At 45.7% G+C, this 72,089-nt stretch overlaps 1 long non-coding RNA gene across 2 annotated transcripts; it reads left to right on the forward strand.

Annotated features, from left to right (window-relative positions):
- Positions 1-23,737: 23,737 nt before the first annotated feature.
- Positions 23,738-37,957, forward strand: LOC121143113. 2 transcript variants are annotated; one of them, XR_005880223.1, is made up of 5 exons: positions 23,738-23,918; positions 27,395-27,703; positions 28,370-28,459; positions 37,252-37,461; positions 37,773-37,957. It is a non-coding gene; the product is annotated as an uncharacterized LOC121143113 (long non-coding RNA). The 2 variants fall into 2 exon arrangements; XR_005880222.1 differs by having other exon boundaries at positions 37,776-37,957.
- The last annotated feature ends 34,132 nt before the right edge of the window (positions 37,958-72,089 follow it).

Raw genomic sequence — 72,089 nt, forward strand, 5'->3', positions numbered from 1 at the left:
ATGTTAACCTTTGATTCGGTGAAGGATTAACCATAGCTCAGTTGGTGTTTTCTCTTCTGAATCTTTACCCCTGTGGCAGGATGGAGCTGACAGAATCAGAAGCCCGAGAGCAGAGACACTGGGGCATGGGATCCTGGGTCCTGTAGGTGATGTCAAATGAGGAAGTTTCAGGGTCACCATAGTTTCCTCCATCAACAATAACTGTTCTTTCATCTTCTGAGGGGCCGTGCTTCAGGGGATGCTACTAAGAATGTTCTATAAACCAGCCTCTGGGGTCACTATGGCCACACAAGCAGGACTAATGCGCAGATCAGTATCTCCTGATCATGATGATGGGTATCAGTGGTGACTATGTGACCTCAGATGAACTAATCATCTGCAGATGTTTTTTCTTTCTGACACATTTCATGTCTCTGGACAGAGGTCTAGAGACCTACCTATGGATTTTAATTATGCTTGACCAAATATTCTATATTTCTCTTTATCACAAACTTCTTTGTTTTTAATTCCCTAAATCTAAAAGAGGTCAAGGGCTGGAGAGATGACTTTGTTGGTAAAGTGCTTATTTCAAAAATCACAAGGGTCAGAGTTCAGCACCCAGAACCTGCATAAATAAACTGTGTATGGTGACATATGATTATAATCCCAGCACTGGGAGGTGGAGACAGTCAGAACCCTGGGCCTCACTGACAAACCAACCCTGTCTGGTGGGTAAGTTCCAGGCAAATGAGAGACTCTGTCTCAAAAAGCAAGGAAGATGAATCCTAAGAAATGACGTTCTCGTGGCCCCATGTGCACACAAATACACACACTTGCGTGCATGTGTGTATGGGAAAGAAAAATAATTAAGTTGAGCTGGGTTTCTGTCACTCACAGGAGAAAATTCCTGATCAATAAAGATTTACCAAGTCTTCGACCTCATAGCTATATGATGTCAGATGCTAGAGCAGCAAGGACAATTTTAGGCGCTCATTCCTGTGGTCATGCGACAAATATATACTAAATGTCTGCTAGTCCAAGATGGTATAATTTAGTGAGTTAGAGTCTTGGGTTCAAATCACAGTTTTACTTCTCTGTAATATTTGACAGTAAATTTTCTGATCCCCCAACTTCTCCTTCAAATAAAGGCTAAACTATCTATTGCAATTTGCTGTACAACTTAGCTTATTTCAACGGCATTCAGTCTAGCATATTACAGACACTTATTTTATATAATAGTTCAAATGTATAAAGCATGTACAGGAAGGTGAGGGAATTCACCAGGCCATCCATGTATATAAGGGCTCACACATCTCTACGCTCAGAGTTACTGAATTCCCTTAAAGAAGTGAAGAATTTACAGCTAACTTAGAATAGTCAGCTATGGCAATGGATGTATGAAGAAAATTGTTCATTTTGGCTCACAGTTTTGGGGGGCTTCAGCCCGTTATTGCCTGGCCTCAGAAATGTATTATGTATGTATGCATGCATGTATACATTTGAGTCAAAGCTTTGCTATGCATCCTAGCTGGCTTAAAACCTGTATCTTCCTACCTCATCATCTTGGGTGCTGTGATTCTTCCTACCTCATCATCTTGGGTGCTGTGATTCTTCCTACCTCATCATCTTGGGTGCTGTGATTACAGGTGTGTGCCTACCATGCTTGGCAGCCCATTCCTTTGGAGTCTGTGGTGGCATAGCACATCAGGGCACGAGTCCGTTGCAGGTCAGAGACCACTCTTCCCACGACCAGGACACAAAGGAGAGAGGGGAGTGAGGGGTCCTTGAGTCCCTGTAGTGGCATGATCACAATGGCTTAGAGACCTCTCATGATAGAAGCCTGCCAGAGAGAAACTGGGGAAGACTTTGAGAAATATGAGGTAAATTTACTGCACACAGCAGGCATGGGACAGGGACAGAATTGGACAACGGCACAGTGTCATCATTCAATAGAATTCTGCTCTTCGTCCCTTCTCATTGCCTTCTATGGTGACTTACAGGTCCAACCACAGGAAACCTGCTTCACACGACAAAGGGTAAACTTGCCTGAATGCCAAGAGGTTTTGTGCATTGCCAGGTAGGTGATGTCAGAGATGGGCAGTGTGGGAGGAACAGGAAGTGTGGAGAGCAGAGGGAGCAAAGTTTTTAAGTGAAAGCAAAGACAAAAGCAGCAGCCTGCCAGAGCGCCCCCTCAGGCAGCACAGCTGCAGTGCACTCTTGCATGCTGTTTCCAGAGTCAAGTTTCTGCTTCTCATGGTTCAATTTTAGGTCCCAGAGATCCCCAGAGCTTAGGAAGTTGCTCAAAGTGGATGCGTACAGCCCTCAGTCTCTACTCTAGGTCTGCCCAAACTAAAGATGTGTGCTACAGTGTGAGCCAGGGGCTAAATAAATCACTGTTGTCACACGAGTTTCTGCCTGCCATGTCCACACCCTTAATTTACCTTTTTAAGGAATTGTTTTAATTTATGTGACTGTGAGCAGTTGGGAGGGTGAGTGAAAGTGCCACAGAGGCGAGAAGAAGGTGTTGGAACTGCAGTTATAGGAGGTTGTGGGCGGCTGGCCTGGGAGCTGATAACGGAGCCCTCGGTATGAGCAGCAGGTGCTCGTACTGCTGCTTACCTAACTCCCCAGCCTTAATTCATCTTTTTAGTAAAAGCCTATTTAAAGGCTATGCATATTAAAAGAGTCATATGTTACTTTTCAATGTAAAATCCCATTAGTCATTCTAGAATGCGCGGTCATTGTTACCAAACAGCAAACAAGTCAGCCGAGTCTTGTGTATGGCATATTTAATAATTTTTCTAAACTGAAAACAAGTGTTATTAATGTTACTGAATAAATACATAAAACTTACAAGTTACATGTGTGCTAATTATGTCACATTTATTCAGCAGTTGCTTTTCTCATTGCCGTGACAAAACACCTAATAGGAGTAACAAGGTGGTGTGGGTTTGCTTTGGCTCATCATCCAGGGAACACAGCGCCTCACAGTAGAGAGGGCGTGGCAGAGCTCACGACCCTGTGTAGCTGCTACATCACGCCCCTTGGCAGATGAGGAAACACAACTTAGACCCAAACTGGAAGCAGGTATAAGCCTCAAGGTCTGCCCCTAGAGGCCCAGATGTCTGCCATCTGGATCCCACTCTGAAAGGATTCCTAGTAACCTTGCTCCAACTCTGAGCTCAAGTGTTCAAATACAAGAGCCTGTGGGGGAGGGTCACGTTCAAATCATAGCATTACTAACCCTGAATGCTGCATGGACAAGAGAATAGGCAGACTCATTCTAAAATAAAAGTCTGGCCATCCTTGGTGTTCTACCAACCTCTAGTCGTTTTGTTGTTGTTGTTGCTGTTTGTTTTCAGAGACACAGTTTCTCTGGAGTCTATCCTGGAACTCGCTGTGTAGACCAGGCTGGCCTCGAACTCACGGAGATCCGCTTGCCTCTGCCTCCTGAGTGCTGGGGCTAAAGGCGTGCGCCACCATCACCTGCTCCTTTACGAGTTTACGTTGATCCCAAGTTTGTGCCCACCCCTTTTTAGTCTGACCAATGTAAAGGTGTGTCTGTAAAGGTCTGGTAGAACACACTTCAAGTCCACAGTTTCCTGTCTTTATTTATAATTCAACTTCCAAATAGTAGACAACTTCATTTTGACCCTTCCCCTGGCTTTTATATATTCTGGGCGGGCCTGTCAGATCTTATAATAGACTCACAGAATTCTGTTTCTACATAAAGTCTAAGCCCCATCTTTGAATACCTACCTGTCCATAAATTTTTTCTGAAAAAAAATGGAAATGCATGAAAAGAAGAAAAATCCATGATCTTATTCTTCAAAATTAATCTGTTTTGCAGGTTTCTTTCTGGGTTCCCCAGAGTCCAGGTGTCCTACAGCGTCTCAGTCAAGTCCTATAGGGTTAGGTATGTAGTGTTCCCTTTTCACATGTGCACTGTTTTACATGACATCAAGGCGAGCATCTTAACAGTGAACAGCTGGCCACAGCTTGACTTTATTCTCTCTTCTTTTTAACCTTTACTGATTCTTGGTGGATTTCACATCATGTGTTCTGGTTCTACTTATCTCCTCATCTCCTGGCATCTGCCCTCTGCCCTTGTAACCTCCCATCCAAATGAAAGCCAGAGAGAGAGGGAGGGAGGGAGAGAGAGAGAGAGAGAGAGAGAGAGAGAGAGAGAGAGAGAGAGAGAGAGAGAGAGAGAGAGAGAGAGAGAGAGAGAGAGAGAGAGGGAGAGAGGGGGAGAGACAGAGGGAGAGAGAGAGGAGAGAGAGAAGAGAGAGAGGAGAGAGAGGGAGGGAGAGAGGGGGAGAGACAGAGGGAGAGAGAGGAGAGAGAGGGAGAGAGAGGAGAGAGAGAGGAGAGAGAGAGGGAGGGAGAGGAGAGAGAGAGAGAAGGAGAGGAGAGAGAGGAGAGAGAGAGAGTGAGGGAGGGAGGGAGAGAGAGAGGAGAGAGAGAGGGAGGGAGGGGGGGAGAGACAGAGGGAGAAAGAGAGAGAGAGGAGAGAGAGAGGAGAGAGAGGAGAGAGGAGAGACAGAGGGAGAGAGAGGAGAGAGAGAGATGAGAGAGAGAGAGGAGAGAGAGGAGAGACAGAGGGAGAGAGAGGAGAGAGAGGAGAGAGAGGAGAGACAGAGGGAGAGAGAGAGAGAGAGGAGAGAGAGGAGAGAGAGAGGAGAGACAGAGGGAGAGAGAGGGAGAGAGAGATGAGAGAGAGAGGAGAGAGAGGAGAGACAGAGGGAGAGAGGAGAGAGAGGAGAGAGAGAGAGAGGAGAGAGAGGAGAGACAGAGGGAGAGAGAGGGAGAGAGAGAGAGAGAGAGATGAGAGAGCTGTCCTGTGGCCCTTGAGACACAGTTCACCCTTTAGTCCATTCATCTTCACTTGCCAGTGTTCATTGTCATGAGTCCTTGGTCTGGCTTGAGGCCTCTGGTTTCTGCTACACCTCCGATAATGGGCTCTCCCTGGGGCTCCTCTCCGCGATCCTGCTGTTGTCCTGTGTCATGGATATCCTGCTGTTTTGGATCTGTGGGTTTGTCCCCTTCACACGCTGCAACAGTTCATGGACGAGGTGGATGCTGGGGTGGGCTAACTCATAGCCCTGGATCTGGGCCTGCATGGTGGCTGGGTTGGTCAGCCCACTGGCTTTCCCTCATCCTCACTGCCTGGTGAGCTCTCCTGCACTGCCTCTGCTACCTCACCCAGCACAGCCTAAGCAAGGAGCAGAGCCCTCAGATGCAGGTCCAGGCATCCACAGAGCCCTTGGTGGCAGCTGGACCCACAGACACACCTCAGACACCAGCCTCCACAAGGCCGTGGACCCAGACATGGTCCTCTAGTGCAGCCCTGGCCTGGCTGATGCTGTAGCCCCAGGTGATAGCGCAGCTACTCAGATCAGGATGGCCCTGGTGGCAGCCCTCACGGCCACGGGTTGTGGCCAGACACTGGGCATGTATGTGGCCCTTGGCGGCAACATGTGCCATGGATATGCACAGAGGTCCCCTTGGCTGCTCCAGGGCCCCGGATCAAAACCTGGCCCTTGGTCATAGCCCAGGCCTAGACATCTCCCTAGACTTCAGTGGCCAGATGGCTATTCACATGAGCTCGTTCCTCACCACCCTCGCCTCTCCAGATGCCCTCTCCCCCAGCCCACAGACCATTCATTCCATCTCTCCCTCCCTTCCCCTCCTCAGCCTGTGCTCTCACCACAATGGTGCCCAACTGTCCAGCACCAGGGCTCTTGGTTGGGTCACAGGTGGCGCTTGCATGAGTGCTGCCTACCTCAGCAACGAGGCATGGCATGGAGCTGTGGAGGGGTCGTCTTTCCTGTCCCCAGTGCCTGGGCCGAGAGTCCTCGGGCAGTACCTGTAAGGACTCAGGCATTACCCTGGCCTGCCGCTGTCACCTGGCAGGACGCACTCAGGCAGTACTCTGGTCAGCCCAGGGTTGCATGAGTACAGTCTGCACGCAGGTGCAAAGGTTCCTTTAAAAGACAGACCCCCCCCCTCGCCCATTTATGCTCTCTTGCTCTCTTTCCGGCTCTTCTCCCTCTCCGCTCGCTCTCCTCTTTCTGCTCCCGTCTCCCTCCTCTGTCCTCTCTCTGTGTCTCTTCACCTCTTTCTCTTTCCTACGCCCTCCCTCCCCTTATCTAATAAGACTTCTCACTCAAGCTCCATGCCTGGCATGTTTGTCCCCGGCCTGGATCACCCTCGCTGGCCATGGAATCCGCCGTGGCCCCCACGCAGGACCCCCTTCCTGCCTTATCCTCCCACTAAAGCAAAAGAACTTGGTACGATGGTCCTGACCCTCACAGATCCAAAAGTCTGGAAGAGGGTGTGATTCAGGCCCGGGTGGGGCTGGAGGCTCCCAGTTAATTGTGGTGCAGCACAGACCCAAAGGTCTGGGGGTGAGGGACACTGTTTGTGTCCTCCGCCAATCAACTTTATTCTTCAAGTCAAGTCTTAGAAGCTCCATTGTAGGACCAATGTGCGTCTCTACCACACACTAATTTTCTTAGATTTTAATATAAGAATTTACAGCAGATGATTTCCTGTGACTAAATGACTCTAAGATTTAGGCACTTTCATAAGTTACTCCCAACTTTTCTTTTAGCATGCGTTTCCTACCAGACCCAGGAAGCATCCTCTCTGTCCTTCCCGACAGAGTTAGCTTCTCTTCTGGGAGTTTCTTTACACGGTGCTTCTGGGCCTCTTGAGCTGAGCTCCTGTTTCTTTTCTAGTAAAGTTGACTCCCAGCCCAATCATTTCTTCAAGTTCCTGTTGAACTCACCCCTTTTCCATAGTTTCATCTGAGTTAATTATGTTTACCTAGCCACACTGAGACACCTTGAGCAAATGCCAAGATTACTGTACTGAACACTAGTACCCTAGAAAGGGAGGTGCACGTCCCAGCCTCCTAGCATGACTTCACTATGATTAAACATTATGATTAATATCACCTCCTCTCCTGAAGAGCTTGCTGGGCAGCTAGATTAAAGGGGAAAGGAAGAGAACTAATGCCCATGTGGAAATTTTTAGTTAATTTTTTATATGTGAGATATATATATCAGGTACTCCGCTAAACTCTTCATGAATGCAATTTGAGCTTGTTTGTACTCCAGCACCAGAAGGCCTTGTTCACAATGAGTAAACCTGTCCATAACTCAAAAACAGAACCGGAATTTGAACCCAGGGAGTCTGGCTCTGCAAAACCAGCCACACGCACCGTGCTTTTCCACCACCTCAGTTACTGATGCAATCCCATCAGCGTTCATAACAGTTCTAGGAGGTAGGAATTCTTTTCAAGCTACAGATGGGAAATCTGAGAACAGAAGACATTTCTCTGTGTTACAACAGAACGTAAGCAGTGGTTGGTGTTAGAACCCAAACCTGGAATATTTGATTCAAAATCTACTATAGTCTTGGTGTATATATAGGAACTTGCCAAGATACCTTGTAAAAAATTGATCTGAGACATTAGACAGAGATGTATGATCTCCATTAGGTGGATAAATGACCATGCCCCAAAAATATTGATTAGCTGACTGTCATCCTCACATTGAAGTCAATTTCTAAGGCAGTGACCCTGGACTCTGGTAGAAGCCTTCCTGATATAGAAATCTAGATCATCTATATCTATGTGGGTTTAGTTTGATCTATGTGTGTCTCAGAGGGCTCAAGCTAAATATCCAAGACTGGGTGTTAGAACTATTTATCTGTTCCACCTGCAGCTCCCAAATAACCACAGGAGACTTCTGATTAATCACGAAAACTCAGGCGATGGCTTAGGCTTGTTCCTAGCTGGTTCTTATAACTTAAATTAACCCACTTCTATTCATTTACTTTCTCGTGATTTTATTACCTTCTCCCTGTATGGCCCAAGCTGCTTTCCTGCCTCCTCCATATTTGGCTGGTGACTCCTCCATCTCCTTCCCAGAATCCTTGCTACACTGAAAATCCTGTCTGGCTATTGGCTTTCAGTTTTTAATTAAACCAACCCGAGTGACATATCTTCACAGTGTACAAAAAGATTACCCCACAGCAACTGGGCTCAGAAGAAGGGCTCCCATGTTGCATTTCTCAATGCCTGATGAATTCCCGCAACATGAGAATGCTGTCAGAACTAACCTACTATGTGTTTCCAACTCTAAAACTGATAGTGACTTTACAAAGAGAATACTGGGTTCAAAGCCAGTAAGGACAGTCTGTTGATACAATGTTCTGATGTAGACCCATATAATTCAATGTTAGCAGATGTTCAGGGACTTTGTTTTCTCATAATACTCCAAAACAACATCTGAATATTCCAGAAGGGAATAAAACCAGGAGAGTTTTAAATGTCACAGACCTACCAAAAGTACCCAAAATTTTAAAAGTGAATATAAAGCAGCATCCTGTTTGTTCAATAGTAGTATAAAGTGAAAGGAAAAAAACTTCACAAAGTAGAAACTAGAGGCTATGGCGTCTTAGTGAGCCCTGCCTCACCTGAGTCACCACCAGACACTCCTCTGCTGCCGGCAGATGGCCATTTTGGGGGCAGAGGAGAAGCTGTAGACAGTTGTAGGCATCAATTTGGAATCATATTCATCAAGACCCAAGGTTTCTTTCAGTCTTGGCATTCTAGAATTCCGGAAAGGGAGGAAGACTATTTCCAAGGAAATGCTAAATAAAGGGAGGTAAATGAAGACACGGGCTTTTAAAGGATCCTTTGTGTCAACACCTGCTCACATGCTGTGGCGTGCTCCCTGGATTATGGACTGTCAGGTTTTCCCTGAGTCCCACATCAACAACATCTACTGCGAGGGACAGGTGGCTATATTGCTTTAGCCTGAAGAAACAATAAGCCTGAGAGCGGCCTTCTATGAAGGAGGGGTGTCTGGGTTATAATAGAAGTGGGAATATCTCTCAGAAGTTCTATATAATTCATGTCTCAAAATTCCCCCCAGGAAGCTGTCTGTCCTTCTCTCGTGAACAGTGAGTGCACATACATAGCATTTCTGTGGTGTTTGCCCATTCTGTTAGAGAATCTTCCCAATCTAACTTGATTTAGTTGCAGCTTTTGGAACCAGGGCCTTTTTCGTGAAAGCAGCCAGTAAGTAGTAGAAATAGACATCTCTTCCCCCAATGTCTTCATGGTTCCAAGTGGAGGAACTACCATTAGATGAACAGTTTTGCAGGTAATTTTTTGGTCAATGAATATAAGACAAGGGTGGGCATCCCCTCACCTCCACTCCCCAGTAAGATGCCCCGGAAGCATTATCAATAGCTCTTAGCAGTTTGTTCCAGTAGGAGGGACGTGCATTTGGAGAATTAAGATCAGTGCAGGAAAACCTTAGGATGCACTTGGCCAGATCTAAGCCGCTCTTACTGTTCTGACAGTGGTAAAGCTCACATTTTTATCTCTGTCTGCCAGACTCCTTGGGATTTCCCTCAATTAATTAGGAATCCAGACAGGAAGCAGGGGTATCATTTATTAACACTCCAAGTCCCCACAGTAGAATTCTCACTTGCAGACAAGACCATCCTGATTCAGTTCATTCATTTCTCCAGCCTCTCCCCACACCATGCCCCGCCCCTTCTCAGCCTCCCTCCCCACACCATGCCCCGCCCCTTCTCAGCCACCCTCCCCACACCATCCCCGCCCCTTCTCAGCCACCCTCCCCACACCATCCCCGCCCCTTCTCAGCCTCCCTCCCCACACCATCCCCGCCCCTTCTCAGCCTCCCTCCCCACACCATCCCTGCCCCCTTCTCCTCCACCAGGGCATGCACCATTTCTGTCCTGCACTATTTCATGCATGTTTGCTCTTGCTTACCTTCTTCTTCTTCTTCTTCTTCTTCTTCTTCTTCTTCTTCTTCTTCTTCTTCTTCTCTTTTTTGGTTTTATGAGACAGGGTTTCTCTGTATTGTTTTGGAGGCTGTCGGTCCAGCCCGGCCTTGAACTCACAGAGACCCACCTGCCTCTGCCTCCCTAGTGCTGGGATTAAAGGTGTGTGCCACCACCCGGCGCTTACATTCTTCCTTCTGCTTGCACCCACCCGTCTCAGCCCCTACCCACCTTGCTATTTGATCGTAGATCCATTCTCATGCTTCATTTTAGGGAAAGCAAGCACATCCAGGAAGCCCTTCCTGATTGCTACCTTCCTGCTGGCCCAGGACTCAAGGCTGAACTCCTACAACAGTAAAGTTTGAAACGAACACACCACACTGCCTTGCAATGACCCTGTCCCCACTGGATTGTGAGTTTCCTGGGAGGGGACCACGTTCTTTTCTGAATCCTTCGGGAAATTTCATAGATAAAATACACATTAAATTTGTGTCAAATCAGTCAGTAAGTTAGCGAATAGTGGGTGATTCTCAGTCCCGAAGCCAAGCTCAACCAGGACGAGCACTTGAAGGAAACCAGAAGGGCAGGTTAAGATTATAGCTGGAGAGAGACAGCCAAGTTTTTAGCCCAAGGAGCATTGAAAAGGGGAGAGAAGCAAAACCAGACAGGGGAGTGAGAAGATGGTGGGAAGCGGTGGCGGAAGGGAAATGACACCCATGGTGAAGTGTGTGGCTGGAAACACAGTCCCCCAAGTCATATGCTAATAGTTTTGGGGAGGAGGGGCCTTGGCAGTATGTAGGAGTACACGACATCATGTATCTGAGACCTCCAGGACAGCATTAGCTTTGTAGGAGAGAGAATGTCAGCTGTGTCCCCATGTGTGGTACTGTCCACCGTGTTTGGACACAGCAAGTATTCTCATTGGATTCCCAGGAGGGGCTGGGCCATTGCCCCTGAACTTCCCAAGCTTGGCAACTGTGAGTCAAATGATTATCTGTCCTTCAAAGATGATTTGCTGCCAGACATTTTGTAGCAGAAAACAGACCCGGACTGGAAGGAATAGAGGTGTATTCTGGGACTTGGGTAGACTGAGTGCAGAGGGAATTGTGGGAGTGTGGGGAAGCTGTGAAGCCTGGCCCCATCTTTGCCATTAAAATCTAAAATCTTGAGCAATCCTGGGAAAGTCTGTCTTCCTGGGAGGCAGTTTTCTCATCTCGAGCAGTCCCTCTTAGATCACTTCTCAGTCCCCTTCAGCTTAAACATTAAATGAGTTTCCCATTCTGTAATGCACTGGGAGAGACTCAGTCCCTAATGGAACTACACATGTTTCATAGCTTTATAACACAAAATTAACATGTAATTGCAAATATGTAATGTTATAATATTAAATGTCTGGTTTAGTGTATGTCTTCAATCAAAGGTACTTCCTGTCTTTTGGGTTCAGTTCTTATGAAATCGATGAAATTAAACTCCGCTATTCCTAATGTCCCTTCTAGATCTGAACTGCTCAGTGGGCTGCTATTTTCTCAGCTCCCTCTCCCTGAGCTTGACACTGCTGCAAGCTCTGCTCTTAACATGTTTACTTTAGTGTTTATTGTTTGTTCTGCACTCTCAGGAGGAACTGAAGAGACCAGAGAAGATTCCCTAGTGGAGGTGGGCAGCAGAAGGGAAAGGATACAGGCAGAAAGAGTAATGGATGGATGAACGGATGGATGGCCCAAGAGACTCTCAATGAGAAGGCCAGCCCAAGAAGAGGACAGGAGTGGGGGAAGTGGTATAATTATATGATAATCTCAAAAATGAAATAAAAATATTTTTAAAAAGTTAACCAAAAGAATCTAAAGGTAATCATGGTTGTGTAGGTGGAGTTTCTTTCCAGTCTAGTCCCACAGTCACTTTGCCCCAAATAAACACATGGACGTTATATTAATTATAAATCGTTGGCCGATGGCTTAAGCTCCTTATTGGCTAGCTCTCTCTTAATTATTAACCCATTTCTATTAACCTATGTATTTCTACATGGCCTTATCTTACCAGAGAATGCCTGGCATGTCCTAGCTTCCCAGTCTCTACATGGCATCCCTCTTTGGTGGCCTCTCTCTGCCTCCTTCCCAGAAGTCTGCTCATCTCATAGACCTGCCTATAGTTCTTGCCTGGCTAGCTGCCAATCAGTGTTTTATTCTTCAACCACTGAGAGAAACATATGTACAGAAGGACATCCCCCATTATGATTGTATATAGGATTATCGGGAAACCGATCTACCAGAGTAAAGAGCAGAGAAGAGAAAGGTTAAGATTATGTTTCTACTTGTGGTGGTGCATTCAGGGAGCCCGCCCTCCCAAAGCCCGTCTCCTGCATTCTCATGCGTAGCTGTCTCACACTGTGACCACGGTAACGGACCAGCAGTGGACACCAAACAAAAGCTCAGTGGATCCAGCTCCTCTCCCAGAAATGTGGCACTGGGTAGAGAAGGCTTCACAGGCAGGCTGTGCAGGAAGGTCTGCAGGGGGAGACAGGGAGAGGCGGAAGCTGCTGAGGAAAACTGAGGAGAGATGCAGGGAGCAGATGGGATGCTGTAAGACTCTGTGGCTCCTAGGGATGGGCGTGTGTGAGGAGCCGCCCTCGCTATCGCTATCGCCATTAGAAGATGGCGCTGACATCTGCTGTCAGTTGGAGTTTACCGTTTAAGCTGTGCCTCACCCGTCATCTGGGGTGATGAGCAAACCACCAATCCCGGCTCTACACGTCTCACTCGGAGCTCCTAGGCTTATATAAGGGGCTGGGTTTCTTAGCTTGGGGTCTCCCTCTCAGAAGCTGATCATCTATCTCTCAAGATGTATTAAAGCTTTACTGCAGAAGGATCCGAGTGTCCTGCGTCGTTCTTGCTGGCGAGACGGTAGCGCGGGACATCTGGTGCCGAAACCCGGGAACTCTTCAACATCGCCGGCGCCGCGGGAGACCCCTCGGAAGACGGGGCGGATTCAGAACTGCAGGGACGTAAGTTCAGAGAGGTATGCTTGATCCTGAACACCCCTTTTCTCGACTTTGGCCTTAGTTTGTCATCACCGTGGGACGGGTCAGTGGAGGCTTTGGTGCTAGTCCTGTTTGTCCTCCTTCTTCATCGTGGCTGGTACTGACAGAACGGTGCTGTCAGTCTGGTAAGTCGAGCGCCGTTTTTTAGATAAGCCGCTAGCGCGATGGGGTTGTCACAGTCAGTGGTTACTGCCCTACAGACTGTGCTAAAACAAAGAGATCTCAAAATTGCACCACGAACACTTCAAAATTTTGTGAAGGAGGTAGATAGAGTGGCACCATGGTATGCTTGTTCCGGGTCCCTCACTGTGGCCTCATGGAACAAGCTAGGTAAAGACCTAGACAGGAAGCATGCAGAAGGAGATCTCCACTTAGGTACCAAAGCCATTTGGAAGCTAGTTAAAAACTGCTTGGAGGATGAGGCCTGTCACCCTGCTATAGTAGAAAGTCAGGGAACCTTAGAGGAAGTTCAGGATAGCATGTCAGAAACTGAACGGAGTGAGAGAATGGGAGCTCGCAAAAGGAAAGACATGTCTAAGAAAAAGGCCCTCCCCAAGAAGTTAAGAAAGGGGAGAGAAAGAAGGGAGTGATCATTCACCCCCTAACAAATCTAAGAAAAAGAAAAAGCCAGAATCTAGCCTATACCCTACAGTAGAGCTAGAAGCCTTGGAGCTAGATAATTCCGATTCTGACACTCTGGATTCTAGCGAAGAAGGTGGTCTAGAGGAGGAGGTGGCACGGTATGAGGAAGAAAGATATCACCCTGATAGACACCGGCCGCTGAAAACAAAAATGAATGTGAGGCCACCGCCTATAAATCCGGCGGGCTCACGCCCTCGGCGCCTCCCCAGTATGAGCTTCGGCTGAATACTGGTACTGACTCCTTTTTACCTTTAGAGGAACGGAGAAAAATACAAATGGCTTTTCCAGTATTCGAGAATGTGGAAGGCGGAAGAGTACATACTCCCGTAGATTACAATCAAATCAAAGAATTGGCCGAATCCGTTCGTAATTATGGGATCAATGCTAACTTTACCACAATACAGGTAGAAAGGCTTGCTAATTTTGCCATGACTCCCACTGACTGGCAGACGACAGTGAAAGCAGTGCTTCCCAACATGGGACAATATATGGAATGGAAGGCTCTCTGGTATGATGCAGCCCAGGCGCAAGCTAGAGTTAATGCCACAGCTGAAGATGAGAATCAGAGGCAGTGGACATTTGAAATGCTGACAGGTCAGGGTCAACATGCCCTTAATCAAACCAACTACATCTGGGGCGTCTATGGTCAGGTGTCGGCCGCCACTATTAAAGCATGGAAGGCCCTCACAAAAAGGGGAGAATCCAGTGGACACCTTACAAAGATTGTCCAAGGACCCCAAGAGCCATTTTCAGACTTTGTGGCCAGAATGACCGAGGCCGCCGGTCGCATCTTTGGTGATTCAGAACAAGCTATGCCCCTGATTGAGCAACTTGTCTATGAACAAGCAACCCAGGAATGTCGAGCGGCTATCGCCCCTCGCAAAAGCAAAGGTTTACAAGATTGGCTCAGAGTGTGCAGGGAGCTGGGGGACCCCTAACCAATGCAGGACTAGCTGCCGCCATTTTACAAACGCACAGGCGTAGAGATTTATCTAGTCGAAAAGCTTGTTTTAATTGTGGGAAAATGGGGCACCTTAAGAAAGATTGTCAATCCCCTGAAAGAACAAGAGAACTGAAGCTTTGCCATCGTTGTGGTAAAGGTTATCATAGGGCTAGTGAATGCAGGTCAGTCCGGGATATGAAAGGGAGGCTTCTGCCCCCTATTGAAGAACCCAAGGTACCCCAATCAAAAAACGGGTCACGGGGCCCATGGTCCCAGGGCCCTCAGAAATATGGGAACCGATTTCAGAAAAGCAATCAAGAGGAAGTAGAGGCTTCCGAGGAACCCCGGAATGGACTTGCGTGCCGCCTCCGACTTCTTACTCATGCCCCAAATGAATGTTCAACCGGTCCCAGTCCATTCCCCTGGACCTTTGCCCCCTGCCACCATTGGGCTTATTCTGGGCCGTGGCTCCTTAACTTTACAGGGACTCATTATATATCCTGGGATTGTTGACCCGTATCATAAAGAGGAGATTCAAGTTCTCTGTTCTAGCCCTCGGGGTGTATTTTCTATAAAGCAGGGAGATAGAATTGCACAACTGGTGTTGCTGCCCTCCCTCGGGGATGGAGAAACCTACACTTTACAAAAAAGGGCTATGGGATCTTCTGGAAGTGATTCAGCCTATCTGGCTATACCCCTAAATGAGAGACCTACAATAAAATTGTTAATTAATGGAAAAGAATTTGAAGGGATAATGGATACGGGAGCAGACAAAAGCATTATTTCACTCCATTGGTGGCCGAAGTCTTGGCCCACTGTTGTTTCATCTCATTCTCTACAAGGTCTTGGATACCAGTCCTCTCCTGCCATCAGTGCCTCAGCCTTAACCTGGCGGAACGCTGAGGGCAAACAGGGATGTTTTACCCCCTATGTGTTGCCACTCCCTGTAAATTTATGGGGACGGGATGTGTTACAAGCCATGGGCATGACCCTAACTAATGAATACTCCCCCCAGGCATCAGCCATTATGGCAAAGATGGGGTATACAAAGGGTAGAGGCTTGGGTAGGCAAGAACAAGGCAGAATAAAACCCATTACACAACATGGAAATCGGGGTAGAAAAGGACTGGGTTTTATTTAGGGGCCGTTGAGGCTTCACGACCCATACCGTGGAAAACAGAGGAGCCGTTATGGGTCTCTCAATGGCCTCTATCCTCTGAAAAATTAGAGGCTGTCACAAGATTAGTGCAAGAACAGGAACGGCTGGGGCATCTAGAGCCTTCTACCTCCCCATGGAATACACCAATTTTTGTTATTAAGAAGAAATCTGGGAAGTGGAGATTACTCCATGACCTGCGGGCCATTAACAATCAGATGCATCTTTTTGGCCCTGTTCAAAGAGGACTTCCTTTGCTTTCTGCACTTCCTCAAGATTGGAAGCTTATTATTATAGATATTAAGGATTGTTTCTTCTCTATTCCACTTTACCCACGGGATAGACCAAGGTTTGCCTTCACTATCCCTTCTCTTAATCATATGGAACCAGACAAGAGATTTCAGTGGAAGGTACTGCCGCAAGGCATGGCCAATAGCCCAACAATATGTCAGCTGTATGTGCAGGAGGCTTTGGAGCCAATTAGGAAGCAATTTACATCTTTAATCATGATCCATTATATGGACGATATTCTTATTTGTCACAAAGAGTTAGATGTTTTACAAAAGGCTTTTCCCATGCTGGTGGCTGAATTAAAACAGTGGGGATTAGAGATTGCCTCAGAAAAGGTTCAAATTGCAGATACAGGGCTCTTTTTGGGCTCAATGATTACTCCCAAAAATATAGTTCCTCAGAAAATAGAAATTCGCAAAGACCACTTACAAACATTAAATGATTTTCAGAAACTTCTGGGAGATATAAATTGGTTGAGGCCCTTTTTAAAAATTCCATCTGCTGATCTAAAACCCCTCTTCGATCTCCTGGAGGGTGAGCCTCATATCTCCTCACCCAGAAAATTTACCCCTGCTGCCCACCGAGCCTTACAGATGGTGGAAGAGGCCTTACAGGAAGCACAATTACAACGTATTGAGGAGTCACTACCTTTTAATCTGTGTGTTTTTAAGACAGCTCAATTGCCAACTGCAGTCCTGTGGCAACATGGACCATTACTTTGGATTCATCCAAATGCTTCCCCTGCTAAGATTATTGACTGGTACCCTGATGCTGTTGCACAGCTCGCGCTTCGCGGAATAAAAGCAGCTGTTACGCATTTTGGCAGGGATCCTGATTCCTTGATTGTGCCTTATACTGCTGCACAAGTTCAGACCTTGGCAGCCACATCTAGTGATTGGGCAGTTTTAGTTACTTCCTTTTCAGGACAAATTGATAATCATTTTCCAAAGCATCCAATTTTACAGTTTGCCCTAAACCAGGCTATAGTGTTTCCACAAGTGACAGCTAAAGACCCACTCCCAGATGGGACTGTGGTGTACACTGATGGATCGAAAACTGGTATGGGAGCTTATGTGGTCAAGGATAGGGTTATATCTAAACAATATAATGAAACTTCACCTCAAGTTGTAGAATGTCTGATAGTACTGGAGGTTCTTGAGGCTTTTCCAGGACCCCTCAATATTGTATCAGATTCCTCTTATGTGGTTAATGCAGTTAATCTCCTTGAGATAGCTGGAATAATAAGATCCTCCAGCAGAGTTGCTAACATCTTTCAGAAGATACAAGCTGCCTTGTTAAATAGGAGATTTCCTGTTTTCATTACCCATGTCCGAGCACATTCTGGACTCCCAGGTCCCATGTCCTTAGGGAATGACTTAGCGGACAAGGCTACAAAGCTGGTGGCCGCTGCCTTGTCTACCCACGCACAAGCAGCAAAAGAGTTCCATCAGCGCTTTCATGTGACGGCTGAGACCTTGCGCCGTCGTTTTGCTCTATCCAGGAAAGAGGCTAGGGAAATTGTTACTCAATGCCAGAATTGCTGCGAATTCTTACCTGCTCCCCACGTGGGAATAAACCCACGTGGCATTAGACCATTGCAGATGTGGCAGATGGATGTTACTCATATTCCCTCTTTTGGAAGGCTTCAATATGTTCATGTTTCTGTTGACACCTGTTCTGGCGTAATGTTTGCCACACCCCTAACAGGGGAAAAGGCCTCATATGTGATTCAACATTGCCTTGAGGCCTGGAGTGCTTGGGGAAAACCCAGAATTTTAAAAACAGACAATGGACCAGCATATACCTCTCAAAAATTCCGACAGTTTTGTCGGCAAATGGATGTTACCCATCTAACTGGCCTACCTTATAACCCTCAAGGACAGGGCATTGTGGAACGTGCCCATCGTACACTCAAATCATATCTGATTAAACAAAAGGGGAGTATTGAGGATGTTCTACCCTCGGTACCAAGAGTTGCTGTGTCCATGGCACTTTTTACCCTTAATTTCTTGAACTCTGATGCCCAAGGCCACACTGCGGCCGATCGCCACAGTTTAGAGCCTGATAGGCCAAAAGAATTTGTAAAATGGAAAGATGTGCTAACTAATGAATGGAAAGGCCCGGATCCTATTCTAATAAGATCCAGGGGAGCTGTGTGTGTTTTTCCACAGGAGGAAGAAAACCCCCTGTGGATCCCTGAAAGACTCACTCGAAGAGCTCCTTCACAACTCCAGAATAAGAAGGATGGAGGCCAAGTGGGTGATGAAGACTCTCCTACTCGGGATGATGGTTCCTAGTATGATGGGAGAGTTACGGTGGGCCATCATGTCTACCTTCCCCTACCGATGCCAGTGATGCATAATGCCCAGGAGTTCCCTAGATTTTTCACAACTAATAGAGAGTTGGGGCTTGCCTTTTTGCCTTTAGATCCTCAGATACAGAGTTTTCAGGATGAGAGAACCTTGTCATTGGTAGGAAGCTTGTGCTTTACTGTGATTTCTTCATTAAAGGATAATTTTATTCATATGGATCCAGAAAGATCTAATGCTAATCCTTTTGAATTAATGGAAGCTGTACTGATCTTTCTCCTATGGCAATGATTGCTGGAGGATATAGTGAGAAGGGACAGATTACTTTTGATTGGAAAGGGGCATTAGGCAACAGTCTGAGTGAGGGACAGAGCTCTGGATCATCTGATTGGTCCTCCTCCAATGTTAAGTATACCCTTTTAAGAGAACTAATTATTCAGCTGCTCCAATTTGTGTTTGGCTGCCCTTTATTTGGGTTGTGAGTAATGATACCTTAGGTAAGAATCAGAAAGAAATAAATTGCTCTGCTTAGAATTGTTTTTATGCATTATGCTGGGATGCTATTAAGCACCCTTTTGCTTTGGTAATGCGCATGCCTCGATTTGTTCCAGTTCCTGTTGAGGTGCCAAGTAGTTTGAGTTTGTTTAGGGAAAAGCGAGATTTTTGGGATCTCTGCTATTATTGTGGGCCTGATAGCTGCCGCCGCGGTTACTGCTTCGGTTACCGCCTCGGCCCTTGCACTTTCCGCCACTGTGCAGACAACTCAAACCATTAATGAACTATCAGCCACTGTGACCATGGCCCTAGATAAACAGGCCACTGCCAATTCTCAGATACAAGGAGGCCTGATGTTGGTAAACCAACAGATTAATTTGGTTCAGGAACAATTGGATATATTGTGGCAGATGGCCCAATTGGGATGTGAACAAAAGTTGCCTGGCCTTTGTGTTCACTTCAGTACAATATGAGAATTTTACAAGAGCAGCTAACCTGTCAAAAGCTCTGTCTCAACATTTATTACAGAATTGGACTTTTGAGTTTGAGCAGACACTCCGTGAGTTGAGAGTGGCGATCCTGCAAGTGAATTCCACGCGTCTGGATCTTTCTCTGATGGAAGGCCTCTCCTCCTGGATTTCATCTGCATTTTCTTATTTTAAGGAATGGGTGGGGGTGGGATCATTTAGCCTAGTTCTCTGCTGTGGAATAGTGTTGATGCTTTGGATGGTGTGTAAGCTCAGAGCCCAAACAAAAGAGACAAAGTGATGGTGGCACAAGCACTTGCTGCCTTAGAACACGGAGCCTCCCCTGACATTTGGTTAACCATGTTAAAGCAATAGGTCGCTGGCCTCCCGGCTCTTGCACCCCACGAGGCTAGTCTCATTGCACGGGATAGAGTGGGTAGGCTTCAGCAGCCCAAGGAGTTGCAAGGCTAAGCACTGCACAGGAGAGGTCTGCGGTATAACGACTTTCTCCTGGGAGATAAGTCATCTTGCATGAAGGTTCTATGTCATGATCTCCTTCCCCCAGAAAAACGACATCGGGACTGGTCAGGGCTCCCTCTGGGGATAAGACCCTGGAGAGGAGCTTTGTACATGTTCCAAATTTGCACATGGGGATTTGACCTCTATCTCCACTCCAAAGTTGTGGGTGTCCTATGGCTTCAAAAATAAATGAATAGGGGGAGATGTGAGGAGCCGCCCTCGCTATCGCTATCGCCATTAGAAGATGGCGCTGACATCTGCTGTCAGTTGGAGTTTACCGTTTAAGCTGTGCCTCACCCGTCATCTGGGGTGATGAGCAAACCACCAATCCCGGCTCTACACGTCTCACTCGGAGCTCCTAGGCTTATATAAGGGGCTGGGTTTCTTAGCTTGGGGTCTCCCTCTCAGAAGCTGATCATCTATCTCTCAAGATGTATTAAAGCTTTACTGCAGAAGGATCCGAGTGTCCTGCGTCGTTCTTGCTGGCGAGACGGTAGCGCGGGACAGGCGTGTACCTGGGTTCCAGAGAGCCAGTTCCTTCTCCCTGTCTGAGGACTCTGCCTAGCCTTTCCTGTTCCTCCATTTCAGCTTCATGAGTATAAGTGCCTCTTCCTGTTCCTGGCAATGACAACGACTTGCCCAGGACAGTCCACTCAGACATTTTCCTTAGCAATTCTTTTTTAAAAAGACTTACTGTTTTAATTTCATGTGGGTGAGTGTGCTGTGTGTGCATGTGTATCACACTGGTGCAGTATCCATGGAGGCTGGAAGGCATCAGACCCCCTGCAACTGTAGCTACAGAAGGTTGTGAGCCGCCACGTGCATACTGGAAAGCAAACCTGGTCCTCTGGAAGAGAAACCAGTGCCCTCGGCTGCTGAGCCATCTCTCCAACACCTACTCGCAAACATTTTTTATGAGAACCTCACAATTCAATGTGTTAGATATTATTTTCCCATCATTAACATGAAGGCAAAGCTTAGAGAGACAATGTGGCCTATGCCAGCAGCCAGCGGTACCCGAGCTGCCACTCAAACCAAGACTGTTGGGTTCTCAGGCCTCACAGGTCACATCAAACCTTCCTGAGAACCTTTGTCAGTGTCAGAATCCAGCTAACCCCAAGAACATGTCCCTGTAGCCTGCACAAGATCCTTTGAGTTCTGAGCAACGTTCTTTGGCTGACTTAACAACATCTAGTTATTTTGAGTTTCCCTTGGGGAGGGGCAGGCCTAGATAGTTCACTGAAAATACCCAAGTTGACTGCTGTGTGAGGCGAGGAGAGCCTGAGACAAAAACAGGGGATCTGGAGAGGTGGCTGCACCGCAGGGTCACCAAGGACGCAGAGTTCAGTGGAGAGATCAGGCCCTGGTTCTAAGCAGAACCATCAGAGCAGCTCCCGTTATTTGCACCTGGCCTCCAGGACTCCCCCTTTGAGGGAGGGACTTTTAAACTTGAACTATTCCTTCCAGAAGAATACCCAAAGGCAGCACCTACAGCACATTTAACGACTCAAGTCTCTCATCCTAATGCAGACAAGTTAGGAAAAATATGCTTCGATAATTTGAAAGTAGGTATTGTCACCCTGTGCTGTATTTACCTGTCCTGTCTGCCTTAAGTTTTCCATGTTCAGAATGTAAACATTGTAATCTCCCCTCGCGTCAACACCGCCGGATTATGTAGGAGGGAAGTTCAACCATTCTGGGCCTGTTTTTCATGCTTTATCAAATCATGCTGGGCCTGTTACCTTCACAGATAAGTGGTCCCCAGTACTGCAGATCCGCACAATTCTGCTATCAGTCCAGGCTTTGTTAAGTGCTCCTAATCCAGATGATCCGTTAGCAAATGATGAAGCCCAGCACTGGAAGACAGACGAAGTCCAAGCCATAGAAACGGCGAGAACCCGGAAGAGGCTTTAAGTCACGAGTATTGAAGTTGATCAGACCAGACCATCAAGTGTCCCCCACTTCTGTTCTGCCGTGGCTTTCCTCCTCTTGCTTGTATTTAATGAACAATTTTAGAAACACTTCAGAATGCAAGCCCAGGCATCTTCATCCTTGGTGATTACGTGCACATTAGCAAATTGATGTCTTGTCTTGATTCACTGCTGTGCAACATTGGGCAGAGGCCAGAAGCATCGTCGGGGCTGCTGTGGAGCGTTTACGGGTAGTGGCTGTCTGCTTTGTTTTTTTCCCCGTCATGGTTCAAGTACACAGCGCTGTGAACACAGGTGTTTGTCAGGCTTAGCTGCTGAGGCGTGGATGCTTTTATCTTATTTTATTTTTAGAGGGAAAATAACTTTATTTTAGTATTATAGTCTTCTTCTCTCCCTCCCTTTCAATGGGATGTAGCTGCAATGGTTAAACCAGCTAAGTCTTTAGAACGAGCACTTTAACCAAGTCTAACTTTAGTCACTGTAGATAAAGAAGCTTGATTGTCTGACCCACAATGGGAACATTAAATAAACACCTTACTAGTAACATTGTCAATTCACTCTCTGCAGATTTCCCACCTTCAAAAAGGAAGGTAAATAAAACTTGTTATTATTTTGTATGGCTTGTTTGGAAACTCCCATAAATTCACATTTTTGCAAAATTTTTTTTGGTTATCCTGAATAAAATTTTCAACTTGGGAATTTGTAAGAAGCTGGTAGAGTGGAGGATGGAAACACGGCTCAGTCGGGAGCGTGCTCACCTGCAGACCTGGGTTCAGGTTCTCAACACTCATGCCAGGAGCACACATCTGTGATCCCAGCATCAGGGAGGGAGATGGAAGGGTTGGGAGTTCAAGGTCAGCCGCAGTTACTAAATAGCAAATTCTGGGTCAGCCTTGGATACATGAGATCCCAGCTCAAAAAACTCAACAAAAGAAATCAGACATTGTATTTGTTGCTCTTATTGAGCCAAATTCAAAGAAACAGTATGTCTTCCGAGTCTAGTGAAAAAGGAAACATCAAAATTCATCGAATTTTTCCAATCTATGGCAATTAATACTTCAAATAAACTTGAAGCTGGGTGTGTGCATGATGCTTAGGAGGCTAAATCCAGCGGTTGTAGGTCTAAGGCCAATGGAGATTATAATCAATACATAGTCTGGATGAACAAATCATATACCCCACCCCCGAATTTTCTGTTTCAAAATCAGCTAAATAATTCAGTGACCCTAAGCAATATTCATCGACTAATTGCTGTGCCTCCTCCTTTTGTTGCGAATCCGCCTTCTGCATGCTATTTACGTTCCTGTCACTCAACCGCTGCGGTCCTTCAAATTCCCTTTTCTTGGGCTTCTTTGACCATAGTATTGTGAAAATTCATTTCCCTCTGCCCACACATTTGGAAATTTCCGTTCTTCCTTCAGGACCCAGCTAAATGACACATTTATTCACTTGTGTGTGATGTTACCCCACGAACACTACCCGTGCCCCCCCCAGACCAGCCCTAAGTCTCAGTGCACGCTGGGAAAGTCTCTTTGCTGTCCAGTCACGTGCTCATCTGCTCCCCACACCACTCTCTTCCTCTATAATGGCCTCTCTCCCTAACCCTCCCCTAACGGGAAAGTAACTGCTGATATGATGAACCTGAGTGATTGATTATGCCACAGCCACAGTTTGTTAAAGAGCGTGGTTACCATAGCCGTGACTGCTTCATCTTTCTGCAGAAGACTGGAGCTTTCCCAGCCTGCCCTGGTCACCCCCTGGGCCTTGGATCTACGTCGGGCCGTTTCTCCCTCCACTCTTCTGTACTGTTGCTAACACATGATAACATGCAGCCTGTGTGCAGACGTGTGACAGCCTCGCTCTGCTGGCCCTGCCATCCTCCCCTCCCTCTGTAAGCGCATGAGCCACACTAACAGGCTATGTTGTGCAAGCTGTGCTATCTTTGAGGGAAGAAAAATAGAAGAGACTTACTGGGAGTCCCAGACCAGTCGTAGTCTGGTGGTCAGCCTGCTTATTAGAAAGGCCCCAATTTAGATCAGTGGTAATGAGGTGACCTGTGTTCTCTGCTTGAGTTGGTTGCCATGATACATATTCTAGAACTCAGAATTTTGGAGCTGGCAACTCATCAAGCCTCCATTGCCGTCTCCAACACACTCCCTGGTGAAATATTGGAGCCAGTGGTTTCCAGCCCTGGCTGTGTGCTAGAATCACCTTCCCCACGGAAACCCAAAGGACTCTACAGGAACATGTGGCTGCTTGTCAGCCTTTGCCAGGAGTGGTTAGTGAATTCCCACTCTGCCTGAAGACGTGAATTCTACAATGAAGTAGGCAGAAACGGCTTCCTGAGCTAGGGGGACGGAGCAGAGTTCAGAATGACCTTGAGTTACAGCCACATCTCTGCATTTGTTAGAGACAGGGGCATGCCAAGGAGTATTCTGGGGGTCGTGGACACCTTTGAAATGGTTATGACGTTCTCAGAAGCTTTCCAGACAGCTAATTGTTGCCTTTACCTGTGTATTCAGCTCCTGGGGCGAGGGCATTGGAGCCTCTGGGACCTTGACATGGGGTCCCTGCAGCCTTCGGTTCTGTCATCCTGAGCTCTCTACTCTGAGAGAGGCGCTCTGGGTGGGCAGGCTTCACTCTGTTCATACTCTTGCTCTGAACACCCGCACTGTGTTTTTAAACACAGCGCAAGCAAGGTGCTCCTGCAGGGAGAGCCCACAGCATCTGGTAACGTCCCAGGGAGCCCTGGAGTCTCTTGTTACCCAGATTCGGTACTAGACTCTGGGATAAGGTGATGAGCAAAGCAATCTAATTCCTACGTGTGCTTCCACATCCTGGTGGGTGGGGGCTCGTCTCTCTCAGCTCACGTGGACAGGGCATGCGCTCACTGAGTGGAGTCTTCCTAGTTCATTCTCACCTCACGTGTATATTCTCACCTCATGTGTGGACAGGGCATGCGCTCACTGAGTGGAGTCTTCCTAGTTCATTCTCACCTCATGTGTATATTCTCACCTCATGTGTGGACAGGGCATGCGCTCACTGAGTGGAGTCTTCCTAGTTCATTCTCACCTCATGTGTATATTCTCACCTCACGTGTGGACAGGGCATGCACTCACTGAGTGGAGTCTTCCTATTTTATTTTAAAAGCTCTTTGTCTCTGCCTCTATTTCCCTATTTCTGTATCTCTAACATTGCAAGTACAGTTAGCTCCATGTATGTGTGTGTGTGTTCCTATACATGTGACTTTGTGTGAGTGCATGCATGTGTATGTATGCACACTCACGGGCCTGTGCACTTGTGTAAGTATGCACATGTGGAGGCCAGAGATTTATGTGAGGTGTTTTTCTCTGTCATTCTCCATCATTTTTGTTTCTGTTATTTTAAATGATGTCACTAAAGGCCTCAGCTGACCTAGAACTCACTACATAGAGCAAGGCTGGCTTCAGAGTCACAGATACCTGGTTGCCCCTGCCTCCGGAGTGTGGGGACTAAAGGCATGAGCCACATTCCAAATCCATTTTTGTTTTTGTTTTTGCTTTTTAGACCAAGTCTTTTACTGAACCTGGAGCTTTGGCTAACCTGACTAGCTTGTGAGCCCCTGGGATCCACTTGTCTCTGTCTCCAAGTACTGTGGTTACAGATCCACCTCTGCACCATGCCTTTACATGGCTGCTGGGAATCTAAACCCACCCAGGTCCTCACATCTGCACAGGGAATCTGAACACGGGTCCTCATGTCTGCACAGGGAATCTGAACCGGGGTCCTCATGCTTGCACAGGGAATCTGAACCCAGGTCCTCACGTCTGCACAGGGAATGCAAACCCAGGTCCTCATGCTTGCACAGGGAATCTGAACCCAGGTCCTCACATCTGCATGGGGAATCTGAACCCAGGTCTTCACGTCTGCACAGGGAATGCAAACCCAGGTCCTCATGTCTGCACAGTAAGAGCTTCACCTTCTGAGCCATCTCTCTAACCCCACAGATGACTTTAAAAAAATCAGTCTTTTTCTTGAAATTTGCAAAAATCTCTGCCCTTTGTATATTCCCTAAAAACAATAGTTCCCAGCCTGTGTGTCGTGACACCGTTGTTAGCTGAACAACCCTTCCACAGGGGTCACAGTAGCAAATTACAATTAAGAAGTAGCAATGAAAATTGCTTTATGGTTGAGGTCACCGCAACATGAGGAACTTCATTAAAGAGTCACAGCATTAAAAAGGTTGAGAACCACTGTTTTAGAGGGCGCTACCCTCCCTCCTCCGCCTGTTCCCCTCTACCGGCAACAATGGGGCCCAAGAAGCTGCAAATGTCCTTCTAGCATTTGCCTCCCCTCTTCCAAACCAGGCCCTTCCTATCTGTGACTCAGCATTCCCTGCTCAAATGTCCCCAGGGTGTTTGCAACGTGAACATGGGCCACACTACTAGCTGAAATGTCCTTGGCCCCATGAGTGGTCACAAGAGAGTTGTGCTCTGAGGACATGTAGAAGGTTCTTTTTTGGGCTGTCATATTCATGTGATTGTGGGGGAGCCCTACAGAGAGGTGCCTGGGAAAAGAGATGGGCCAGCTGTGTGCTAGGGACTGAAACTATCTCTCTCCAGGTGGTCATTTTCCTGCTCCAAAATGGAGAGATCTAAATTTAAAGCTGGCTTTTCAGGGCACCGCATTTTTATAATCATAGAGACATAGTTTTTAGAAGAGATGGATACAACATATTTTTAGTTTACAGTTTCTGAGCCTAGTTTATAACGCTTATGAGTTTGTATAAATGGTCTCTGGGTCTCTGACTGGATACTTATTCAAGTTCCCACAACTGCTAAGGCCGTTCTTAGGAAGGGATCACAGTGAGACCTGACCCGGGCTGCCTGGGTTTCCTTCCCTAGTTCCTTATGATAACGATGGCGATAAGGACGGTAGCTTTAAGAAATAAAACTCATGTGCATGTGTACATGTGTGCTTGTGTGTGTGCACATACATGTATATATGTGTGTATAGCATGTGCACATATATGTATTGGTGTGCATTCCTGTGTGCAGGCACAGGAGCCAGAGTAGGATATTGAGCCTTCTGGTCCACCACTCTCCACCTTATTCCCATGACATAGGGTCTCCCACTGAACCTGATGTGAGGCTGGCATCCAGAGAGTCTCCTGTCTGCATCTTCACAGCACTAGAGCTACAGGCACACGCCATCATGCCTTTCTTTTTACATGGAGTCTGGGGTTCCAAACTAAGGTCATGCTTATACAGAAGGTGCTCTCCCACACAGAGCAATCTCCCCAGGCCCCAAATAAAACTCTTGCTGATACATAGTGTGGGTTCTCACCAAAGGATAGCACATATCCACAGAAGTGTGCGAACACAGATGCACACAGCCATGTACTAACTGGGATGTGAAGTGGAATGTAAGCATCGCCTCAGTCCCTTTTCAATAGCTTTCCCCTCAACCCTTCCCAGGGGTAACCAATATTCTATTTTATTTCTTCTTCATTGGGTTTTCTGTAATTACAATCACAGCAAACACATGCTTTTGTACATGACATCTTTCCCCAAATAGCATATTTATGATACTCACCCATGTCACGTGCAGAAAGGGTTCATTTATTTTCACCATTATATAGTATTCCGCTGAATAAGTATATATTTATATATGTATATGTATATATAATATATATGTGTGTGTACATACGTATATATTCTTTAAAGGAATAGCACTAATGAATGACTACATATACATATATGCATGTATGGTATGCGTGTCTATGGAGGACTTATTAAACTGGTTACATGGTATGGTTCAGGTTGTTCAACAATGACTGTCTTACACTGGAGAGGTGGAGAATCTAGTAGCTGCTTGGTCCATGGGCTGGATGTCTCAGGAGTCTCAGTCTGGCACTGAAGGCCTGCAAGATTCCCAGAGAGCTGCTCATCTGTATTGGAAGCTTGAGGAAGCTCATTCTAATATCATCAAAGGAGTGCCACAGCAGCAGAATCTTTGGAGAAAAGCACACTTCCATGTCCTTTCATCGGTGCTGCCACAGGAGTGTGCTGTCCACATTTGGGCTGGGTCTTTCCACTTCAAATAGTCTGATCAAGAAAATCCCTCACAGGTATGCCCACCACCTTTGAGTTTTAGTTGATTCTGGATCCAATCAAGTTGGCAGCTAAGGTTAACCACCACACCTATTTTCACTTATTTCTTCTGGTCTTTGATGGACATATGGGTTACTTTTATTGAAACTGCTAAAAATGATGATGCCATGACAATTTCTAAGTGGCTTTTTCATGTTTATATAAACTCATTTATGTTGAGTATATATCTACAGATGTAAGATTATGGGAATAAGGGCACATTTAGCTTTAGATGCTACAAAAACTGGGTTGTGTGGGAAGACTTTAAATTATTCATTACACATATTGTACAGACTCATGCTTTCCATGTGTGTCGACTCTGTTAAACTTGTTTCCCAAGGAATCTGCCCATTTTTTCTAAGTATCAATAGCTTGCTTATAGCATTCTTTGATTACAATAAACCCATAGAATCTATAAGAATCTCTTTTGTTAATAAAAACTGAGCACTTTTGACTTTTTCTTTCCTTTTACCTTTTTTGCAATGAGTTTCTGCCTTTTGAGAAAGATGACCTTCTTCATTGTACATTTGCTTTTTATTTCTGTTCGTATATTGGTACCTTTTCTCATTTTATCTTCTATGGGCTTGACTGGAGTATTTTCCTACTTAATAATGTTATTCATCTGTTTTCTGCATCTGTGACAGAATCTTGCAGCCTTGTGAGCTACTGAAGAAAAGAAATTGATATCTCATAGTTCTGAGCCTGGGAATCCAAGGTCAAGGTGCTGGCATCAGGTGAGAGCCTTCTTGCTTTATTGTAACAGGATGGATGGATGGATGCTTGTAACAAGAACACGAGAGAGATACTAAATTTGCCTTTATTTTAGGGACTTTATTATAGTTTTAATTGTGTGTGAGAGGGATGGAGGGTTTGTACACATGAGTGCAGTGCCTATGGGGACCAGAAGAGGGAGACAGATTGTCTGGAACTGGAATTATAAGAGGTTGTCAGCCGAGCCTTCCCTGACATGGGTGCTGAGAACTGAACTCAGGTCCTCTGCAAGAGCAGTGTGCGTATTTAACCACTGAACCATCTCCCCAGCCCCTGAGCCTACCTTTATAACAACTGACTGTCTTCATATGTAACTCCTATGATGAATGCCATTAGTCTGTTCATGATCTCCTGTGACCTAATCAAAACATAGCAAACAATTGGGTAATTGAGTTTGGGCTTTGTTTGTTTGTTTCCAATATAAGCATCTAACCCCCTTCCCCTGTAGCCCACAAGTTGGGTACATTTGTTTTCACAAATATTCCATTCTGAAAATTGTCAGATTTACTTTTGATTATTTGGAAGCATATTGCTTAATTTCCAGATACTTAGATATGTCCCTCCTGACCATTGTTATTTATGTCCAGCTGAATTTCTCTGTGACAGAGAGCACAGTCCTTTATGTCCAGCCTTTGAAACTTGCAGAGGCTGCACTCAGAAAGAGTTTTCACTGTGGTTGTCAGGTCTAACATTCTATATATATTAACTAGGCCACTTTATAATCATGCTGACTTCTCTACCTTTGTACTAATGGTGACTGAGAAAGCAATGTTAAAATCCCCAGCCATGCTTATGGATTTGCCTGTTCTATTTAATTCTGTCGCTGCCTTCTGCATCTGAGGTGTTTGTTAACAGTCTATACAAACTTATTTATAATTTATTGTGGACCAGCCCATTATCATTCTGAAGCATTTCCTTTTATTGCCAGCTTTTCTGCATGTGTGTGTGTGTTTGGAAATGTGGATCTGTGTGTACATGTGATTGTGAAGGCCAGAGAGCAACACTGAGCATCTGCCTCCACTGATTTCTACTGTATTTGGGGACAGGGTCTCTCATTGAACTTGAAGCCCCTCAATTCATCTGGACTGGCTGGCCAATGAGCTCAGGGGACCTGCAAGTATGGAAATATCCTTATGTAACAGTGCTATGTGCAATGATTCCGTACAATTGAAAGTTTGAAACTGTATTATTGTTTTACTGGAACTCATATTAAGAGAATTACATCATATACAAAGACAAAAATCACATTTTAATTGCTTTGTAGATTCCATTTCTATGAATACATAAAATTGTGTATATACGTGGCATGGAAACAGAAGTTTGATTGTCTGGGAACACGACGGAATAATGGGGACAGGGAGAAGGGGAAAGTGGGGTGGACTTGGTCAAAGTATATGCTATGCTTGTATAAAATGTCCCTTGAAAATCTTCCTTATGGCCGGTGGTTGAGGCACACACTTTTAATCCCAGCCATTGGGAGGCAGAGCCAGGTGGGTGTCCGTGAGTTTGAGGTCAGCCTGGCTTACAGAGAGAGTTCTAGGACAATCAGGGCTACACAGAGAAACCCTGTGTCAAAAAACAAAACAAGGAATTACTATGTTCAATGACTATTTGCCAAAGATGGTTTAGAATATATTGTTATCTTGAACACTCAGTATACCCACATTTTTGTTTTCCATTTGTTTTTGTTCTGTTCCATGTTTCCACATTGTACCACGTGTCTTCTGCCCAGGGAGCCTTATACATTTACATGTAGTTACATATGATTTGTTTTTAACAAGATTGTCCTGGTGATAAGGAATTCTTTGGTTTTTTTGTCTGTAATATTTTCTGACAGGGTATAACAACTAGGGACTAGCTATGGTCTTCCCTTCGTCTTCCCTTCCAGAGTGCCCCTTTTTGTTTGCTTGTTTTGTTCTTAGAAGTCCTCTGTCCAATGATTGCTACTTTGTCTCTTCCTCTCTGGTTGCTTTTAAGAGGAAACACTGGTCTCAGACCCTGAGCAGCCCTTACCATGATTGCCTATGTGAGATTCCCTTTCTAATTGTTTCGTGCAGCTAACAAAGATTGAGCTGGTATTGCAGTATCTTTTATCAGTTTGGAGGAAATCACCACTTTTTCTCTATACATTGCTTTCCTTCTTTATCTGTCTTGTTCTTCTGGGACTCCAAGCCTCTGTTCAGTCTTTCTCTTTCCAAAATCTCTTATTGGTTCCTTTCCTCGTTTATAATTTTAATGTCTTCATGCTCCAGTTTACACATTTTTCCTGACAAATTCTTCAACTCATTGACTCCCTTTCAGATCTTTATAATCTGAGAATAACTCTACATATTGAAAATAAAGACTTCCAGCTGTTTTAAATTCTAGAACCTTCACTCGCTGACTTAAAATTTTATGTGTTTGTGGGGGTGTGCACATGTGTGTGAGAGTGGGGAGGTGTGCACACATGCATGTGTGAGAGTGTGGAGGTGTGCACACATGCATGTGTGAGTGTGGGGGTGTGCATATGTGTGTGTGAGTGTGGAGGTGTGCACACATGCATGTGTGAAAGTGTGGAGGTGTGCACACATGCATGTGTGAGAGTGTGGAGGTGTGCACACATGCACATGTGTGAGTGTGGGGGTGTGCACCCATGCATATGTGAGAGTGTGGAGGTGTGGACACATGCATGTGTGTGAGTGTGGGGGTGTGCACACATGCATGTGTGAGAGTGTGGAGGTGTGCACACATGCATGTGTGAGAGTGTGGGGGTGTGCACATGTGTGTGAGAGTGTGGAGGTGTGCACACATGCATGTGTGAGAGTGTGGAAGTGTGCACACATGCATGTGTGTGAGTGTGGAGGTGTGCACACATGCATGTGTGTGAGTGTGGAGGTGTGCACACATGCATGTGTGTGAGTGTGGAGGTGTGCACACATGCATGTGTGAGTGCGGGGGTGTGCACACATGCATGTGTGAGAGTGTGGGGGTGTGCACACATGCATGTGTGTGAGTGTGGAGGTGTGCACACATGCATGTGTGTGAGTGCGGAGGTGGGCACACATGCATGTGTGAGAGTGTGGGTGCCCATGCCCATGCCTGAGAAGGATGTCAGGTGTCCCACTCTAGAATTCTCTGCCTTATTCCTGTGACAAAAGGTTTCTCACTCAACCTGGAGGAAGCCTGCCAGGTATCCTCCTGCCTCTGTGCCCTACAGTGTCCTACAGGGCTCACACATGTGTGAAACTATGCCTAGCTCTTTCCATGAGTGCTGGGGATCCGAACTCAAGTCTCTGTGCTTGCACAGCAAATACTCTTACCTGTTGAATCCTTTCTCCAGCCCTATTTGCTTGTCTTTAATAGTTTCTTCTTCTAAGCTAAAGAGCTATTACCTGTCATGAACATATTTATGACAATTATTTTAAGTCTGTATTGACCCCATTATCTTAATTATCTTCATATCGTCTGGGTTTCCTTTTCTAAGGGGTTTTGGGCATTTTTTCCTGACCCCAGGTAAATCTGGTAACTATTGATGGATTATCAGCTGTGTGCAAAACTCTGGACAGTTCAGGCTTCCTCCAGAAGTTACATAACCAGGTAAAGGCAGATTGACTAACTTGTTAAATTGGAGATGGACTGGACTGAAAACCAGGCTTTGGTCTTTATGAAGACAAAAGGACTCGTAGCTAAGCCGTCTTTCTGAACTTTGTTTTTGAGACAGGGTCTCACAGTGCAGCTCAGACTAGTTCAGACAGCAAGGGGAGCTCCCTTCCTGTGGCAGCCCCTTACTCCTGCTGCTCTCTGCAGCTTTGTGAGTCCTGGAAGTAATGTTCAGGTTTTTATCTGACCATCTTTTCTGTTAGCGTTCTGGGATCCCAAGGCTTGCTTGTCTGCCAGGGCATGCTTATGGGGAGAGGGTGGTCAGGCTCCTCACTCCTTGCCTCCCTTCCTCCTGAGATCTTGGGCTCTTAAGCCTTCATGGCCTCAGTAGTTCCCTGAGGTGTCGTTTCATCCAGCTTTTCTAGTTGACCCTGGCAGGAGAGTTGATCTGATATTAGATGGCGATTGCACAAATACTGAATGACTAGCATCTGCAATGGACATGAATATGTTAAGTGCTTCTCTAAATAATCTGCATAAAGCTACTCATTTAAATAGCAATAATCCTGAAATCTAAATTCTCTTACTTTCTATCCTTTATGGGGAATAAAAATGATAACTTGGGAGGCAAGTGGTTTGTTCAAGATTATATAGTATACACAGCATGTTGAGAATTTAAAGCAAGCAAACTGAATTTAATGTCCTCTTTCTTCTCAGGGGTTCTTTATGTGTTTGAGACCCATGAGGTATAGTGTCTGCCTCATATTAAGTAAATACATATTTTACTTGATTGATATCTGTTACTTCCAGTCAAGTAATTTTTAATCAAGCTCCTTGCACAAGCTACCCCTCCCACCAAAAGACGTCAATATTGATATTCCTGTCCCCAACTAATCCATATCATTGCCAGAGCTTCTCATTTCTCGGCATCTTCACTATCTCTTTTCACTTTCCTTGTTTTTACAAGAAAACCATGCCATGATGTCCTCCTACACACTGTGCCAGCAAACCCCTGTGTGAGAAGTATCCAGAATAGGAAGGCTAAATGTAGGCAGCCACTTGGAAGAATGGAGTCCTCCATCAAGGTTAAAATTCCTCCAGATTTCTGTTCCAAGCCCCAGAGCACAGTATGAGCAGGAGGTAACTGAGCAGCTGCTGAGAGGCACCCCCCTCCTCCCCTTCCCCCCCACTCCCCCCTCATAACCCTGCCCCCATCACTGTTAATAGGACCCAAGGCCTCCATTGTAGCAGCATGAGGAAGCAGACATTTTCACGCAACATGCCGTAACCCCTCCTGCCATCCCTGACCTTTAAGGAGTTGGTACACCCAAGGGGAAGGTCTCTACAGATCCCCATGGCTTTGTATTTGGCAGATCTCACTTCGTAGAACTTAGCCAGCTGTTTCTTTCCCCAGTGTGACTGAAACATAGTACCAATGGTGAGATTTGAGGTTCCATCCTGACTCACATCAAGAATCAGGTAAGGAAGAGGTAAGCCTTGGAGCCTTTGGACATGGAGGAGGCACTTCCTCTTGTCAGGATGGAATGGAGAAGATGTTGGATGCTCATCTTCCCCTGAGGCTCTCCTCTCATAGAGAAGACCTGTTTGTCTGTAGAAAGAAAACAGAGATGGCTAAGGACTGGTCAAGGACTCCAACTTTCCCAATCACCTAACGTCATGCATAAGGAGGGGGAGAAGAAAGACCACTTCATTGGTTAGATATGACATGATTTAAATAATAAGGAGCGTGAAAGCACATGTTTTTATCCAAATTCTACAGAAAATGTGATTATACAGGTCATGAAATTTGCCCAGTTACCCTGTAAATAGGAAAGCCAAGATTAACATAAGTCTGTCTTCTTTTCAACATTCTACCCTGCCTGCCTGCTTCTGCCCACTGTCATACATGGTAATACATATTTTACAGTAAGGCCATGTATGCACTGTGAGAGAAAATTACTCTTTAAGAAGTACAGGAATTATCAAACTACTAGGTATAATTTAACAAGATACTTGATGGAGCGTCCTAGCTCCTTGAATGGATATCTATGACCCAAAGTAGCCTCCACCCAGACATCTAGAGAGCACTAGAACCAGATGCGCACCCAGGGCTTCATTGTGGAGTGGCATAGCCTAGAACAGGGAGGGGCTGTGGTGATCGGTCTGCTGCACCAGGAGAGGCCTTTCCCCCACAGCATAGAGCTGAGCCCTCCCTCTCCCTACATGACGGTCAAATCTTAAGTCACAAGTCCCACTTCTAGTCTTAAAAGTTATGGAAAATTTCCAAAAGACTTTTGATTTTGGCGATATGTGTGTGTATATATATATATATGTGTGTGTGTGTGTGTGTGTGTGTATGTATATATGCATACATAATGTGATATATATGTATATACACATATATATTTTTTCAAAGTATTAGCAACTAAAATTAGAGGGGTCTGTAAGATGGCTTAGTGGGCACAGAAACTTGCCACCAAGCTTGATGGCCTGAGTCTGTCCTCAGATTCCATATGACGGAAGAAGAAAACTGACAACACAAGTTGTCCTCTGACCATGCTGTGCTCACACGTGTGCATACACACACACACACACACACACACTAAAAGTTTAAAAAGGAAATTAAACTTAGAACTTTAAAATATTTACTTACTAACAATTTTTCTGTTGACTTAACATTTCATGAAAAAATACACATTTTTCAAAAATTAAAATATAATTGAGTAGCACTGTTTTTGCTAGACAGTGGGTAATTCAGTAGTAAACAGCTGTGTTTTCATGCCTCACTCTGCTTTTGAACGATTGTGCTGTATCCTTTAGCAACGACGGAATGTTCTGACTCCCTGGAAGGGAGAGACTCTTCATGGCCTTTTCCAGGCTGTGGAGATTCTCCTTCAATGCTTGACAAGCATGATAGCAAAATTAAGGATTATCTATGATGCGGAATCTGCGTGTGTCATTTGCATTTATTCTTTGTTACATTAAAATCCTTTGGAGTATCTCGTGTGCAGAATGAATCTTTTACTCATTTTATTTTGTAACATCATACGTTGATCTGTCTTTTGGAAATATCAATTCTCTTGGATGTATTGGTTTTACAAATTGACACATTTAATCATCCTAGCCCCAAAAGACTCTCATTGTCACCACCCAAAGCATCATTAGAAATGTGTTTGGCTATGGGAAACTCCAGGATAATAACTCCAGGTGCGGTTTTATAAAATTCCAGTGACTGCTTTGAAAACTAACTTTTATTGTTGGCGACAACGCCATTAAGGGTCTCCCCAGTGCCTTGGAAGCGGCAGTTCCTGGTACACGTGTCGAGAAACCCGATGGCAAGTACCCCTGTGAACGGAGCAGGGTTTGGTGTGTGCCAAGTACCCCGGTGAACGGAGCAGGGTTTGGTGTGTGCCAAGTACGCCGGTGAATGAAGCAGGACTGGGCGTGCCCACGGGAAGTGGGAATGGTGCTCTGTGCAAGCCCTGGCTCACCCAGCTTGCAGCCACGGGGAGACTCTCCTTCCTTAAGATAGGCATCTTCAGTGTGCAGTGAGCATGCGCACATGTGCTGCCATGTCGCCACAAGTAATACTGTAAAACTATCGCTGGAATTGAGACTCACTAAATTTAATAAAGCTTGCTCCTTTAATATTTTCTTAAGTGAGACTAGATTTTTCATTTCTCCTGATGGGGAGTGCACAGTGTCAAAGAATTCACTCTTCTAGGGCCCGAAGGTATCTATCTACAATTCTCATTCACACTAGGCTAGGTTGTTACAGTTTCAGCAAAGTCAACACAATCGTGACGGCAAATATAATCCAACCTTGTGAGTGTCTTGAAGACATCTTCTCTCCTCTTCAGGAGCTCATGGGCCCTAGTCCAAGAAGTGTCTTCCGGGCCAATTGAGGGTGGGAGAGGCCCCCACCCCCACCCCCAGCCCCACCCCGCCTCAATTTCTCTGTTCTGTGCTTGCAAGAACATGGCACTAGCTCCCTCTCTGGGTACTTATGGAACTGCAGAGCCTAGAGGCAAAGCCTGGGCTGCTCTCAGAAGAGATGGAATCCTGGGGTACCACGGAACGACCACAACATAAGATGGTAAATTTGGGCCCTGAACGTGCCTGACTGAAGAGAAGGAGAAAAGAGCACCTTCCGGGAATCTGCCTACAGCTCAGTGTCCCTAGTGGCAGAGCTGATTGGGGTGGATACACGCTAAGGGACTGTCCAGACTACTCCAAAATACTAGGAAGGGAAAGGACTGTGAAGTAAGTGTGAGTGTGTGTGCGTGTGTGGTGCCATAGACTGAGTAGCTTTGAAACAACAGAAACGTAGCCTGCAAAGAGCCAGGTGAGCTGGCGACGGTCAGTGTCTGGTGAGAGTCGGCTTCCGGTTCACAGACAGCCATGTCATTAAGGGCAAGGCAGACTTCCTGGGCATCCTTCATATGAGAGCACTAATCCCAGTCATGATTACCTACCCAAGGCTCCACTCCCAATGTGTCACATTGGGGCTTAGGGTTACATTGCGAATTTGAGGAGAGAAGGACACAACTGTCACCATCGCCCCTTCCTGATTCTCCAAACCCAGAAAGGGAGCCAGAAGGAAGCCAGGGACATGAATGCTGCCTTCCTTCCTCCCGTTTCCCCTCTGCAGGACCCGGGTGCCGGAAAGGAAGAAAAGGGCTTGGCGTCCGTTTGTCTGAGTTGGAACAGTAGGGAAGTTGGCAGTGGGCATTCAGAATCGTAGTTTTAAACTAGACTGAACGGAATCTTACCTGTCTGTTGTGTCAAGGAAATTACGGAATCTAGTGGGAAATTGTGATCTAGTGGGAGAGAAAGATTTAATACTGTGTGACCAGGGGCAGCAAATAGAATCAATGAAACTACTGTGATTTAGCCACCTGTACCCAAGCTGAAACATTCTAACCAGACAGTTTTAAGCAAATACACTTGATGGAAAGATACAACGTCCAAGGTTCCTTTAAGCCACCTCTATAAAGCACTCAGAAATAAGAATGTGTGCTCCCTCTGCTCGCCATTGGCTGGAGGAGCTGTGTGGAGTGATGGGGGAGGGGCACCCAGTGGAAGGGACACATGTCTCTCCTTTCCTTGTCATCATACCCCCTCATCTCACCTGGGGTCTCTGGATTGCTAACCACATTGCTGTTCCTGTCCTCAGGTCACAAGGCAGACATGTGATTCAGGGTTGGCCAACTATGACACCCCATTTATTGCAAAACGTTGTGATGGAGGGAACTCACCAGCATCAGAACTCATCTGTGGTTGATGGGAAGGCCCAACTTTGGTGGCCACAGAGCCTGTGGAAGAATGGAGAGCTGAGAAGAAAACCCCAGGACCAGAGACAGAATCGGGGGAGTGGCAAAGTGAGGTAAGGGGATGGTAATTTTGTTCTGTCACCTCCTGGGTCTGTCTAGCTTAAACTGATGCATTCCTCAACTTTAGTATTTAGCGTGCAGATGTTGAGTCTCACCCAAAGGCCAGTGCGTAAAAGCCTGATCCCTGGAACAGTGACATTGGGAGGTGCTGTGGACCTCTTCCAGGCAGAGGAAACTTAAAATCAGTAGGATTTTCTTCTAAATCATAGCAAGGGAACCCCTGGCCTGATGCCTTGCTCAGTGCTACAGTCTGTGCTTAGCATTCATAAGGCTGAACTGAATTCCAGTGTTTTCCATCCCCAAGCAGAAGAACAAGCAACTTGCTAGCCTGGTGGGAGGTTCAGATGACTGTTGCTGCCCACAAAGAGGACTCCATAGCTTTCCATCATCTCACTTCAGAAGGGACATAAAGTCTTAGGCTTCCAGGACTGTAAGTTTACTTGCTAAGCAACCTGTCTCGGGCATCTCATTACTGTAACAGAAAACTTAGTAATGCAGGTTTATTGCTTTTTTTTACTGACCTAAGCAGACTTGGGGTTTTAATCTTTTATGACTAAAAATGGTCTAAATGCACTGGATTCTAGGTTCATCTATTTCAATTCCTAACACATGAGCAGTCAACTGATTAAACATTAGCTATTCATCCTATTTATTTATTCACTTACTCACCCAGCAAATATTTACTGAGCATATACTAAGTGCTCCTAGATAGTGAGTTGGCACCAAGGGTGATCAATGAAGCTATTTTATCTCTGTTTTTAAGGAACTCACAGCCTTTAGGAGATGAAAATGATCACAAAATCAATGGAAATATTTGTTTTAAAATTCAAGGGAAGTGTAGAGAAAGTGCACGAATATCAGTCCCTGGCATCATCAGGCAGTGTTGGGAGCCTGAGACTCCAGCCAGCCAGACAAGGGCATCTGAGGCAGAGAAGAGCATCTGTAAAGACAGGGAGGTAGGAGAGGGCCAGAGGGTGAGTGATTGGGGGAGGGGCTGGGGGAGGGACCTGAGGGGGAGGTGCTAGAGGGGAGTGGTTAAAGGGAGGGGTTGGGGAGAGAGCCAGAGAGCAAGCCAGAGAGAGAGAGAGAGAGAGAGAGAGAGACACCCACACACAGAGAGAGAGACACACACACACCCACAGAGAGAGAGAGAGAGAGAGAGAGAGAGAGAGAGAGAGAGAGAGAGAGAGAGAGAGAGAGAGAGAGAGAGAGAGAGAGAGAGAGAGAGAGAGAGAATTGGGTACATGAGACAGGCACAGCAGAGAGGAGGGTGGGCAGGGGCAGGTCGTGAGCCATGGCATGTAAAAGAGTGACCTTGACCGTGAAAGACCAGGCAAACCATTGGCAGACTTTCACTAGGAGAGCTGAGGGAGGGACCGCGGTTGGATTCCCTCAGGGACAAGCAGGATTCCAGACAACTGGGACACGGAGAGGCGGTAGGCAGTTACACTAGATGAAGCCGTGGAAGGGGGCTCAGGAAGGGAGCTGCGATGCAGACACAGTAACGGCTCTGGGCGGGGCTGCGAGGTGGGGCTGCATATTATTCCGTGGGTTTTTATAATGAAAACAGTTTTGGATCTGTGAGATTTGTCACTTCCTGGGAGCCAGGACTCCTCTAAGCATTTCAGAACTGTGTCCTCTCTTCTCAGGATAACCATGCGCAGTAAAGCTAATGTTTGTTGAGGGCTTATCATATTCCAGTCACACTTGTAGAAGCTTTTCTTGCTTTAATCACATCAAAGCTGTAATTTGGTACTATTATCCCTACTTAATGGTTAAGTAGCTCAGAGATGTTAAGCGACTTATCCAAGTCACACAGCTCTGCAGACTGCCTCTACCTCCCTTCTCCTTAATGTAGGGAACCTGAGCGGCCCACAGTTAGGGGAGGTCTCACCTTCACCAGAGCCGATTCACTAGTGCCCAAAAGCTCACGACAAGCTGAGGGCTGTGGTCACAGTAAACTCCGTGTGAGTTCAGGGTTCTCAACCGTAGACTGCAGTGCCTTCAACCCATATGGCCTCCGTGTGCCTTATGCCCCAATCCAGAGCTATGATGGACATCTCCAAAGCACCATCGAAAAGTGCTTTCTCTCTCTCTCTCTCTCTCTCTCTCTCTCTCTCTCTCTCTCTGTGTGTGTGTGTGTGTGTGTATGCATTTGTGAACCTGAATTTGTAGGCTAAAGGCCAACATTAGGTGTCGTTCGTTCTTCGGGATCTGTCTCTGAGACAGGGTCTTGCCCTGGTACCCAGGCCTTTGAAATGCTCTATGGTAGCTGCACAATGCGATCTGGGGATCTGCCTGTCTCACCATGGCTGGACTGTGCCACACCCAGATGCTTCTCACAGGGCTCAAACTCAGTGGTCTTGTGAGTATATTAAGAAAATAGCATCTTGTGCTAGCTAGGAGAACTTTATGGACTGCGTCATCTCTCTAGTCCAAACAGTAATTCTTAATAGATTCTTCATGAAATGTTAATGGGACAGACACTCTGTTCAGATGTTGGCACACTGTGCCTGTCTGTGTCATATAGTGAAAAATATGGGTTTCTTAGCTTTTTTCTACTTTCCCTAACTTGAGACCAGTACAATGGCCCCCTGGAAAACACACCTTGCCCCCAGCCACCTACCTACAGAGTTGCCTCCAAATCACATGACCAGTCGTATCTGTGAGTCCCAAAGACCTCCCCACCCCCACCTCCCACCCCCCAACCCCCCCACCCCCGTGATTGGGATGCATAACCCAAACCCTTTCTAGGACCACAACTGTGCTGCCACTTTATACACATTATCCCAACTGACACCATAACTAGAAGATACTGAATAAATAATTAGCATTTTCAGGCATTTATATAAATGACATATATGAATAGGTTTGCTGATGTTTCTTGATGAAAACTGAGGCTCTCTGATGCCAACATTTCCAAGGTCTCACCATAAGAAAGTGGCAGAGCCAAACTTCCCCAGGCATGGCTCCGTGACTCCCTCCTTCCCAACAATGGCAGATGCCAGACTCCGCCAGCTGGCAGAGGGTTCACAGGAGAAGGCCCTTCAAAAGCTGAGGCCTCTGGCCCTGTCCCAGGAGTCATCAGGAAGCAGCATTTCCCAGCTGCCCCAGAAGATGCTCACCGACATTGCCTGGGTGGCCCTGTCATCCATTCCTAGGGTTCTTTTATACCTTCCTGCTGCTGTGAGTTTGTAGACTACTGAAAATCCAGCCTGCTGAGATGCAGTGAAACTGCCTGTTGCTACACACAAAGCACTACAGAGATGTCCTGTGGGCCACCACAAGGCTACACTGGCATTATTCTAGGGACTGTCAGACCTGAGGGAACCCTTACACACCACTACTTGGGATATAAACTAGTCCAGCCACCATGGAAATCACTATGGGGCTTTCTCAAAAAACTAAAAGTAGGTCTACCACATGACCAAGCTCTGCCAATCCTGGGTATCTCCCCGAGGAGTTAATCAACACATTACAGAGACATGCACTTCACTGCAGCTCTGTTCTCAACAGCCAAGTTACAGGTCCAACCTAGGTGTCCAACAACAGAATGGGTAAAGAAAATGTGGCGTGGATGCACTATGGGAGGTTTTCAGCCATTAAGAAGGACCAAGCTATACTGTTTGCAGGAGAACGGGTATAATTGGAAATGACCATGTTACGGTATATTTCTTCTCACTGGTGGTTCTTAGGTAGTATACATATATGTAAAACCATGTGTGTACATGTGGGAACCTTCCTTTGTGGGTCATCAGTTGGATGCAGCCGACTTGCTCGGTTTGTACCTGAGAGGAGGAGTGTGGATTGAGAAAGGACAGGTAGAGACGTTAAGAGAAAGACAGACACAGAATAGAGTCAGGAGGGCAATTCAGTGAAACTGGACACTCCAAGTTTCTTCTTCAACATTCTAAAATACCCCAACCAAAAAGGGGAACATGGTATCATGTACACAGGAATAAATAGGCTGTCTTCCTTAATTCTCTAAGATGTGGTAACCAGACCTTGGACTTAACTTCTCCTTATCTGGCCTTGAGGGTCAAGAGTAGTCACACTACAGACCAAGTCTGTTGTTATTTAGATAAGACACCCAAGGCCACGATCAAACTTCCTACTGTAGCCATGCCTTGGACTTTTAGGTCTTCTGATTTACTAAGGACAGTTTTGAATTCTCTGACCTTGAACCAAAATAAAGTGGAGCCATCTTTATGGGTCCCAGCATGTACATATGACAGCAAAGTAGAAGTAAAACTAGTTAGGGGAACAGAGGAGCCTAGTGGGAGATGGAGGTAGGAGAAAGAGAGGTGGAGAACGTGGGAGGAGCAGGTTCAACCCATGATACATTCTTGCAATATGTTCTTGCAATGTCATTATGTATCACGATACTATGTGAAATGAATTCACAATGAAATTTTTAACAATAAATGCATTCAAATATCACTGATGGGGGAAGTTCTTCTGTATATATGTTTCTCTTATTCCTTAATGAATAAAACACTGATTGGCTGATTGGGCAGACAGGAAGTGACATAGCTGGGCAGGAACTTGCCACTAGCTAACCATAGAGGTCTGGAGGTCTGTACAGACAGACAGGAAGAGATATAGTTGGGCAGAATCAGGATATAAGCAGGGACAAACAGGAAATCTTTTGATCTCTTCTCTGCAGAGACACTTAGCAGTCACCATTGAGCTGCCAAAGGAGTTAGAGATCTGGACCCCTCTTCAGTAAGATAAGACCACATGGAAATATTTAGATTAATAGAAATGGGTTAATAATTAAGACAGAACTAGTCAATAAGAAACCCTAGTCACTGGCCAACAATTTTATAATTAATATAGCATCTGTGTGCTTATTTGGAGTTGAAGCAGTTGTGGGACCAGGCTGGTGGGGCAGAAACATTCATTCAACGTATCACTGGATATCTGAAGACACTAATGCAGGGTAGGTAAGTGATGTGGCCAAGCTCATGCAGTAAACTTTAGGCAGATGGAAGGGTTTCCCAGATCATGACCCCAGCAGACTCATGGCTTCTTACCTGGTGGACAGAAGAATCACAGGGAAGCTTATTTGGAATTCAGGGCCCTGGTCCCAGTCTGGGAAATGGACACATGGAGCCTGAGAAACTGCAGTTTGAACAGTGCCCAGGTGACCTTGCAGCACTGAGAGGCTTAGATGAAGAGCGAATACCTCCTTCCTGTTTCATCAGAGCTTCTGCGAGCCTGTATGTGGCAAGGGCCGAAGCTTCTGCTGAGCTCCTATGGCAGGGGCTGCAGGGTCCCCTGGAGACACCGGCTGTGCCCATGGAGAAGTAAGTGGCCATGCCATTTCATCCTCAACAGCTGTCTTCATTAGCCCCAGCTCCTCTCTGCTGCTTTTCACAGCGGAAGCAAGAGTGATGGATGTCACACCCGATTCCAGGTTTTGACTGTCTCAAACACTCTCTTGGCTTCTGATTTTGAAGGATGCTGTATTAGCAACTTTCCTCATTGTAATAATGAAATACTTCAAGAAATGACTCAAGAGAGAGGAGGGCTTTTTTTGGCATTCAATTTGAGGGAATGTAGCCCATCACGGCTACAGCAGCAGGAAGTTGCTATCCAATCTGTACAGGAAGTGTGGATAGACTATAAAAGTGAGGCCCACCCCCAGTGACACACTTCCTCCAGGAAGAATCTGCTTCTTAAAGTTTGCATCACCTTCCCAAACAGTGCCACCAGCTGGACAGAAGTGGTCAAATACATGAACTTATGGGGAAACATCTCACAATCAAACCACAACGGACATGAAGCTGAGAGTTGCCCCAGGGAAACACCCCTGTGACAAGAGGCTCTTGCATCAGGCAGCAGCCAACAAGCCCCTGAAGCCTCTCAACAGCCCATGCTGTGTGCTTGAGAGTCGTCACCCCTCCCCCCATCAAACCATGAGGTGACCAAAACCTGCTGAGAGAGCTGTAACTAGAGACGCGAGACAAAACCACATGCGGCTTTTACCCACAGGACCCGGGAGATAAAGACCACTTTGAGCTGTTGGACTTGGAGTGCAGCATAAGTCATGCAATACAGCTATATAAAGGTTAACTTAAAGATGTGGGGCTGGGGAGATGGATTGGTGGTTACCATGCAGGAGGACTGATTCATGTCCTTAGAAACCAGTGATGGTCATTCTTGGTGGTCAACTTGACTACATCTGCAATTAACTAAAACCCAAATGGCTGGGTAGACCTGCGAGAACTTTTTTCTTAATGAAATCATTTGAAGTGGAAAGACCCTCATCTAATCCAGACCTCTGAGGTGGGGAGACACAGCTTTAATTCAGGATCTTTGAGGTGGGAGGAGCCACTTTAATCTGAGCCACACCTGTGGAGCCTGAAGAAAGGACTCGGAAGGAAGCTTGCTCTCTTTTCCTGCTTGCCCTCTTTGCCTGTAAGTCCATTCCTTCATTAGTTTTAGAGCCTGCTTCTTTGGGATTCCAGTGAACACTGAAGCTGAGACTTCAAGCTTCACAGACTGAGCAACTACTGGGTTCTTGGACCTTACACTGGTAGACAGACATTGTTAGACCAGCCGGATCACAGCCTATAAGGCATTCTAATCCCATCTCTCTCTCTCTCTCTCTCTCTCTCTCTCTCTCTCTCTTTCTCTCTCTCTCTCTCTCTCTCTCTCTCTCTCGATATATATGTATATATGTATATATCCATTCACTGTATAGGTTCTGTTTCTCCAGAGAACCCTGGCTGATCCAACCTAGATAAAGACTAGGTGAGTACGGTGGCATGCCCGTTGTTCCAACTTGAGAAGTTGGAAACAGAGCAACCCCAGAGCAAGATAGTGGGCAAGACAGCCATATCAGCGAACTCTGGGTGTCACTGAGAGACTCTGCCTCAAAGAGCAGTATGGCTGTCAACTGAGAAAGGTTCCCAATGTCAGCCTTGCCTGACACTTGTGCCTATAACCATGTGACGTACAATACACACACACACACACACACACAAAGAGGAAGCAAATGAAAAAGAACGACAACTGTTTGTTACTGTGATAGGGATGGGGAAACAAATGTGTTAATAAAGAGGCTTTTAATGAACATTGAGTCTTATGAGTGAAGTCATTTATTCATGTCTGGAGGGGAAACAACACGAGAGAGAAGAGACAGCCACTGAAATGTGGGCCTTTGGTAGGTAAGAGAGGAGGCTTAGTGTGTAAGAAAAGGGATGGACCATGTCCAGAGAGAGATCGCTGGCACTGGAGAAATATTATTGGAGAAATATCCTGTGAAGTCCAGTCCTGAATTTAAAGCAAAACCCAGCAGGAAACTGTATGGTTTTATTTTTGTCTCCAGTCACATTCAGCTGCAGGTTGGGCCGGAGCAGGCAGCCTTGCATTTAATCAGGGCTTCCTCATGCCAAGAAAGGAGGACAAAGCTGGAGAGGACAGGGTAGCAGAGGGGATTCACAAGGCCGTGATTACACTGGGCTGCGGGGGTTGACTCGGCAGGATGGAGAGACTGCAGGTCCCAGTGTGGCCAAAGGGTGTTTTCAGAGAAAGACCCCAGAAATCAAGACTAGAGGTGGAAAGCACCTGCAGGACATGACCACAGGAGTGACAGGAAAGAGGAGAAAGTCATTGGGGAGAGGAGGCCAGGCATGTTGGCAGAGGAAGGGATCATTTTCAAAACTGACACATTCCATGTATCTCTGGGTCAGCCCCTGAGTTTCTTCGGGGCTTCCGCCTCTGCTAGAAGGCGCTGAGCTGCATAAGCAAGCTCCCTGAAGGTCCCTGGTGACTGGCTCTTGGCTAATGTCTACACAGGCCCTGCCATTTCTTGTGTCCAGTGCTAGATCTCTTGATGCGTGTTTATTAAGCAGCTTTGCTAGAGGGCAAAACACCGCAGCACTTCAGCAGACATCCTCCACCGGATGGCTATGTGATCGTGGAGAGGACATTTTCCTCGTCAGCCATCCATTTATTTTTACATAAAACAGGAATGGTAATCCCTGCCTTACTCATGTAAATTTAATAATAAAACAATAGCAAATGTTTAATGCAAGTCTTGATCATGGCAAGTAGCATTGCCTCTATTCCCAGCTGGGCACTGTTCTATGTGCTGTGCAAACATTAACTCATTTTCATTTTATTCGTGCAGCAAATCTGTTGGTTAGGTTTTAATGGTTCCCAGGTCTTGGATGAGGAAACTGGTCCAGAGGGATTGAGCTATTTGTCCCAAATCAGATAGACGGCTGATTTGAGCTCTCTAGTATAGATCCGGGACCTTTACTTTTGATTACTGTAGGTTACTTTTCTACTTATATGATAAAATACCATGACCAAAAGCAACTTATGGAAGAAAGAGTTTATTTGCCTCCATCCCAGAGAGATAGAATTCATCAGGGCACAGTGGCAGGAGCAGGAAGCCAGAAGCTTAGTGATCATGCCTCAACCACACCCAGAAAGCAGAGATTGAGGACGGCAAAGCTCAGTGAGCCTACCTCAAGGCCCACCTCCAGTGATGTGCTTCCCCCAACTGGGCTTCACCTGCTAGGTTTCATAACCACCATAACTCCAGTTGGGATCCAACTCTTCAAATACATGAGCCTATGAGGGTCATTTCTCATCACGTCTCAACAATCACAATCATTAAACTGTCCATGCACAGGGGGAAACAGCTCAGCTGGTGGAATGTTCCACTTGCAGGCATAAGTTTGATCTTCAGAAGCCCATGTGAAAAGCAGGGTCTGATGGTGCATGCGTATAATCCCAGTGCCAGAGAGGTAGAGACAGGAGGCCCCTGGTACGTGCTGGGTGGCCAGCCTAGCCCACTCGGTAGGCTCCAGCTGGTAAGAGACCCTGTCTCGACAAAATGAAGGAGTCCACATGTACACATGAGCACACACATGAATCTGAAGGTGTCTCATGTACACATGTGCACACACATGAACCTGAAGGTGTCCACATGTACACATGTGCACACACATGGACCTCAAGGTATTTACATGTACACATGTACACACACATGAGCCACATATGTGACTTCTGGACTCCCCACATGGACCCACAGGTGTACACATATTGCACACACATGGCCCCACAGTTGCACACGCATGCACAGCTCAAACACAAAAAAACAAGACAGTCCTCTGACCTACACATACATGCATACAAAGAGTAGCTTGTCACACACACACACACACATACACACACGCACACACACGCACGCACACACACACACACTCATAGAGTCCCTTCTCTAGCATGTTTTCAAGGCACCGGGTCAGTTGCTCTGCCTCCTGCTTGGGAGTCAGATGTGAGCTCTCAGGTGCCTCCCCAGTGCCATGCCTTCCTGCCCCCAGCCACTCTCCCCACTCCGATGGTCGTGGACTCCAACCCTCTGGAACTGTAAGCCATAAATTAAACGGTTCCTTTTATAAGTTGCCTTGGTCATGGCATTTTGTCACAGCAATAGTAGGATGGGGCAGAGCAGGTAAGTGCCATCCTTGAGGCCACATACAGGTAACTGGAGAAGTCAGGCTTCAAATCCCACAACTAGCAAAGCCTGCAGCCTTGACCATCATGTACTTAGGATAATAAAAGGCTTGTCTCTTCTTGCCAGAACTTTTCCTCTCACATTCCAACCCAGCTGCTTTCTCTGGCACCCAGACAGGCTGCCTTCAAAGTTCACTAGGGAATATTCTGGAAAAGACTCAAATCTCCTCTTTGGAAAAGAACCCTAGATGGGCTGGAAGCAGGAGGCCTTGAGAGACCCCTGATGGTTCGTTCTTGCCTGCTGGCATCCCCACATGGCCGTGACTGATTCTGAGAAGAAGCCACCAGGTGTAAGCGAGGCTGAGCCAAAGTCCTAACAGGCCCTCATTCTTCACAGCCTGCTCCTGCTGGCCCCCACCTTCCCCACCCCTCGCCTCGACACTCTGCTCCCCTGCCTGGCGTGCCCTTCCTTCATCCTTGTCCCCAGACTCCCGCCTGTCCTTCAAGACACAGCTCAAGAGTCTCCTCTTCCATGAACATCTCTGATTTTCCCCCCAGCAAAATGTCCTGTTTTTCTCTACAGGGCATAAAGCAGATGGACTTGAAGCCAGACAAATTAAATTCACATGCTCCTCATTCTTGTAAGTAACTTGCACATGCCAAGCTGTAGTTCCCCCTCCCTAAATGAGACAGCCCACATAAACTCCCAGGCCTATGATGTTTCAAAGGGAAGTTTAAAGACTCCATGATGGCCATTTCCTAGTTTGAATTCACATTCTGTCGTTTTGGTCAACTAGGGCTGAAGAGTCAGCCATGACTAACAAGAGGCCAGCACCATTGAAGAGAAACCTTTGTGTTACTGGGACAATTGATGCTGGTTATCTGGAGCTGAAAAATTAGCAGTGATTAAGAGGAGACCAGCAGCACTGAGGTGGAATCTTCTGAAAAGTGTTTTGTGAAAGTCAGCACACAGAATCTGTGTTTCAAAGGCAGCCAAAGTTGGCAGCCGAACTTGGTAGAAGAGTCATCTAGGTGGTGCTGGGCTTGAAGGCATAAAGGGTCATGGAGAGCAGAAGCCCCCAGATGGAGATGCCAGTGTGGGGGGGGGTGACCACCAAGGACAGCAGCTGCAGTGGAGAGCGGCCAGCCTGAGCCCAGAGGACAGCTGTGGGTGCTGCTGGAGAAGCAGCCCACGCCCTGAGGAGGAGTCCAGAAGACGGTGAGTGGATCCCGGACTTTGGATATTGAGTTATTCATACTATTCTGAGTTTGGTTTTGCTTTGATCTGATTATGACTGATCTCTGGTTCTTCCCTCTTGAAGTAAGGATGGATTTAATTTCATTTTGTTTGTTTAGGAGCCCACAGTTGAGAGACTGAACTTTTTACAGAGATTTTAGGTTTTGAAAGAGACTTAGAATTTTGTTATTTCTGTTGTTTTGTTTTTCAAGAAAGGGTTTTACTATGTACCCTTGGCTGTCCTAGAGATCATTTTGTAGACTAAGCTGGTCTCAGACTCATACAGGTTTGCCTGCCTCTGTCTCCCAATTGCTGGCATTAAAGACATAGGCCACCACAGCCTGACAAGACTTTTTTAAAGTATTTGTATTTGTAAAGACTATAGGGCTCTTTTAAGTTTGTAAAATATCTTACATTGTTATATTGATATTCATATGTCATCTTGGGAATGAACAAGGAAGGAAGGCTGTGGCTTAACTGTGATGTGTTTGTGTGTTGAGCTGACAAGGGTCACTTGTGCAGGACAGTTTTATGCCATCTTGACACAAGCTAACGTCATCCGAGAGGAGGGAACCTCGATTAAGAAAATGCCTTCCTAAGATCAGGCTGTAGAACTCAGCAGACTTCCTTACCCTCCTGACGGAGCAGACGGGAGGAAGGGGGAGTGGAAGGAGAGGAAGAAATGAGAGGTGGGTAGCTGGGATTGGAATGTAAAAAATAAATTAGCAAAAAAATGAACAAAAAAAGAAATACGAATAGAAAAAATAAATAAAAGATCAGGCTGTAGGCAGCCTGTTTGCCATTTTCTTAATTGGTGATTGATGGTGAGGGCCCAGCTCATTGTCGGTAGTGACTTCCCTGGGCTGCTGGTCCTGGTTTCTCTAAGAAAGCAGGCTGAGCAAGCCATGGGGAACAAGCCAGTAAGCAGCACCCTCCATGGCCTCTGCCTCAGCTCCTGCCTCCAGGTTCCTGCCCTCACCATTCTTGATGAGAAATTAACCCTTTCCTCCCCAGTTTCTTTTGGTCATGGGGTTTAATCACAGTGACAGTGACCCTAAATAAGACACCATTCTTCTCTTTTGGCTCTCTCCCTTACAAGTGGTTAGTGATCTGACTACCTTGGACACCTCCCTGCTAGCCTGTCCCCTGGTTAGCCCTCCTCATTTCCTTTGCCCTTCCTTGTATCTACTTTAATTTGTAAGGAAGTCCACTTTCAGCCAAAATCCTTCCCAGAAAATGTCCTATGATAGATAAATATCCTGCATTAACACATCACATTAGATCCTTCAAAAATAAAAAAAACTTCATTACCAAGGTAATACATGCTCATTATAAAAACATGGGGAATGTAGGAACACTTATAAAAGGCTATTTAAATCTCTCATAATCTTACAGTCCTGAGGAAGCCAGAGTTAACACGTGTGGTAGTCAGTATGCTATTGTGAAAAACCACCATGACCACAGCAACTCTTATAAAGGAAAACATTTCATTGTGGCTGGCTTACAGTTTAGCCCACTATTGTCATGGCGGGCACCATCGTGGTGTACAGGCAGACAGCATGATGGAGAGGCAGCTAAGAGGTCTGCATCCAGATCCAGGGGCAGCAAGAAGACAGAGTGACGTTGTGCCTGGCTTGAGTTTGTGAAACCTCAAAGCCCACCTCCAGAGACATACTTCCTTCAACAAGGCCACATCTAATAGCCCCACTCCCTGGTGAGCAAGCATTCAAATCTATGAGCCTATGGGGCCTTCCTGTTCCAATCACTACAATGTGCTGGCATAGTTCTTTCTAGACTACTTTATGTGCTCTTGAGTTCATTGGCATGTCATTAATGCCATGTCCCCTGGAAAACAGACACATACCATACACAGCACCTTATTTAGAGCTGTGGCTTCCAATGACATGTCCCTATCGCCTCTTTCCTCCAAGACAGCTATTATCAAAAAAATGAGTAGGTAGAGGAAAATAAGACACAAGAAAAGAGTGATGCTTCCAAGGCCACAAAGCTTGTTTGTATTCCTGGGGTTGGAGTCTTGTCTCTTGGGTCACAACCAAGTCTTCCTTTCACTGGTCTGAAAGAAAAAAATAAGTCTGCCCAGGAGCACGCAGAGAAGGGTCTGGAGTAGTGTGTCAAATTTAAGAAATGTACATCTAGAGTTCTCATGTTTATATTTTAAACCAAAGCACAAAGGTAGTAAATATTGAAACACTTTCGTGCAGCACTGAAAGAGAGTGACAGACACTCTCTTGCCCTGATCCTCATTTAGCCAGGGTTTTGGGTTGCATAACTTACTCCTTTTTCTTGAAAAGCAAATGTATCCAAGAGTATCAGCCATCACAGGCCCTCCAGAAAAGTTAGAGAGCCAGATTTAGTAGCCACATAAGCAGGGACAACCAAACTCCGGGCGATAGCTGTATATTTGGCTTCAGGCTGCAAGTCATCAGAGTAGCAGGTGGCAGTAAATCATCTCCAGAGCTGGAAAGCAGACCCGACCAGAGCACACCTCACCATCAGCCCAGCAGAGAGACTGATTGACAGGTCTCCTCTGTGGTGATGTCACGTGGAAAACCCAACAACAGAGCTCACTGACATTAGACTAAGCTTGGCTGGGCTCAGTCAGTCTTAGCTGGGGCCTGGGTAGGCTTTGATTCCCTCAACTGTCTTTATTCTAGGAGCCAGGTTGAAGGGTCATTGGGTATATGGAGCAAACTCCTCATGGTGAAGGGACTGATGAAAGTTCATTCACCACGCTTCTTGAAGCCCTTTCTCAAGAGACCTGAAATGCTATCCTGTCCAGCTACAGTCTACAACTAGAAAAAGGACCACAGCCAAGCTCAAGAATAATGAGTCCAGAATGTAGACTGAACATTGTCACTACAGAATCACGTGGCCAACGCATGAGTCTAATATGGAACACGAAGAGTAGAGACAGTTACACTGTCTACCACAGGAGCATGGCCACCACCCCCAGGCACGGTCTCTTCAGTTTACACCAGCAGCCATGGTCCCTGCAACCGTGGAACTTCTGATCCCACACCTCCTGAAGACGGAGGGATTGTCACCGTCTCCAGAGTGGATCCTAGTTACTGTTTGCTATGCAGATCCACTCCATTGCCCTGGACACCAAGGAGGCTGGAAAAGCGAGTTCCTGGTTCCTACACAGGGCTGCAGTAGGAGCCCTCCACTGGGAGGCAGTAGTTTCAGTAAGTGGGTAATTTCTCCAGCAGAGAGGATGGTCAGGTGTTGGGTGACCAGAAAGAAGAGTAAATTTGGACATGATGGGACCATTGTACATGGGAACTCACAGAGTTGTGGCCACACTCATTACACCTGCATAATACTAAAACCTCGTGGGCAGGGTTGGGGCTCAAGGAGCCCCCTGTAGCTGGAGCTACTGGCAGTTAATGGCTTCCAGGGGAAAGAGCGCCAGGTTTCTCTGGATGAGAGCCCTGTAGGCTGCCCATGTTCCCGAAGATGGCCCTACACCCATGCACATGCTGACAGCACCCAGTAGATTTAAAAGACTACATGGAGTTGGAGGATAAAATAGTGGGGTCATGGAAGGAACCGGAGGAGAGGGGTGGGGGTAGACTTGATGAAAACACGTTTGATCACAATGCTCTCAAACAATAAGATAAGAGAAAACGTGTGTTGCAGCAGCCCTCACACAACCCCCTGAGACCGAAAACTCAGTCCTGTCTGCACATCCTGTAACTTCTGCACACTCTGTCTTCATGGCTTCCGGTCAGTGTCTGCCCCACACCTCCTCTATGGAGGCTGGCACAGAGACTCTGGGTGTTTCTAAGGTACTCCTAGAACTGTGGTTGGGCTTAGGACCAGCTATTTATATATGGAAAATAATTCTATTTCCCAGCTTCCCTTGAAGCCAGGATGTCTCTGTGCCCAATGGCTATGAGTAGAAGGGAAGTATGAGCAAAAGCTAGATGATATCTTTCAAGGAAGCTATGCTGCCCTCCGTTTCTGACTTTTGCAGACCCGTAGACTGAGTAGACACTGAGTAGACATCAGTCGTGCAAGAAGAGGAGGATGAAGAGACAGGAGGGAGGAGCCAGGCCCTGGTGACCTCAGAAGTGGATCCTCCTATCTCCCTGTACTGATTTACACACAAAAGAAAAATGTATTCCTGTCCCCATTAAGTCACTAAAAGCAAAGGTCTGCACAGTCTCTCCTTGATATGAGAGCCACTGTTCTAGAACTTGGAGATAGACATACCTAGGGTGCGAATCCTGAGTCTGCCCATTACTAACATTGTGTGTGTAAGTACACTGCCCTTGCAGCCTCAGTGTTTTCATCTGTGAAGTGGGTTATACTAGCCACTCCATACAGTGTCTATATAGCTTAGTTTATATATGATATATAAGGCATACAGAGGTGTCGCACCTGCTGTGCGGCCTGCATCCAAGAATGTAGCGAGGTGGTCGGGATAGATGACACAGAGACCGGTCGGTTGCTTTAAGAAAACTTTATATTTCCCAAGTCAGCTTAGGAGTTGACCCCAGTCCGCTTAGGAGAGCTCTCAGGCGAAATCTCAGGAGAAGTCTCTGGCGAAATCTCTGGAGAAGTCTCTCTAAGAAAAAGGAGCTTCCCTTTTTAAGGACTTTTGCCATCCATTTACATACCATTCTTTCCACTTCTCACCCTCCTGGCTGGTGGTTTAATCTCTGGCCCCAGAATCGGGGAGACACCACAGGGGGCAGGAAGAGGCATCTAGCCATAGGAGGTGTGGAAGGCATGGTATTTCAGTGAGCCAGCCCTTATCTGAGCCCTATCAAGCTTTGAAACACTGAATTGTTTTCAGTAAACATTACATAGATGCCTGCTCCCAGGCCGAAGGGGAAGTGGGTTTCTGCTCAAGGTCTGGTGTCCCCACACAGAGGCTCGTACTTAACTGCGCAAACAAAGCACGTCTTTCTCAATGATTTGAAGGAAGAGTTTTGACTTTGGTTGCAAACAGGTATCTCATGTATTTGACAGCCAAAGGCCCAAGTGCAACAAATGTTCCATTCCTAACTCAAATAGTTACTAATTTCTATTATGTGTAAGATATTCCCTTAGGTGATGTGGGAAATAAAAAGATAATATAGGGAGATTCTATATTCAAGTATCATATAATTTCATGAGGAATAAAACAAATAGAAACAGTCAAGCAATGGACAGCAGAATTTTAAAAGCGTGAATCGAGAGAGTGTGGTCAAAATGTTGGTAGGAAAAAAGAGACTGTTCCTGAATGAAACTGAAGCAGGAGTGCCAGACCGAAACACGGGATGTCTGCAGAGGTTAGCAAACTTGCATTGCTGTTGCAGAGTACCTGAGTTCCACACCCAGCACGCAGGGTGGGAGACTAGCAACCTCCCAGAATCCCATCTGCAGGGGACTCAACAGCTACTATAGGCATCTGCACTCATGGTCACATACTCGGTCACATATCCATCTGCACAGAGACACACACCCATCCACATAATTAAAAGTAGAAGTAAGTCCTTTAAAAATACAGGACAAGCTCTGGTTTAACCTTATTTTAAGGTAAACAATAAATATTTTAGCGTGAATGGGTATGCCTTTTGGCACTACATTTGTTAAAATTTTTCTTTTGGTATCAGATTCAAATGAGAACGCTATATTTTGCTTGCTAACCCTGGCAGCTTTAAACTTGTCAGGATCACAGGGGCCTGCGTTACAACAGGGTTTGGAAGTTGTTGTGCCCTGAGAATCCCAAATAGTATTTCAATAGCTGGATCGCATGAGGATAACCCAGGCCAAGAAGAATGTAAGAACAAAAGACTCACAATTTCTGGAAATTTGGTGACTGTGTGACCACCGGGTGGTTCATGTAACCTGGCCACCATCTTGATGAATCTAACTCATGACGAGCCAGTGACAGTTGCAGAGGAATATACAGCCATGCTGCAAATCCAACAACGCAGACATGGATCCTTGGCCTTGTGCACATCCAGCAGTTGATTCCCTGAGTTCTGAAAGTGGAATTAAACTAGAAAGTGGGAAATTGACCCCCAGCTCTCCCCACACCTGTGCCCCGGCGTCAGGTGAGCTTGGGTCCTCCTGGGGACCCCTTCCCCGGCCATCACCGCTCCTTCCATCTTCCGGGACCTGCTCCTGGCATCAAGTGGACCCGCCCAGAAAGGAAGGAGGGGAGTCCTGCCAGACCCCATCCTCGGCTCTCCCCATATCCCTGTGCCCAGCTTCAGTGAGACCAGTGGAGACAGAGAGACTCCACCTGCATCCACTCAAAGAAGGGAGGGGAAGACGACAGTGTAAGAACTCACTCAGCAATAGAAAGACCAACATGACTCCACCAGAATCTAGAGACTCCACACCAGCAAGACCTGGAAAGCACAACATAGATGAAGCAGAAGAAACAGACCTTAAAATTATTTTATGAAGATTGTAGAGACCCTCAAAGAGGAAATGAGGAAATCCCTTAAAGAAATAGAAGAAAAAAAACAAACCAAAAATTGAAGAAATAAACAAATCTCTTAAAGAATCTTAAGAGAAAAAACAAACAAGTGGACAAGCAGTCCAAGCCCTGAAAACTGAAATAGAAACAATAAAGAAAACACAGAATGAGGAAATGCTGAAAATAGAAAATCTGGGTAAATGATCAGGAACTACAGATATAAGAATAACCAATTGAATACAAGAGATGGAAGAGAGAATCTCAGGTGTTGAAGACTCATTAGAGGATATACAGTAATCAACCAAAGAAAATCTCAAGTCCAACAAATCCCTAACACAAAATATCCAGGAAATATGGGACATCATGAAGAGGCCAAACCTGAGAAAAGTATGTTTAGAAGGTGAATAAATACAGCTCAAAGGTACAGAAAATATATTCAACAAAATCATAGAAGAAAATTTCCGTAACCTAAAAATGGATACACCTATGAAAAGAAAAGAATCTTACAGAACACCAAATAGGCTGAACCAGAAAAAGAAGTCCGCTTGCCACATAGTAATCAAAACATCAATCATACAGAATAAAGAAAAATAGTAAGAGCAGCTAAAGAAAAAGGCCAAGAAACATATAAAGGCAGACCTATCCGAATTACACACGACTTCTCAATGGAAACTATGAAAGCCAAAAGATCCTGGTCAGATGTCCTAAAAATGCTAAGGGAACAAGAATGCCAGCCCAGACTACTGGACACAGCAAAACTTGCAATTACCATAGATGGAGAAAACAAGATATTCCACAACAAAACCAAATTTAAACAATACATATCCACAAATCCAGCCCTTAGAAAGTACTGGAAGAAAAACTTCAACCCAAGGAAGATAACTAAACTCACAAAGACACAGGCAATAGATAATCCCACTTTACCAAACACCAAAAGAAAAACAATAATACCACCACCAATAAATCCAAAACAAACAAGAATCAACAATCAATGGTCATTAATATCCCTCAATGTCAATGGTCTCAACTTGTCCATAAAAAAACACAGACTAACAGAATGGATACGAAGACAGACCCCATCCTTCTGCTGCATACAAGAAACACATCTCAATGTCAAAGACAGATGTTACCTCAGAATAAATGGTTAGGAAAAGATTTTCCAATCAAACGGACCCAAGAAACAAGCTGGTGTAGAAATCCTAGTATCTAACAAATTAGACTTCAAATTAAAATCAATAAAAAGAGATGAAGAAGGACATTTCATATTCATCACAGGAAAAGTCCATCAAGATGAAGTCTCAGTTCTGAACATCTATGCCCCAAATACAAAGGCACTCACATCCATGAAAGAAACATTACTAAAGCTCAAATTGCATACAAAATCTCACACACTAGTAGTAGGAGACATCAACACTAAGTTCTCACCACTAGACAGGACCTCCAGACAGAAACTTAACAAAGAAACAAAAGAACTAACAGAAGTTATGACCCAATTGGGTTTAACAGACATCTATAGAACATTCTACCCAAACACAAAGAATATACTTTCTTCTCAGCACCACATGCAATCTTCTCTAAAATTGACCACACAATTGGAAACATAGTAAACCTCCACAGATACAAAAAATTGGAATAACCCCCTGTACCATATCAGACCACCATGCTTTAAAATTAGAATTCAACAACAACACAAATTGCAGAAACCCTACAAACTCATGGAAATTGAACAATGCACAATTGAACCATCCCTGGGTCAAGGAAGAAATAAAAAATAAATTAAAGACTTCCTGGAATTCAATGAGAATGAAGACACAACATGCCCAAACTTATGGAACACTTTAAAAGCAGTGCTGAGAGGAAAGTTCATAGCACTAAGTGCCCACATACAGTAACTGGAGAATAGTCACAAGTCACACTAGAGGATTAACAGCACAACTGAAAGCTCTAGAACAAGAGGAAGCACATTCACCCAGGAGGAGTAGATGCCAAGAAATAAACAAATTGAGGGCTGAAATCAATCAAGTAGAAACCAGGAAAACATTGCAAAGAATCAATGAAACAAAGAGTTTGTTCTTTGAGAAAATCAACAAGATAGACAAACCTTTATCCAAACTAACCAAAAGGCAGAGACAGAACATGCAAATTAACAAAATCAGAAATGAAAAGGGGGACATAACAACGGACACTGAGGAAATCCAGAGAATTATCAGAGCATACTTTAAAAAACTGTACTCCACAAATTCGAAAATTTAAAGGAAATGGATAATTTTCTGGATAGTTATCACTTGCCTAACTAAATCAAGAACAGATAAATAATTTAAACAGACTTACATATAACCCCTCATGAAATAGAAGCAGTCATCAAGTATCTCAACCAAAAAAAGCCCAGGCCCAGATGGCTTCAGTAAAGAATTCTACCAGAAATTCAAAGAAGAGCTAATTCCCATACTCCTCAAATTTTTCCACACAATAGAAGCAGAATGTTCATTGCCAAGCTCTTTTTACTAGGCTACAATTACCTTGGTACCCAAGCTACAAAACGACACAACTGAGAAAGAGAACTACAAAGAGAAAGAGAACTACAGACCAATATACTTCATGAGCATTGATGCAAAAATACTCAACAAAATATTGGCAAATTGAATCCAATAACACATGAGAAAAATCATCCACCATGATCAACTAGGCTTCATCCCAGGGATGTAGGGATGGATCAACATATGAAAATCTATCAATGTAATCCACCATATAAACAAACTGCAAAGGAAAAACCACATCATCATCTCACTAGATGCAGAAAAAGCCTTTGACAAAATCCAACACCCCTTCATGATAAAGGTCTTGAAGAGATCAGGAATACAGGAACATACCTGAACATAATAAAAGCAATATACAGTAAACCAACAGCTAACATCAAACTAAATGAAGAGAAACCCAACACAATTCCTCTAAAATCAGGAAAAAGACAAGGCTGTCCACTCTCTCCATACCTCTTCAATATTGTTCTTGAAGTTCTAGCTAGAGCAATAAAACAACAAAAGGAGATCAAGGGGATACAAATTGGAAAGGAAGAAGTCAAATTTTCACTATTTGCAGATGATATGATAGTTTAAGTGACCCGAAAAACTCTACAAGGGAACTCCTACAACTGATAAACACTATAAGCAAAGTGGCAGGATACAAGGTTAACTAAAAAAACCAAAAAAACAGTAGCCCCACTATATACAGATGATAAATGGGCTGAGAAAGAAAACAGAGAAACATCACCTTTTACAATAGAAACAAACAACATTAAATATCTGCAGATAATCCTAACCAAACAAATGAAAGACCTGTAAAGCAAGAACTTTGAGTCTCTAAAGTAAGAAATTAAAGAAGATAACAGAAAATGGAAAGATCTCCAACGCTCTTCGATTGGTAGGATCAACATAGTAAAAATGGCAATCTTGTCAAAAGCAATCTACAGATTCAATGCAATCCCCATCAAAATATTAGCACAATTCCTCACAGATCTTGAAAGAACAATAATCAACTTTATATGGAAAAACAAAAGACCCAGGATAACCAAAACAACCCTGTACAATAAAGGAACTTCAGAAGGCATAACCATCCCTGACTTCAAGCACTATTACAGAGCTATAGTAATGAAAACAGCTTGGTATTGTCACAAAAATAGACAGGTAGACCGATGGAATCGAGTTGAAAACTGCCCTGGCCAGCAGGGTATAACGGAGGTCTAGCCCACTGTAACCTGGAATGACGGGATAAGAGACAAGAGAAGTGGACAGCAAGACAACATGGCTGATCAAGCTGGGAGATTTTATTTTCCGTAGGCGTGTTATATAGCAGATAGGGTGGGGGAAACTAGGTAGAGGGGAGTAATCAAAGGACAGGGGCTGTTGCCTAGTAACCAGGCCATGGAAGGTGAGCAGCTAACAGGTGTTGGCAAGGTTAAAGGGTCCCAAAGGAAGGAGTTAAGTGATCTAATTGTGGAGTGTTTTCTTTTTGCCATCAGCTATTCCTGTGAGCCCAAGTTCTATTCATTAGGAAGCTGGGGAGGAGATGGATTATTCTTAAAAATGGCTAGCAATATTTACAAGAGGTTCTAAATAACAATGATTGCTCCCGACAGAAAACCCAGATTTTAACCCACACACCTATGAACACTCGATTTTTGACAAAGAAGCTAAAATTATACAATGGACAACAGAAAACATCTTCAACAAATGATGCTGGCATAACTGGATATTGGCATGCAGAAGACTGCAGATAGATCCATGTCTATCACCATGCACAAAACTTACGTCCAAATGGATCTAAGACCTCACCATAAATCCAACCACACTGAAACTCTTAGAAGAGAAACTGGGAGGTACCCTAGAACGAATTGGTAAAGGAGACAGCTTCCTGAACATAACACCAATAGCACAGACTCTGAGATTGACAATTAACAAATGGGACCTCCTGAAACTGAGAAGCTTCTGTAAGGCAAAGGACACAGTCAACAAGACAAAAAGGCAGTCCACAGAATGGGAAAAGATATTCACTAACTCCACATCTGACAGAGGGATGATTTCCAAAATTTACAAAGAATTCAAGAAGTAAGCCTCCAAAATACCAACCAATTAAAAAGCTGGGTACAGAACTAAATAGAGAATTCTCAATAGAGGAGTCTAAAATGGCTGAGAGACACCTGAGAAAGTGCTCCATATCCTTAGCCATTAAGCAAATGTAAATCAAAACAACTCTGAAGATACCATCTTACTTCTGTCAGAATGGCTAAAAACAAAAATACCATTGACATTATGCTGGAGAGGATGTGGAGAGAGGGGAACACTCCTCCACTGCTGGTGGGAGTGCCAACTCATACACCCACTTTGGAAATCAGTGTGGAGTTTCCTCAGGAAAATGGGAATCAGTCTATCACAAGACCCAGCAATTCCACTCTTAGGCAAAAAATGCCCATTCATACAACAATGACATCTGTTTAACCATGTTCATAGCAGCAATATTTGTAATAGCCAGAACTTTGAAGCAACCTAGATGCCCCTCAACTGAAGAGTGGATAGAGAAAATGTGATACATATACACAATGGAGTACTATTCAGCGGGAAAAAACAATGGAATCTTGAAATTTGCAGGAAATGGACAGCACTAGAAGAAACCATCCTGAGTGAGACACCCCAGTCACAAAAAGAGAAACATGGTATGTACTCTTGTATGGATTTTAGACATGGATCAGGGGAGTGCCAGTCTACAATCCCACGGACAGTCTGGGAAACAGCAAAGAACCTAAGAGAGATATGCATGGTACCCCAGAAATGGGAATGAGGCACGATCTCCTGAGCAGATTGGGAGCAGGGGGGTAGGGTAGTGGGAGCTGGGAAAAAGAGAGGAGCAGATGAGGAGGAGACGGGAGGTCATGAGGGAACAAGAAGGTTAAGTTGGGAGAAGAATGGGGGAGAACAGGATGAGAAATGCCGTAATAGAAGGAGTCATTATTGGTTTTAGGAGAGATCTGGCACCAGTGAGATCTCTAGCGATCTACAAGGATGACACCAACTGGCAAACTAAGCAATAGTGGAGAGACTACCTTAAATGCCCATCCCTGATAATGAGTTTGACGACTACATTATATGCCATCCTAGAGCCTTTGTCCAGTGACTGATGGAAACAGAGGCAAACACCCACAGCTAAACACTGAACTGAACCCCTGGAACCCAGTGACAGAGAGGGAGGAGTGATGAGCAAAGGGATAAAGAATGGACTGGCGAAACCAACAGAAACAGCTGACCTGAACAAGGGGGAGCTCTTGGACCCCAGACTGACAGCTGGGAGGCCAGCATGGGGCTGATACAGAACCCCTGAATGTGTCAGTGAAGATGCCAGGACAATCTGTGAGGCCCTGGGCAGTAGATCAGTATTTATCCCTAGCATATAAATATACTTTGTGTGTCCATACCACAAAGAGAGATGCTCTCTCAGCCTGGACTCTTGGGGGAGGGCCTAGGCCCTGCCCAGAATGAAATGACAGACTCTGGAGATCCCCTATGGGGAAGGGTGTGGGGATTGGGTGGGAGGCTGAGTGGGCTGGTGGGGGGTGTGAGAGGAGGGGAGGGAGAGGGAGCTGGGATTGACATGTGAAGCAAGCTTTTTTTCTAAAAAAAAGTAATAAAATCAATTAAATTAAAAAATAAATATTACACACAGTACAAAAATAATAAAGCAGGGAGTTGGGCAGCCAAGAGAATTCAGCAGGTGCTTATTCAATTCACGGAACCCAATGATGGAAAGAGAGAACCATTTCTCACAAGTTGTTCTCTGACATGCATGCTATGACACACATCACTACCACCCCAAACACACACACACACACACACACACACACACACACACACACACACTTTTTCAAAGATATTTTTAAAGGGAAAGAAAATGGAGAATTTAAGGGAGGCTGTCACATTTGACATAGTGACATTCTGAGACTGGAAATCACTACGCAGATCTTCTTAGTCTGCAATACACTAAAACACACTTCTTGATTCTACAAGGACCCTGACCTGCCCCATCAACCGAAGAGATGGGTTCCAGGTAGTCATAGTACCACACCCAAACATGATAGGGACACGTGTGGCTATATTAACTTGGGCTGAGCCTATCAGAATGTATTTGGAATTGGGACTAAGAGACTCTAGCACATTGTGTGTTGGATTCTTGTAAAAGGAATTTCTATTTATGAATCATTGCTGGCCACTATGGGAAAGCCTTGCTCTTACCCCGTCCTTATGAACTCTGCTCTTAGCGTGAGGCACAGGATCGGTCTCACCTGCCTGGACACCTTCCCCTTCCACGCTTTGTGATCTGACATTGGGAAATTTCTGTGTTGGGTGCTAAAATCTGATACAGTTTCGTGGGGTATGAGTTCCCATGAAGAGCAATTTCATAACGAAATGGCTTAGAAAGGTTACTGGGAGGAGTATGACTTCAGATATCCCGGAAAGCAGAGAGTGGGTTGAAGGCTGTCTCAGCTGTGCCCGGCACATACCTAATCAAAGACAGACGCCTCCAAGTTCATGCCCCAGCTCCTTCACTGATAGTTTCTTTTTGTTTTTCAGTAATTATTTCTTACCTATTGTCAGGGTCAGTCTGGGCACTGAGAGAGAGCTCAAGGCAAGATGCTGGCTGCTTGGCCTCCTCCTCTGTTTATTCTCTGAAAACACAGCGGGAATATATCCTGATCTCTGAGAGTTTTAAGCTTTTGCCTGCTCAGCACAGCCACTGTCCCGCACAGTGAACTGTAAGGTCAGTGCAGGGAGCCTGCCTTTCAAACCTTGTTCAAGCACAGGCTTGCACCCCTTGCCGGGTTGTGAAGGCTCAGAATCTGTGTGGAGGTCAGGGTGCATGCATGCTTGTGTGCACATGTATGTGGAGGCCAGGGGTCAACGTTTGGTGTCATTCTTCAATCACCTTTTGTTTTGTAGACAGCCTATCTGGCCTGGAGCTCTCTAAGTAAGTGAGGGGGTGCTGGCCAGTGAGTGAACCCCAGGGATAGGTCTGTCTCCGCCTTCCCAGTGCTGGGATTTCAAACATGACCATCACTCCTAGCTTTAAATGGAACCCAGCAAACCAACCTGGCTCCTCATACCCAGACAGCAAGCACTTGACTGAGTCATCTCCTTGGCTGAAACTTGGGGTCCCATGAGACTCCTCTTTGGCTTGCTCTGTTTTTCTCTCTGGTCCCTTGGAATTCCCCCCATAAAAGGATTCAACTGGCTTGATGGGTCAGCTCACTCTGCATACAAGAAAATGGATGGAGTATCCCACACTCACAAATCTGGAAATGAAACTGCCAGTGGTCAGTGAAAGACATAGGATGCTTTCTCTGACCTCAGTGCCTTGAACCCAATGGCCTCAGAGCCACTGAGGAGAGAGGGGCCTGAAACAGAAACAGTGAAGGGAGGATTCACTTGCTTCCTGGGTCGGGGAGCAGGAGTGACCCACTTAGGGACACAGCACCTCTCTCCTGACCGCGGCCCCTAAAAGCTTCTTCAAACATCCTCACTGGAAGACCTCACTTCAGTATTGCTCACAGTGTCAACGCCAAACTGGGAGGCTGTGGCCAAATCACGTGGGTGGCTGAGCAAAGGTAAGTCTCCTAGCTTGAGTCCTGAAGGCAGAACCACCCATGACTGGTTCCATCAGACTAATCAGAGCTACCAAAGTTCTTAAAAACGCCTGAAGGGTCAGCTAGCCCAAGAACTTGCCCCTCTCCCTCATAAATCCCTAGAGTGGACGTGTGATTAAAAAGGTTAAGTATCGTCTTGGCAACAGCAGTGATCTTTATTGTAAACGAAAATCCCAGGGCTCTGAACTAAAGTCACTCCCCATCGATATCCCGGTTTAATGATTTTATGGACTAGAGGGATCCTTAATGGTTCTTACTTTGTGTCTGAGATTAATCTGATGCTGCATTTCATACCTGACTCTAGGGAACAATGGTAATTTTCTCCTTTACAGAACACCCTCTCCCACCCCACCTCAAAGGCAGCTATTTTAAATTTTGACTGTCTTCTCTATGGAATGGCACTCGCTGGACTATTATGAATGGCTTTTTATGAAAAGTGATTGTCAGGGACTCCAGAGACAGTGGAGAAGGCCCATAGCAAGCAAGGTTACAGTCATTGCAGGGGTCTGGGACTCGGCGTTTTATAGACATGACCACAAACGCTGCATTTAATCACCTCGCCTTTCTACGCTTGTGCATTAGACAGCAAGGCAATAAGTCACCAATAAATCACTCATGCAGGGCCAGGTAGAAATGAACCACATATGGATTATTCATTTATGAGTTCCCATGGAGAGCAACTTCATAACGAAATGGCTTAGAAAGATTACTGGGAGGAGTATGACTTCAGATATCCAGAGGCACTCTCTCCCAGAGAGCAGAGAGTAGGTTGAAGGCTGTCTTACCTAATCAAAGACAGATGCCTCCAAGTTCATGTCCCAGCTCCATCACTTGCTAAGTCTGTAACACTCCAAGGTACATATTCAGTCTTCATCTGCCTGGGTTTCCCTGTATATAAAATAAGCATGTCAACAGCACCCATGCGATGGAGTTGCCGTCCACCTAAATGGGGTAGTGACTTCAGTGTTTCAGCTCACCCCTTCACTGGGAGACAGGAAGCACTCGAGGTCCTTCCATGCAAAGGGATCACTACAGACAATGAGTTGATGATTGTGGTGAGAAACCAGAGGCCCAGAGGTGGCTTGGAGATTAGACATGGCGGAAGCTGCTAGGGCTGGAGGAACAGTAGAATGTTGTCTTGCAGGAGGAAAAAGCACATCTGGATCTGAGCTAGAAACACTGAGGAATGCCTCAGGATGCAGAGAAAGAGAATAAAAATATCCTGGCCTGTCTCCAAGTTCTGTTTTCTCATCTTGCACCAGCACCTCTAATGGCTGAAACTTCCTGGGAGTTATAGGGTAAGGGAGTCCAGGGAATATAGCTCCCAAAATTACAGAACAGATGGGAGGAGTCAAGTGTGGGTTCCAGTGTAAACAGGAAGTTAACAGGAAAGCCTGACACTATGCTGAGCAGGCTCTGGTCTCATTGCTTTACATGAATTGACTCAAATCTCTTTGGAATGCACAGTGAATGGTAGATCTGTTATGAAGTAATTAGCATACAACTTAAAGAGAATAATGGCATATGGGGTCATTCTTCACACCAAGGTAAAGAGAAAGGCAGAGCTGTGCCTAATTCATCTTTAGGTGCCCAGCACAGTGCGTGGTATCCTGCCTCTGGTGGTCATCCCGTTCACATTTGCTAAGCTAAATGAAATCTGCAGCCATAAAGTCAGTGGAGTAAGACGAAGTGGGGCGCTCTCCCAGCTTGCTGGTTGCTGCCAAAGCTCCTTATAGAAGATCCCTGCCTGGCTGTCCCACATGTTTGTGGGACAGGAGTGGAGTGGTTTAGAATCCTGTGTCATAATCTCCATGCCCCTGAGAGCTCTGACATCTGTGCTGAGAAGACCATGTGATCTGACCACAAGGGTTAAAGATGTCTGAGGAGCCTTAGATGCCACTTGAGGCAAGTCCAGGGCCCAGAGTGTGAGCATGTGTAGCCCAGCCCCCCCCCGACTCTAAGCATGTGTAGCCCAGCCCCAGACTCTGAGCCAGGGGAAGTGTCTTCCTGTTGTAAATTCCTCAGACCTTGGTATGAGTTAATCATCTTTCCCTAAGTAAATGGTGGTTATCATCTCCTTGTTTCCCACGAATCTTGTTTGCCCATCTCTGATGCCCTGGTCGGTTCGTCACAGGTGGTCAGCAGCCCAGAATTGGCCTTTTGTGGGTTTACAGCCCTTCTGAAATTAAGGTTGCTAAACCATACATCCCATTCTGTGGTCTTTCAATGAGTCCTTTAATAACCTTTCTGTGGTTTGATAGTGAGTCCCTCAAATAACTTGTCTGTGATTTTCTTCCTTCTCCTTCTGTATAAAGGTTTGGATTCACCAGGTATTTCCTTGAAAAAATGTTTTTAAAGCATTGTATGTTGAAAAATACTTAACAGTGGTTTTGGGAGCATCTAAACTTCTTCAAGAAGTTCCCAGCTTTCTATCATGGCTCCCTGAAGATCCAAGCAAGTACAGGAAACTGATTTTAGCTGACTCCTCTCGCCCCCCACAAGGTGCCGCGTCCCTGCACACACATGCGTGAGAGCATTCTCGTCCATCAGTCCGGGAGCCAAACCTTTTCTTGCAGGGTGATCTGTTCCATCTAAAGCCACACCATCCTCAGGACCCACTGACAGTAAGTCTGTCTCTGTAACAGGGACTCCCTGGAGCTCTCTCTTAATGGTTAGCCTGTTTCTATTAATCGGTGTATCTTGCTGCTGTCTTGACTCGCTAGCGATGTCAGGCACTCTTGCTCCCTCAGCAGCTACATGGCGTCTCCTTTGCAACTCTCTGCATTTCGCTTCCCAGCCTTCTCCTAGTCTAGTAGCCCTACCTCTCTTCCTGCCTGGCTACATCCTGCCCATCCATTGGCCAAAACAGCTTATTCATCAACCAGTAAGAGAAACATACATTCTCAGCATGCAGAAGGACCTCCCCCATCACCCTCTACTAGGGGCCTTCATCTGATGTAGCTGCCTGATGTTAGACTTCCCTTTTCTTCTGAATCTGAATCACAATGCCCAAATAAACCTCTTTTCTTTATAAAGTAGTCAGTGCCAAATGTTATGTCATTAAATCAACAGAAAACAGAATAAAACACTAATTAACAACATAGAACAGTGTGGAGAAGATAAACCAAGGTCGGGGAGTTGAGGGTGAGGGGAGTGTAAGTGTTTAAAGGATGATCATGGAAGACCATCTTGGGGAAGAGACTTTGGATAGAGCCATGGCTGAAGTAAGAGAGAGAGAGAGAGAGAGAGAGAGAGAGAGAGAGAGAGAGAGAGAGAGAGAGAGAGAGAGAGAGAGGACACCTGTGTTTCTTTGGGAGCACTCTGGTGGAGAAACGCCAAAGGTAAGTTCTTCTTGGTGTGATGGGAAACATCTGGAGCCCCCTAGCAGAGTGAAGACTGGCAGCCTAGAAGGCAGTGTGTCAAATGGCATCATCAGATCCTTGGGGAAATGCTGGGCTGGAATCAACAGGAGACATAAGGAAGGAACTAGACAGAAGCAAGATGTGCTATTGAAACAGGAGACCAGGGCGACCAACCTTGGTGACTGGATAGCCTCTGCTAGCTCTGCACATAGTCAGGTAAAGAAGTCTGAAGCTCAAAGGCAAGGTCCGAGGCTGGAAATGAGGACATGCTTGTATCATTCTGTTCTTGAGGGCTCTGCAAGTTAAATCTGATTTGCTTTTGGCATCCTTCAATATTGAGGATAACCATGCTACCCAGTTCCACCCCACTGAGGCTAATTACCCATTGCTGCCCACTTGGGTCTTAAACAGGGCATTCAGAAGCTCCACTGCTCATGGTATCATCAGTGGCCTAGTGGCATCACCTGCAGTCTGGGAAGCATGGAGACCAGTCCCCATACCTCCAGACCTACTGGATCAGTGTCTGTGATTTCTTTTTGTTGTTGTTGTTGTGGGGGTTTTGTTTGTTTGTTTTATTTATTTGTTTTTCAAGACAGGGTTTCTCTGTAGCTTTGGAGGCTGTCCTGGAACTCTCTTTGAAGACCAGGCTGGCCTCGAACTCACAGAGATCCGCCTGCCTCTGCCTCCTGAGTGCTGGGACTAAAGGCGTGCACCACCACCTGCATCTGAGTTTTAATGGAACCCCTCAGTGATTCTTCTAAACACTGGGTTAAGGTAGACAGCTGTGCACTACCGTGGTCTTGACAGGTATTAGCAGTGTGTGGGCGGGCTATTTCATTTTATTAAATTAATTAATTAATTCTCAGCCAGCCCAATCACAGTTTCCCCTCCCTCCTCCTCCGTGCTCTCTTCCCTCCCTCTTTCCTTACCTCCAACTTTCCTTCCTCTCCTCCCAGTCCCTCCCTTCAGCCTCCTCTAAGGCCCCACACACATCCACTCCTCCTCCTTTCTCTTCAGAAAAGGACAGGCCTCGCATGCGTATCAGCCAGCCCTGGCATATGAAGTTGCAATAAGAGTAGGTACCTCCTCTCCTGTTAAGGCTGGACAAGACAACCCATGTGTGGAGCTCAGGGAATCCTGTGGAACAAGGGGAAAAAGGATTGTAGAAGCCAGAGGGGCCAAGGACAGTATAAGAAAACTCACAGAGTCAACTAACATGGGCTCACAGGGCCTCACGGGGACTGGGCAGGTTATTTTTATGGCCTCTCTGGGCCTCTGCTTCATTCTCTATATAAGGAGTTATCACAGAAACTGTTATAAAGGTTTACATAAAACAATTCAGGTAAGCTGCTTCATATAGTTAGGACCCCAGAGTGAGCTCATTGCTGACTGAACTGCAGCCCTCACTGTGCTGATGAGCCTTCTGAGAATTGCATCCTGTTTGTCTACACTCCTTTGAAAGCTCGACATTCAGAGCTGAGCACTTGCACAGCTGTCGTCTGGCCAGCCCTGGGTCAACTGGACTGGCTTGTTCGATGCCCACCGTGACGGTTAGTCTGGGCCGGCACTTTCCACTGCTGTGGACCAATATCTGAGCAAGGATTTACCTTGGCCTTTTGTTTCAGAGGCTTCAGTCCATGGTCAGAGGGCTCTGTTGCTGTCCTACTGTGACAATGCAGGCACATCACGGCAGAAAGGCATGACAGAGGAAGACTGCTTATCTTTTGGCATCCAGGAAGTAGAAAGAGACAGAGGAGTTAGGACAAGATGCACCTTTCACGGCCATCACCCTAGGGTCCTACTGCCTCCTAGATCTAGGGCCCCTCCCAACGATGCCACCGTTCATTAGGTGGAAGCCCTCATGATCCAGGCACTTCTCAATATTGCCACCAACTGGGAACCAATCCTTCAACACAAGAGACTTTGGAGTGATTCTTCACATCAAAACCATACCAATGCCCCCTTTTGAACCTGCTGCTTAGAATAGAATCAGTGTCATATAATGGTTATGAATTGAGCTAGAGTCAAAATGCCTATGGGAAGCTGAAGACTAGTAAGTGTGTAAAGCAGATGAAGTGCTGAATAGATCGTTGGCATGAGTCCAGCCATGTCAAGGTCCAAGGCCTTAGACCCACTGGAAGTTAAGAAAGCCTTCTGTGTATAGGTCAAGCTTAGAACTGACAAGTCTTTCCTCTGTTCTGAGTGTGAGTGTTGACAGTAAATGTGAGTGTACACACACAATTAACCAGTGTGTGCAAAATTTAGCAACTGAAGCTTCCTCCTCGGGATATTCACAGCCTGAAACTGTTTACTGTTAGCCCACAGAGACTTCCTGCTGACACTGGCTGACCCATCCCCCTGTGATGTACATAACAACCTCGGGGAGTTCTTTAGAACCTTGCCATACCATCAGGTTTCCAGACCCTAGTCACATGGGATGTGGTAGGACATCTGTGTTTGTCCTGTCCCTAAATTATTAGCGGATGGCTTACACAAAGCACTTAAGTTTTCTAGATCTGTTACTTCATCTGTTGTTTAAAAGGTGATGGGACTAGTGCCTGCCTTATAAGCTGCTTTTGTTTTGGAAATGACGTGTCCCAAATATGGTGTGCTGAGATTGTAGAACCTCTAAAAAGTGAAGGTCTAGGCCTAGGGGAGGAGGAATCGGTGATAGAGAACTTGCCCAGCATGACCAAGGACTTGGGCATGATCCCAGCATGAAAGAGGGGGGTAGATATACCCCCTGGATGTATGGTATATACCAACAGTTCCAATAGCCGGGACACAAAGGAAGGATGGCCCCAAGTACAAGGTCAGCCTGGCTTGATGATTAGATGAGATGAGGCCCAGGAGAGGGTAAGCAGGTCATGGAGTTCTACCCTCACAAATGGATTAATAGTGGTCTGGAGGTAGCGGGTTGGGTCTAATAGAAGTAGATTAATTCCTAAGAGAGCAGGTTGTTAGGGACAGAATGAACCAGTCTCTCCAGTGTCCTGCTTACACACACACACACACACACACACACACACACACACACACACACACACGCCTCCTTGGGCACATTCGTTCTCTTTTTGCTTCTTCACTGGGTTGTGATGCAGCAAGGGGAACCTTGACAGGCTGCTATTGCCATGGCGTTCCAGGGACCAATAGACCTCTTTATGAATTACTTGGCCTCAGGCATTTTCTGATAGTAGTACAAAGCACACTAATAGATATGGTTATTGCAAAGTTGAAATTACTTGAAGCATGAAGAAAAAGATCTGGAGCATTTAAAGCAGTCATTGCCCAAGGCTATCAGCAGAAACCTAGGATAATGCAGTTCACAAAGTCACAGCATTTTGGGAGTTCAGAAAGGTTATGTTGTAGGTACAAAAGAGAGCTATAGACTCATAACAGGCTCAGCAAGCAGGCCCCTAAGAACACATCTGTGTCTTCTCAGGCCTTGAGCTCTGTGTCCCCACTGTGTCCTGCCCAGCCTACTCAGCACGACGCAGCAGATCTGCCTTCCTTGTCTAGAGCATCAGGCCCCAGCTGCCTTGGGGTGAGTCATGGGGGAACTTAGGATCCACTGGATAACTCTTTGGTTTTGGCTTTAAGCTTGTAATGAGTCTGCAGTTATGAAAAATGTATAATTCATTTCAAAGAGAAATAATTTTGATTGCTTTCTGGTTGCCTGGTGGACTTAAATTTTTACAAAATTATTAGCTGGCAGAGATTTCCCCAGGAACATGGTGCAGAGTGCTGGGGTTTTCCAGTTCTTCCTGTGAGCACTGGCCAATGGCAATGCCATGGTCATCTCTCTGGCCTGGCTGGCCTAGTGTTTTGTTACTTGTTTTTGATTTGATGAACTGCCATTAAGAAACGGGTACCTTCCCTGGAGCAGTGGGGCTGTCATGAGTGGCAAGATTATGGGTCTCAAGCTATGGTGGACAAGCAGAGATGTCACCCTGAGCCCTTGTACTGAAAGTTGTTTCTGGTTCAGAGGGGGCAGTATGGGGTTCAGAGGCCAGCATCCAGGTAAACACTGTGGGTACTCTGCATGGGCACAGACCAGATCTGAACCTTCCCAACTGAATGTCAGGTGTGACCGTGTGACTTGCTCAGGTTAACAAAATGTGAACAGGAATTATTTGTCGTTTCTGGGTAGAATTTTTAAGAGAAACTGGTGCACCTGCCACATACCCCTTGCTCTTCTGCAAAGACTATAGAGTCCAAGCTACGATAAAGTCTGGATCCCAGGAGTCTACGTGGTATCAGTGCTGCTGGAGAGTCCAGGAGAAGAGTAGAATGAGCAGGAAATTTAATAAAATAATAATAACAACAATAAACTCACACAATATTGTTGTTAAGACTGTGAGATTTGGAGGTCACGTGTTACTTCAGCTTAAGCCCTTATACCTAGTGTACCCGATACGTAGTGACCTCAAAAGTTGCTATCACATGCAATTCTTCAATTTGGTGTCCTTGAGTGGGTTGCACATAAAGTAAACTGCAAACAAAGTCTAAGGAAAAATGTCAAAAAGTGAGTCCCTCTATTGCTTGCCTACATAGAAAGCAAAGTAAGTTTTAAAATAGTGTTTATTTTAGAAGCCAGCAATGACAAAGAAACTGGCCTGCAATAATTAGAAAAGGCTTGGTTTTATATTAAACTCAGATTTACTGAGACTTTAGTTTTTGTTCTGTCTAAAGTAAAAATACATTTAATTCCTTGTGTGTCTTATCATATAGCCTAGACCTTGCATTCTTGGGAAGAGTCTTGAATTGAATATTTAAGCAATTATAGCAACTGGAGCCTCCCAGAGTATTACCTGTTCTCATTACATTTCAATCTTGAAGACAGATGTCTTCCGTTTGGCTTTTCATTAAAGGAGAAAAGAAGAGAGCACGGTGAATGGTGATGAGATAGTGAGCGTTTTGTCCTTTCTTACTAAAGAGAGCCCCTCCTCCTGAAGATCCTGCCTGCTGTCGAGTCACTAGAGACCAAAGAGGTCTGTGTGGGAGAACCTAGGAAGACTGGTGTGGAAGAAGAGGTAGCAGGGATTAGCAGGTGTCACCAGGAGGAACAGAAAGACTAGACGAGCCAGTGCCTCAGATCAGGGACACCATGAGCTGTACCACTGAAGGAAGAGGACAAGGAGTTCTAGCTTTGAATTGATAAACTGAGGATGTAAACTGAGACTCTTCTGGGAAGATGGGGTGTGGGGACTCCAGGGTGAGAGGAGAAACATGTCACAGGTGTGGGGGCACAGGTGTGGGAGCACAGGTGTGGGGGCACAGGTAGGGGCACAGGAGGGGGAGCACAGGTGTGGGAGCACAGGTGGAGGGGCACAGGTGGGGGCACAGGTGGGGGCACAGGTGTGGAATACTACTACTCAGAGACTGAGGCAGGAAGATTGCAAGTCCCAGGTCAGCTTTAGCTACACAGCAAGCTAATGTCCTTCCCCCAAAAGAAAAGCGAGGGATATAATTCCCTGCCTGCATTTCTCAAGGCTTTGGTTCAGTCCCCAACACAAGAAGAACAGAAAATGAAAGATGTTTTGAGAATTCTTTCCCTGGGGAGACAAAATCAATGTCTACTCACTCTTTAGAAGATCCCAAGGGCAAACCAAATTACCCTCCTCAGCATGGACCATGTCTTCCCCAGCCACCTCCCATGACCCAGAGGCCACGTGCAAGGAGGGCGATTGTACACAAATGCTAGGAGGCTGAACCGGGCTCCCTGGTGAGAGCGCAGCCACACCCCTCAACACCTCCCCAGCCAGGGAATGCCAAGTCCAATCATCCAGTGGCAATGGACTCTTGCAAGCAGGCTGATCTCGGGACGATGATGGCTGTTTACTCAGAGGACCAAGTCCTACAACAGAAAGGAAGGCATAAAATCACTTTGAATGAATGTAAACATTCATCTATAGGCATGC

This window comes from Mesocricetus auratus, unplaced genomic scaffold (assembly GCF_017639785.1).
Source record: "Mesocricetus auratus isolate SY011 unplaced genomic scaffold, BCM_Maur_2.0 Super-Scaffold_100011, whole genome shotgun sequence".
Taxonomy (NCBI): domain Eukaryota; kingdom Metazoa; phylum Chordata; class Mammalia; order Rodentia; family Cricetidae; genus Mesocricetus; species Mesocricetus auratus.